The sequence below is a fragment of the Onychomys torridus genome, chromosome 17 (genome assembly GCF_903995425.1).
Source record: "Onychomys torridus chromosome 17, mOncTor1.1, whole genome shotgun sequence".
NCBI classification, from domain to species: Eukaryota; Metazoa; Chordata; class Mammalia; order Rodentia; family Cricetidae; genus Onychomys; species Onychomys torridus.
This window is the reverse complement of record NC_050459.1, coordinates 10,951,542-11,022,419: the sequence shown is the minus strand read 5'-3', so window position 1 is coordinate 11,022,419 and position 70,878 is coordinate 10,951,542. Positions and strand designations below refer to the sequence as shown.

Below are 70,878 nucleotides of genomic sequence, written 5' to 3'. Positions count from 1 at the left end.
GCCAGGTGTTTCTATTCCGGGGTGGGAGAAACAGAAGTCCTGAATCATGGTTCCCCGGGACGGCGGTTCGCTCACACTGAAAAGCTTTTGGTGACCATAGCACACGCAAAGTGTGCTAGATATTTATTTGCATAATACGTATTTCCTTTTTTTTTTTTTTTTTTTTTATGCCTTTGATTCTCTTCTATCCCCGCCCACCCCCCACGCTCCCCTCCGGAAGAAAAGATCAGAGTCCTTTATACAGAAAAGGCTTTGGCCCGACAAGTGTAGAGATATGCTTGGAATGTCTAGAATTTTTTAATTAACGTGATTCCAGGTGGATCTGTAGGAACCTTCCCCACATACTTTTTCATTCCCTTTCATGTACTATGAAATTTAGGTCACAAAAGAAGCCAATTTTAAAGCATAGAACTATTTTGTTATGTTTTTTGAAATACATTGTGAAAACTGTGGATGATATAAATCTTTCGAGAACTTGGAAATAGTCCCGAAACTGCTTCTTCCCTAGTTGGAGCAAAAGAACATTTGTTAGGAATGAAGTTTCATTTAAAACATTTCTTGGGAATTTGATAACATTGCCAACTCGCAGACATCCGAGTTGACGACTGTAAGCCTTTAAGTATGGTTTCTATCGGAATTTACATTTGAGAAGTTACCTTTTGGTATTCCTAGTGCTTACTCACTTTGTATTTCTTAGCCTTCAAAATTTTATAGCTAAACGGCAACTCTTAAATGCAATAATGAACATTTGTTTGTGGTCTTTGGATTTTTTTTATTTTCTTCTAGCCAGTAATATGTGTTTAAGATTGCTTGGTGTGTCTTTGGTTCAATATTACATGTATTTTTGGTGCTGGATTATATCCCATTGTCTCTGTAGACCAATTCCCCATTTACCTGCAGAAGGACATCTTTGTTGCTTCCAATCTTAGACAGTTGGTACTGGAGCAGGGTGGGCTTTCTGTAGACGTACCATTTGAGCTTAGTTAACAAGAATGAGATTTGTGTTGTGTGGTCAGAGTGCATTTTGTTCTAGTCTGTGTATGTGTGTGTGTGTACATGTGTGTCTGATACATGTGTGAGTATGGACAAGTGTGCGTGCAGAGGTCGGAGGTCAGTTCTTGCTTTCCACCTGCTGGAGCTGGGTCTCTCTTCACGTTTTTACCACGTCACAGCTTACTCCAGTCTAGCCGGCCTGATCTCCCATCCCCCATCTCCTATCTGAGTGATGGAGGTGCAGATGCACAGCTCTGCGTGTGAAATTGACCTCTGGTCATCACACTTGCTCAGCAGACACTTTGACCTGCTACGCCTCTCCCCCCCCCCCCCACCCCAGATCCCCCACCACCACCATCAGCAAATGAGGAGCCACTGTTGCTCTGTCTTTACCTGCATTTGGTATGTCGGTGATCCTGGATTTCAGACAATTAGTAGGTATATAGTGGTATCTCACTGTGATTTTTTTTTTTTTTTTTTTTTGGTTTTTCGAGACAGAGTTTCTCTGTGTAGCTTTGAGCCTTTCCTGGAACTCACTCTGTAGCCCAGGCTGGCCTTGAATTCACAGAGATCCGCCTGGCTCTGCCTCCCGAGAGCGCCACCACCGCCCAGCCTCACTGTGGTTTTTAATCTTAACCCCCACCAAGATGTGGTGCGTCTCATGTTTATTTGTCAGCTCTGTGTCCTATTTTCAAATCTGGTGATTAGTTGTCTTAAGACATTTTCTGGATAATGATCCCTTATCATATGTGTTTTGTCAAGAATTTTTCCCTCCTCCACAGCTTATATTCTAATTCTTTCCACAGTGTCTTTTGCAAAGTAGAAGTTTTTCAGTGAAATCCAACTTACTGATTATTTCCTTCATGGGTATCATGCCATTGTTATATCCAGCTTATCAATTACTTCCTTTGTGCCGCAAGCCATCGCTACGCCCAGCATTGATCTAGGTTAGTTCCTGTTATCGTCCAGTTCTGAGCTGTGATTTGTTTGTTACGTTATTAAGGATGCATATAGTATAATGTGTTGAAAAGATGATGCTGTGGAAAAATAGGTAGCTGAGATGGGTGGTGCTGGCCTGTAATCCTGGCACTCCAGGGACGGAGGCAGGAGGGTCACAAGTTCAAGACCATCCGAGGTTATACAACAAGCTGGAGACAACCGATGTTCTGAGACAGATTTGGAACTTAGGAGCACTGATGTGAGCCAAAGCTAACTTCTTTTAGAATGAAATATTAAAATCCATGACAAATCCATCATAAAAGTGCTTCCTACAGAATGTTTAAAGTGGAGAAAAATAGGAATTAATATGTGGATAGGACTGGCGTTTCCTCTCATGTTTAAAATCTGTTTTCTGATGTTTCTCTTTTAGTCCTTTGACCCTTCTTCCCCCTCTAGAGAAAGTTAGTTCATTGTTGGAGCATGCAGATGAAGAGCAACATTCTGATCTAGAAAGTGCTCAGTTTACATCCGCATTTGTCCTGTGCACTTCTTGAAAAGCATGCCAAACAACTATGGTCTGCTTCTGATGTGTGTGTGTGTGTGTGTGTGTGTGTCTGTCTGTCTGTCTGTCTGTGTCTGTGTGTGTTGAGGAAAAAGGAGAACAATGCTCTGTTCTGAGTAAGTGTGAAGTGTGGGACACTCAGTGTAGTATAACGCTGTGTTCTAAATAAGTGTGAAGCCGGGCAGTGGTGGCGCACGCCTTTATTCCCAGCACTCGGGAGGCAGAGCCAGGTGGATCTCTGTGAGTTCGAGGCCAGCCTGGGCTATCAAGTGAGTTCCAGGAAAGGCGCAAAGCTACACAGAGAAACCCTGTCTCGAAAAACCAAAAAAAAAAAAAAAAAAAAGTTAGCAAGGGGTTGGGGATTTAGCTCAGTGGTAGAGTGCTTGCCTAGCAAGCGCAAGGCCCTGGGTTCGATCCCCAGCTCAAAAAAAAAAAGAATTTGCGGGGCGGTGGTAGCACACGCCTGTAATCCCAGCACTTGGGAGGCAGAGGCAGGTGGATCTCTGTGAGTTCCAGGACAGGCTCCAAAGCTACAGAGAAACCCTGTCTCGAAAAACAAACAAACAAAGTTAGCAAGGCATAATTATCTTAGTCCTCCTATACCCCGCTTTTCTCATTTAACTTAATATTGTTAAATAATTGTGCCGATATCTATTTATTAGGTCTCTTCTCAGGATTGTTGAGCATACTGAGTTGGTTTTTAAAATCGCTCCCTTTACAGTTTTGTGGCAGTGAAGACAAGGAGCCATCGAGGTGGCCAGACTGGCCTAAGCCGTACATGTAATGCAGGGCGGACTGGAACTCCTGCCCTCTGCATCCCCTTCGCTTCCTCATTGCTGGGATGACCGCTTGCACTGCCGCACCGAGAGTCTGTGTGGCAGTCTCCTTTCTAGAGTTCCTGTGACTTCTGGATCAATAAGAGCACGGTCCTTTGGGGGCCTGGGCCCCTCAGCATTCCGTTTGCCTGCCTGCATTTTCTGTGAAAGCACTGCTGAGATATCGTTCTTAGAGCATCCTGCCTTACCATGTGGCAGTGCGGTGGCTTGGGATGTATTCACTGGTGCAGTCAGTTTAGAACCTGGAGGAATGCTGTACTCCATAGCTGTCACCCTGAGGCTCGCCTGTCCATCTCTCCCCACAGTTCTGCCGCTGTAACTTTTCGGGAATTTCGTCAACCTGGAATCATGCGGTTCTGTGGGGTCTGTGACTGGCCTCCTGTACTTAGTGTGTTCTATCACGTAGTCAGCACTCCATTCTGCTTGTAACTGAATACTCCATTGTGCTGATGTACTATGAGCTTTGTCTATCCTTTATGTCCTGGTGGGTGTTTGCATTGTTTCTTCCTAGTTGTCGATTACAAATACTGTTGGTATAACCACTGTGGACAAGATTTGGTCTTGACCTGTTCTCATTTTTGTAGCCATGCTCCTAAGCATGAAAACGGCCCTGTCTGAGTCAGGGCTTCCGCTGCTTCAATGAAGTACCATGACCAAAAAGCAAGTTAGGGAGGAATGGGTTAAGGAAGTCAGGACAGCAACTCAAACAGGAACCTGGAGGCAGGAGCCGACACAGAGGCCGTGGAGGGGTGCTGCTTACTCCCTCTGGCCTGTTCAGTGTGTTTTCTTATAGAACCCAGGACCACCCGTCCAGGGATGGCACCACCCACAATGGGCTGGGCCGTCCCCCATCAATCACTCATTAAGAGAATGCCTCACAGCTGGGTCCTGTGGAAGCATTTTCTCAGCTGAGGTTCCCTCCTGTCAGCTCACTCTAGTTTGTGTGTTGAGCTGACAGAAGACCAGCCAGCACAGGCCCTGTGGTGATTGCGTATGTGATCGTTGAGGAACTGCCATCCTCTTTCCCAAAGGCTGAAACCAGTTTCCATCCCCGCCCACAGGGTGTGAGGATTCCGAGCGCCTTGTGTTCTTACCAACCCCGGTTCTTCACTGACCTTTCATTCTAACTATCCAATGTGTGTAAAGTCGTTTTCTGTCTCACTTTCTGTTTCCTGGAGATTTTCTCTTTGGTCTTTACTCACTGAAAAGATTAAGTGGCTCATGTTGTTGTTGTTGAATGATAACATCCCTGTACGGTACAGATGAAAGTCTCTTGCCCCGCCTCTATCAGGTTTGCAGTTACTTCTTTCACGGTAGGTTGTCTCTTGATTCCCTTAATATCATTTGAAGCATGAAGTCTTTTTGTTGTTATTGTCACTGGTTTGAATATCTCTTCTGAGAATCACTTTCCAAATGCAGGGTGGTAGTTACCCTAATTGCTTTCCAGGTTTCAAACCTTGAGCCCCTTCACCAAGGCCTTTGTGATACCGGAAGCCAAAGGATCACCTTACCGTTTATTAACAAGCAAACTCCATGCATACTTATCACAAGACGGAATGGAGAATCTGACTGCCTGTTCCTCATTCCAAAAGGTCCCATGCATCCCTGGGCCCCCGCCTTAGCATTGGGCCGCATCCCTTCCCAATGAAAACTCCGCCTCTTGGACCAGATGCTCTCTTCAGTTGATTAGCCGCCTGGTGACAGGATTCCCATAACACCTTTGTTCTTTTGTTTTTGTTAGTGGAATGAAGTAAGGGTCTAACCGAAGTCATTGGCAGGTAGGTTACTTGTCACATTTGTTGAAAAGATGTCTCCTTTTTTAATGAATTGTCATGGTGCCTTTCTGAAAAGTCAGTTGACCATGTGCGTGCCATCTCTTCTGGACCTTGAAGGCACACTTGCTGGTTCCTCAGTCTTGATCACTGCTCATGGTATAGCAGATCTTGAACTGAAAACCTTAGCTCTTACGTCGTCTTGTTGTTGTTGTTGTTGTTGTTGTCCTTTTTCTTCTTCTTCTTCTTCTTCTTCTTCTTCTTCTTCTTCTTCTTCTTCTTCTTCTTCTTCTTCTTCTTCTTCTTCTTCTTCTTCTTTTCTTTTTTGAGCTGACGGATCCCAGGGCCTTGTGCTTGCTAGGCAAGCTCTCTACCAGTGAGCTAAATCCCCAGCCCGTGTTCTTCTTTTTCTAGGCTGTTTTTGCTGTTTGGGATTCTTTGTTATTCTGTGTGCATTTTAGAGGCAGTGTGTCACTGTTGCAGAGAAAGCAGCCGATGTCCCATAGGGACCGTGTTGAGTCTGTAGACCAGTTTCAGGAACATTGCTAGGTAAGCAGGGTTTTCAGTCCTCTGATTCAGAAAATAATTTTGAGATGATTTTTCATTTGTTTAGCCCTCACAAAACTTTAAAATATTATTTTCATAAACTAAATATGAAATCATGCCATCTTTATTTCTAGATATATTATTTTAATGCAATCATAAATAGAATTGCTTTAATTTGATTTTTACATTGTTCATTGCTGGTGTATAAGAGCAATATATTTTTATATCTTGCTTGTCTACCTGATGGTCTTATCTCTTTTATTAGTTATAAAAGATAACGCTTCTACACGAGGGGACAGTTCTACTTCTTTTGCAGGCTACATGCCTAGTTTCTATTCTTGACTGATTGCCCTCTGGGGCCCGTCAGCATTCTGCTAAACAGGAGTGTCAAGAGCTAGCCTTCTTTGCTCATTCCCGATCCTACAGCATTTCACCCCTGAGCGGGAAGCTGTGGGCTTTCTTAAAAGTCCATTGCAAGCTTAGAGCTGAATGTTTCTGTCATGAAAAGATGGTAGATTTTGTTATGGTTTTTCTGTGTCTGATCATGTGTATTCTGTTTCTTCTTTTCTTGCTCCCGTATATAATTGAGTTCCAGATGTTTGTTCAACTTTACAATCCTGATTAGCCACTTGACCAAATGCATGGTGCTTTTAAGAATCGTTAGGTTCAGTTTACTAGTTTTTTGTTTGGTTTTGTTTTTGAGACAGGTTCTCACTGTGTACTCCTAGCTGGCCCTGAACTCTGTATATAGACCAGGCTGGCCTCAAACGCACAGAGGTCCACCTGCCTCTCCCTCCCGAGTGCTGGGATTAAGTGCGTGTGCAACCCCACTTGGTACTTCACTAGCATTTTGTTAAGGATTTGTGTGGTGTGGGTGGTGTGTGTGTGTGTGTGTGTGTCTACATTTATGGCATATGATCTATAGTTGTCTTTTCCTGTAGTGTCTTTGCTTTGGGTATCAAGGTAATACTAGCTTCACAAAGTGAGTTAGGAAATGTTCCTTTTCTGTTTTCAGAGACCTTTTGAAGAATTGCTGTTAATTCTTTAGATAGTTGGTAGACCAATATTGAACAAGTCTGGCCTAGTGTTTTCTTTGGGGGCAGTTTTTGTTGTTGTTTTGTTTTTGTAGCTCTCCTTGCTTGTTTTAGATCTGTTCAGCTTTTCTGTTTCTTCTTGAGTCATGTTTAGTCCTTTGTGTGTTTGCAGACACTTACCCACGTTGTCTGAGTTCTCTGCTAGTGCTCAGTTACTTACTGTGTTTTGGAGTAATGTTTGATTTCTCATTCTTCGTCTGAGCAATGTGAACCTTTGTTTTCCTAGTTTAATTAAAGCTGTCCGTTTTGTTGGTACATTTTTGAGTCAGATTATCCATTTTTAGCCAGGTTGATCTTGAATTTATGGGCTCAAATGATCTTCCTTCCTTAGCCTCCCAAGTAGCTGGGAGCACAGGAGCATGCCACCAGATTCACACACAGTTTTTTTTTTTATTTAAAAAATGTTGGTTTTGCTGATTTCTCCTGTATTATCCTCTATCCATCCATGTCTGTCCTCATCTCTGTCTCTTCCATTCTGCCTGCTTTTGGTTTCATTTTCTCTTCCAGATCTTAAAGTAGAACTGAAGTTACTGGTCTGAGTTCTTCCATTTCCATCAGTGTTTGCGTCTGTCTGTTTATGGAGAGATGTCTCTGGCACAGCTCTGATCCAGGACTGATGGGCCTCAGTCACCAACCGTTCTTCAGTAGTCTGCTGAAGAACTGGAGATGGGGTTGCCATGGTTGCTGTGCCTGTATTCTGTGGTTTTCGAAGGGCATGGAGGATTGTCTGAAGATGTGTGATTATCCTTATTCCTCTTTTGTCTCAGAAGTGTGCGCATCTTACCTTTTCAAGTTCATTTTGTAATAATAGATAATTGCTGTGATTTGTAAACATAAGCTACCTTTGGTCTGTGTTTTAGATGTGACTTATTTTGGCATTTTTTTTTCCTACTGAATTCTTTGACTTAACAGTACAATTAGGTTTATGTTCTAACTCTTTATAATACTTGTGGCTGCAAATACTTAAAATGTGAGTGTAAATGAAAACTAGTTTCAACTCTCACAGTGGGAACTGAGAACAGAACTTCGTTTTTGTTTTGTTTTGTTTTGTTTTGGTGAGAGTACAGTTGATTTGTGGTCTGAACTGGCTTGCTTCAGAGAAGAACAGCGTGTGTTTTGTCTCTGCCGTTTGCTGTGGATGGCGAGTCTGGTGAGCTCCTTTCTCCTCCTGTCTGTCACTCTAAACTCTGTCCCTTTCCGGTTCCTGCCTAGGTACCCTGAGAGTGGGATGGAACTTGGCTTTGCCTAGGGCAGGAAGACCGTGTGGATGGCTCAGGACACTGGGGTCTGGGCCAAGAATGCGGTGGTGGTTTACAGTAGGAGGAAGGCTCCTGCCAAGGCAAAGTAAGTGGCCTGTCGCCCCTGCGCAGACATGTCAAGTAAAGAAAGCAAGTTAATTTAGAAAGCTCAAACTAAGTTATACCATCCATGCAACTTCAGGCAAGGGTGCAAGACAGCCGGGAACATAGGACATAGGAAGAAGAGCTGCAAATGAGGCCAGCCCCGTTGGCAGGTCAGCCCTGCCATGTGTAGCTCACTGTATGTCTCCCCATCAAAGTGGCAGGAGGTCGGCCCAGAGGACCTGGAGCTTCAGTCTGTAGGGAGCTCTGGTCATCATCAAGGCTGAAGGTGTGGGCTCATCCTTACCAAAGGGTTTTGTGAGGTTGGAGCCATTGATGCAAGTTTATGGTCCTTCCTTCCTTCCTTCCTCCCTTCCTCCCTCCCTTCCTTCCCATTGTTGATATTGTTACCTGATAATCTCTACTTGCCAGGCCCTTCTGGGCCCCAGAGCTGCTCTCCCATTGGGTTTCCATGCTCCTGTTTTGTTTTGTTTTGTTTTGTTTCTGCTTCTACCTTACCTGGCATGCAGAACCCTTTCCATTCATCTGGCCCCCTCCTCCAGCAGTTTCAATTTGCTGTTTCCAGCCCAGGAAATCTGGATCCTTTTCCTCTCTCATTTTATCTTCTAGTGAAATCAGCCAGACCTATTTACATAATGCTTTGTTTAGAGAGTGATATTTATGGCCACTGGAAGCTCCTGAGCCTTCAGTGCTGGCCTTGCCTTGGCCCCAGGCAATGAGGGGCTGTGATGGGCATCTGGTGGTTTCCCTTCCATACTCAGGGTTGCTCCTTCCCCAGTCCACCACTGTTTACCCTCTTCCTCCAGATGCCTGACTCCACTTCCAAGACTGGCAGGTCTTCCTTTGATTGCGGAGCCTTGCAACCTTCAGATCTTTGCCTGTTTTACACTTGCTGCACACTACCAAATGTGGCTGCCTTTCCTTGTGTGTGTCTCACATGATAGTTAATGTAGCGAAAAGCAGACGATCCACAGTTGAAAGATCAAACACAATGAAGGTTTAGTTCTTGCCTGGGGCACAGCCCCAGTGGGCCTTCTAGGTCTGTGGTGGTCCTGGCTCATTCCGACTGGCTTGCCAGGCTGGTCTAGCCTCAGGGGAGCCAGGGCTGGGTTTGGAATTGCACACTGGCTTGCTCGAGAGGGCGTGCAAACTCCTGAAGCCTTGGCAGCTGTGAGGCTGGATGAGAACTGTGGGCTTAGTTTCCTCCTAGTTATTTCCATGTTCTGAGTAAGGAGAAAGATGCCCGGAAAAGGGAGAGAGATGCTGTCCTCTTCTACCCGAATCTGTCGGTCTGTCTGTCCTTGGCACTCATGTGCATCCCTCTTTCATCTTACTTGGTCACTGTGTTACTGAGCAATTTCCATTTCCTCTCACAAAAGAAAGAAAATTCTAGAACATCCATTTCTTGAAAAAGTAGCAAGTTTGAATCTTCTCTATCTGCCTCATAGAACAGAAAGGACTTGTGAGTGTTCCTACTGGAAGTTGGGGGATGGGCAGGAGGAAGCCCGGAGTTCCCTGAACACCCAGGAGCTGTCTGCTAGGAGCCGAAGGCCTGTGGCTTAGGGACATGAGGTCCTAAGGACATCCCTCTGACTCTGAGTGTGATGGTGGGTTTCTGCCTGTGGGTGCTGCTCCTGCTCCAGGCAACCGTGGGGATACCCTGGAGCAGCCTGGGTTATTGATCTGAGGGTGTTTACTCCCAGTATAGGATTTCTCTAAGCAACATGGAAGCCTGGGCTTTGAGAAGAGCCCTTTGGTTGTATCCAGCCTAAGTGTCTGCGAAATGCTGATTCTCTGTTCACATCCTGTTTCTGTTTAGTCTCTTAGCTCAGGACAGGGCTGCGGCAAATCCCAGTCCCCCTGTTAACTTTCTTTAATAACTCAGTAGAAAGCAGTATCTTTAGTGGACTGCTTTCTCTGCTCTGGAGGATTGAGTAAACGCTTTCTGTGGGTTATGGCGCTTATCTACTTTCTAACTACTCCCACCCCACCCCCCCCCCAGACAGGGTTTCTCTGCGTAGCCCCGGCTGAACTGGAACTAGCTCTGCAGACCAGGCTGGCCTTGAACTCACAGAGATCCACCTGCCTCTGCCTCCCGAGTGCTGGGATTAAAGGCGTGTGCCGCCACCCTCCACAGCCTGGCGCTTGTCTACTTCCTTAGCTACTTGTACTCTGTGGGTTACGAACATGGCTGCCATTTCTTGTTGTTTCTCTCTTTCCCTTGTTACCTGTGGTATAGAATTTTATTCCATAGACCGACTCTGGCCTCTCACCAAGGGAGTATTATCTGACGCCTCATAGCTCTCCCGATACACGTGCCTTCACTCTCACCATTACGGTCTCACCGGCACCCTGTACTGTGGAATCTGGAGACGCTTGTTGTGACTTGGGGGCTACCCACATCCACCCTCAACCATGCGTCGTCCCAATACTTCTTACGGAACAGGACTTAGCTGAGGTCTGCCCCAGTCTTTGTGGGTTATTATCAGTGCATCTGTGTGTCTGGTCCTTTCCTGACCTGTTTATCTGGGTGCTGAGCGCTAACTTCATTTCACTGTGGCCTTTGCTCCTGGGAGCTGCTGCTTCTCTCTACTGCTGCAGCTGCTCCTGTGTGTCCAAGGTTGACAGGGTACCATGAAGGCTGAAGTCTAGGAGTCTGTGAGTAAACACCCCCGTGCCTGCAGCTCAAGTGTAGACATGGACGTTATTTCAGCAGGTGCCCGGGGACTGGCTGGTTTTGTGTGTCAACTTGACACAAGCTAACATCATCGGAGGAAGGAGCCTCAGCTGAGGAAATAGCTCCTTGAGGTCCAGCTGTAAGGCATTTTCTCATTTAGTGATCAGTGGGGGCGGGCCCAGCCCCTGGTAGGTGCTTCCATCCCTGGGCTGCTGGTCCTGGGATCTGTAAGAAAGCAGGCTGAGCAAGTCATGGGAAGTAAACCAGTAAGCAGCCCCCCTCCATGGCCTCTGCATCAGCTCCTGCCTCCAGGTTCCTGCCTTGTTTGAGTTCCTGCCCTGACTTCCTTCAGTGATGGACAGCAATGTGGAAGTGTGAGCCAAATAAACCCTTTCCTCCCCAACTTGCCTTGTGGTCATGGTGTTTTGTCGCAGCAACAGAAACCATGACTTAGCCTGTCAGAGAGTGTTCCCCTAGAGAACGAGTGCACTCACATCTTTTTGTTGTTGGCCGGGAGGGCTTTGCTAAGAAGTGCTGTAATTACTTTGTTTCCACGCAGTGGACAGAGAGCTGATACATTCCTGCAAGGGTATCAGATTGTGTCTCTCCTCTATTTTCCAGGCCTCCAATTGTCTGTGGCTAGCCATCCTTCTGTTCATCTCCCAGAGACGCTGTGCACCCGAGCTTTGGCTGGCTGTAGAATTCCCTCCCCCCCCCCCCCCCTCTCTCTCTCTCTCTCTCTCTCTCTCTCTCTCTCTCTCTCTGTCCCTCCCTCCCTCCCTCTCTCCCTTCCTCCCTCTCTCTCTCCCTCTCTCCCTCTCTCTCTCTCTCTCCCTCTCTCCCTCTCTCTCCCTCTCCCCATTCCCATCCCTCTCTCCCTCCCTCTCCCCATTCCCATCCCTCTGTCTCTCTCCCCCTCCTCTCTCCCTCTTCCCCTTTCCTCCTCTCTCTCCATCTCTTTCTCTCTCCCTATCTTTCTCTCTCTTGTGTGTGTGTGTGTATCTGTCTCTCTGTCTATCTCTTTCTCGTCAATGTGTGTTAAACACACACACAGCCATAACCATGAGAGCAGGAGACAGCAGACTCTTGGGTGCCCACTCTGTTGAGCATCTTAACTATAAGCCTCAGATCAGGAGGCTCAGCTCTTTCCCTGTTTGAGCTGATCTTATTGGCTGTGTGTGCGTGAACCCGGATACAGGTGTCTCTCATGGTTTATCTCAGTACACAGGAGCCTGGAAACAGCCTTCTCTGTCTGGGGTCGGTCCAGCACCACCTCTTGTTTTGACCGTAACTTCATGAGGTTAGCTGTGGGACCACCCCATTCGGCAGCCCTTTCTTCTGAGATGTTCCGAGCTGGCCAAAGTCTCGTGAAAACTCGCCTGTAGCCTGATACTCTGGTTCTGATAAAAGAGCCTTGGGTTTGATTTCACTGTTGACCTAGAATCCTAAATTTCTCCAGAATACCCGTTTCTCACTGACTTGTGTGTTTTATCGTAAGATAATCTGAGCTCCACATTCAGAACTCGGGCTGTCTCTCTACATCTCTCTTACATCATGATCAAACACAGCCTGCCTGTGTAGGTGGTACAGCCTGCCTGTGGTCTAAACATTGCTCCCACATAACAGTCATGTCCACATTGATCCTAGAGAAGATTGGGGATGGAGGTAGCTCTTGAGGACACCCAGGGAAGTCTCCAGGAAGGCATGCTTCTGCTCCCACAAGGTCACTCCCTGGCAGGGGGACCCTTTCCCTGGGGATATATAAACATCTACCTCCTTCTGATAGTGAACCACCAACAAACCAAGGTCCAGTTCCATTGAAGTCTGTCTTGGGGAGCCAGTAAGTTTATTGGGCTCACTTACAGGCAGGGGTGACTCCAGAGAAGCAGCCAAAAAGTCCCACCCCAGCATGAATGACGACTCAGCGGAAGTAGCTGCCTCGATGGAGCCCTCCCCAGTCAACTTTAAACACTGTGTGTATTTCAGCACTTTCTGAGACCATGAGGCCGGGTCCACTTTGGGCAAAATCACATACAGCTAGCTGACTGGGAGATGCAGGCGGGTGAGGCCCAACTCTCAAGTGAGAGTCTGTCCCATGACTCTGCCACCCCCTCCTTCTGTGAGAAAGTGTCAACCCTCAGCAGGCTGGGTCTTGAGGGTGTCTTGGATAAAAACCATGGCTGTTATGCTTGGGGGATAATGTTCCACAACATCCCCAGACAACTGGTCTTGGCGCCCAGAACAAGCTGCGAGATACATTTCTGTCCTCTCCTTGCAGACAGAGGAGAGGGCCTTGTATAGAAAAGTTCTGGAGTTGAGAGGAGCCCTAGCACCGTGGAGTCTCGGGCAACTTTAGCTCCGTGTGTCTGTACTTACCTCTTGGCCATCTGCGCAAGGAAGTGTAGTAACATCTCGTGACTGTGGGGCCAGGGCGTTCTCTACAGGTATACGAACAGTGATCCCTTCACACACCTGTCCTTGGAGATTCCCAAGACCTCCAGCAGATGCCTGTGGTAAGGTTTAGCCTTCCTTATCGGGATATTTGTTTACCCTGTGTGAAGACATGTCACTGTGACTGTTTAAGAAACAGGAGAGGTTAGGTGGGACTTCTAGGCAAAGAGAGGAACTTGGGATGAATCTAGGCATGCAGGAGATGCACTAGTGAGACACTGAGGAAGTCAGACTACAGTGCTAAGGATAGGTAACAAGCCACGTGGCAGAACGTGCATTAATAGAAACAGATTAAGTTATGAGAGCTAGTTGGGAACAAGCCTAAGCTAAGGCCAAGCTTTCATAATGAATAAGAAGTCTCCGTGTCATTATTTGGGGGCTGGTGGTCCCAAAGAAAGTCCAACAACAACCTACACATTGGGCACAGTAAGAGATTAGTATCAATTTATGTAATAAGTTGGAAGCTCAACTATTGATATCCTTTGGGGTTAGTAAAGTAGAACAAAGATTGCTTGAATAAATAACATCATGCACTGAGTCAGCCTGATAACTGAGAGCCTAATTTGTGGATAATCTATACAGCATAGACATGCTGGAGGAGGAGTTGGTCTCAGGGCTGGTGGGTAATCCATACAGCAGGGACATGCTGGAGGAGGGGCTGGTCTTATCCCGGGGTTGGTGGGTAATCCTTACAGCATAGACGTATATAATACTGGACAAAGGGCTGGTCCTGGGGATGGTGGGTGGTCCGTACATACGGCATGAACATGCTGGAGGAAGGGCTGTTCCTGTCCCCTGTGAGATGGATTGGAGCTTGAGACTCAGCCGAGCATAATTTAGAACGATGACTGTTTATTTCTGGATTTCTCCATTTGCTGTCTGTAGACCACAAGGAACCTGTGGAAATCAGAACTTCTGATGAGAGAAGATTGCTGTGAGCCATCTGTGTCTGATGTCCTGGCTGTGATATGAGGACCATGTTCATAGTAACAGTTGAGACCATGTGTCTTGAGGACTTCCCAGCTGACCTCTGAACTTAAAATATCTTAAAAAGCATACTTAAGTTGGGACCATTGGTGTGTACCTGTATTCTGAGTCTCTCAGAGGCTGAGGCAGGAGAATTACAAGTTTTAGGTCAGCCTGACCGACTTAGCAGGAGCCTTTCATAAAATAAAAAAGTAAAAAATGGCTAGGGCTATAACTCATCAAAGAGCGTTTACCTACCATCAAAGGCCCAGATTCAAAGTGCATACACACCAAAATATAAACATGAAGTTACTTTTGTTGATGACATTGCTAGGCATTAATGAGTTGCTTGGTACTCACAGGATGACTAGAGCATCATGTTTGTGTCCCACCTGGACTTCTGCTCAGAGAGAACACTTTATCCACTGTGTTGAAGCGCTGTATTGCAGTCTTGATGTAGTTTGCTGTGTTAGCATATACCTGGTACTCTGTGATAAGCACCACATGGACCTGCTATGCTCTGTGGTACGGACTACTAGCCACCGTAAAGTCTCAGGAAAGGGCATCACTGAGATCCACCTTCATGTACACTTCACTGAAATAGTTAACTCCTAAAGTTAGAGTTTCATATTTAAGGGAGAATAGAAAGACATGCTGTTCTGTTTTGAGCTTTGAGTAACCTTATTGGTGAAGTTATTAAGGCAACTCCACGTAGCTAAAAGGGAGGTTTATTTTGTGGGGTAACTTACAAGTGAAGGGATAGGTAACAGGGTCTGGGAAAAGTGTGGCACAGTCCAGCGGTGTTCTCTGGAGAACTCTGCTCCGTCTACCTCCAGCGTCCAGGGTCCTGGAACCAAGAGAGCTCCCCCATCTGGATCTCAGGTCATCAGGGGTCCTCTCTCAGCTCTGCCTTGTAGGCATGACAGTTTCTGAAGCCTCAAAGGGGGCTGACTCAGAACACACAGTTGCTGCAGCGGGGCAGTGGGTACAGGGCCACTGATGGTCACGTAAGCTGGGAGAGGGGATTCATAGATCCACAGAACACAGCGTCCAAGGGATGGAGTTGCCTGGAGCCCCTGAACATGAGGGCTATCCTGCTCCCATAGCAGGTGAGAATGATGTTATAAATGGAAGTCTTCTGTGCCAGGTGGAGAATGGAGTGTGGTATTTTAGAGCTCATGACCTATGAGGGATCCCAAAACTTGTGCACCACAGTAGTGGGGGCGCCCAGAAAGAAGAAAGAACTGATCTTCTCTATATCTCCACCCTCTGGAGAGGCTGTTCTGGAGCTCAGGGCCAGGGAGTCAGAAGCACCTCCCTGCCCAGCAAAGTGCGGCAAAGTGCTGGGCACTGATGTGTGGTTAGAGCCACACAGCAAGTGTGTGGGCGAGTACTGTGGTTCAAAAGCCTCGATGGTGTTTTATTGCTGTCCCACGGTATAACGTACTTAGCCATTGGACTGATGGCGGAATCCAGACTTTGCTCCTTGAGGGATGTGCCCTGCATGGGGACCAGGGAGCACTGGAGCCTTGTTAGCTTTGCGTAAGTTCTTATCTGGTATGTTTGGTCAGATTCTACGAATTAACACATTCATATGTTAATAACATGTTAACAGATCTTCTCATGGAGCAGGGTAGGTATGATACAGTTGCAGGCTTCTTGTTGGGATGTACTCTGTTCCTGACTCCTGGGAGACTCTTGCCCAGTATCCTCAGGTGTCCAGGGCATTTATGTGGCTTTAGCCTCAGGGTCAACTCCTTCCCCAAAATGCTTTAAATGCCTAGTATTTAACACTTGGTGTTTAGGTAAGGGCTTGCTCATGATGTAGATGTGGCAAAGCTGCTGTGGGGTCTCCAAAAATTAGAACTAACCCAAGGGGAAAACACCAGCATTGAGCCCTAATCCAGGAAGGGGTATAAACTTAACAAACATGAATAACCCCTTCAGCCTGGGCAGACTTGAAACCACACAGGATGTAGCAGCTAGCAATCCTGAAAAGAGTGTTACGCTGCCAGGTGAAGGCGCCCCTTGCTGAGAAAGGACCCAGAGAATGTCCAAGTCCAAACCCCTAAGCCTGGGCATTTTGTATGAGAGATGGGAAAACTGAGATATTTCTAATGTTTGTGGAATTGATAATGATGAATGCTAACAGGCCAGAAGAAGGGAGGAGACATCTAGCCTTGAAACCTACCCGGTGTGGCCTCAGCCACCCTGTTCTGCATGTCAACTCTGCTACCCTTGGCATGGTGCGTACTTGAAGTCACCCCAGAGGGCTCTGGGAAGGCCCACCTTTAGAGAACTTTAGCTGTTGAATAGGCAGGTGGACAGGAAGCGCTGCAGGCTCCAGCTGTCCACAGCTGGCCACTGGCCCTCTTAACCTGTCTGAATTAACTACAGCTGTGACGTCCTATCACAGCTCCAGGGCTCTGACTCTGGGTCGGGCTCTGAGGGAGGAACCTCCACTCATCCTTCCCGAGAAGCGCTTTACCATTCACTTTGTTTCTAGGAAGCTTTCCTCTCTGGGTGTCTTTTCCCTGCATTTGCTCCGTTTCCCTCATCAAGGCTACTTGCTTCAAACCCATTGGCTGCAGGCTCCATCCTAATAACACCAATGGAAACAAGCATTGGGCAGCAAGCAAAGCTCCCCGAGTTCCCTCTCTTGCTGGCTTGTCTTACAATGCAGAGCGGCTGGCTCCCTGGCAACCACGGTCAGGGATCCGTGGAATGTGCAGCCCCAGCTAGGGAAGGGCAAGCCAGTGAGTCAGCTGGCCTGGCTTGGTGGAGGTCTGTGCTTTGTGGTGTCTGCCCTGGAGGGTCTGGGCTTGCTGGACATAATACCCCCCAAACACTTGGTTGGGGCTTCCTGTGTTTTGTAGATACTGCTTCAGTCAAGTGACTTGAGGCCTCACAGTTTGCGTCCTCGTGGGGAGGGGAGTCACGGTGTTTGTTTTGGGGGTCTCTGACTGGATTCCAGAGAGATGCTTTGGAGACAGTTGGTGCTAGGCACAGGTGGATCAGACCCGGGCTCTGTGCCTGATTCGTGTAGACTGATGTGGCCCTCTCCCCCTGAGCTGAGGACCACAGGACAGACACAAGCCTTCCTCAGCAGTGCTGTGGCTTCTGTGGCTCCGGAGGTGCCTGCATCAGGCGCCTGGGACGGTAAACCAGCGTCTCATGCCTGAGTTTTTGTTTTTGTTTCTGCTGTAGTGACCCCTTTGGCATGGCTACACCACTTAGGATTCTAACACAATGGGTTTGGTGGAGGGCATGACAGTTGGAGACAGACCTCTGCCTAGAGGGGATTCCTAAAGTCTAGACCGACCAGGGCAGAATGAAGTCGTGGCTCCTGGGTATGTCTTGATGGCTTTCTACTTGTGCTGTCTTGATGGGTTCACTGAAAATGTATATTCTCTTGTCTCACATCAGAGGTCTCCACAGCCTCTCGGTTCCGTTTTTATGACTCTCTTTTTGTATTCTTTTAAAGATTTATTTATTTATTATGTATACAGTATTCTGTTTGCATGTGTCCCTGCTGACCAGAAGAGGGCACCAGATCTCATTTCATGTGGTTGTGAGCCACCACGTGGTTGCTGGGAATTGAACTCGGGACCTTTGGAAGAGTAGACGGTGCTCTTAACCGCTGAGCCATCTCTCCAGCCCTCTCTTGTATTTTAACACTTCAAAGTCCCCTTGCCCTATGACAGTTCCCTTTACTCAAGCCAGCAAGGAGGAGGATGTGGGGGTCTCATAAAGTTAGACTTCTGGGGAACCTAGGTCTCTGCATATTCCTTTCTGCCAAGGGAGTTACTTAATAGACCTACAGCGATAATGGTTGTACAATCCTGATTTCATAAATGAAATCGTATAAAATGATTTTTCCAGAATCAATGAAACACATCGTTTCTTCTCCAAAGCTTGTCTTTGTGGAGGTTGAAGTAAGCATCGCCATCGCTGGAGCCTAGAGCTAGCCAGAGCTGCTGGGGCCGGAGACCCCTGAAAATAGCATTAGATCCCTTCAGTGCCAGGCTACCTGGCACCAGAGACGTGATTCCTTCCTGTGTTGGAATCTTCCTCAGGCCATAACTAAGCTTCTTTAACACAACCTTCCACAAGTGGAACATAATTAGTGACTAGCCCGTTACAGGATGTGGTTTCCTGGAACATGGGTGAGCAGGTATTGTGTGTAGATGTGGAAGGGTCAGGGTGTGCTTGGCCTTGGACATTCCTGTCAACACGTCCATGAGATTATAATGGAGCTGGAAATGCCCTTAGCCGTGGTCACCAGCAGAACACATTCCTTCCATGCTGGTGGTGATGGTGTGGGCAACCACATGGTCCAGCCCACTGTTGCAGAGTACAGAACGCAGGTAGTCATGTTTGAAACCTGACACATGAGTGTCGCCTGTTATCTGTTTACTGTGCTCAGCCCTTGTATTTTAGTGGGTTCATTCACAAACTTAGGCGATAGATAGATAGATAGATAGATAGATAGATAGATATAGAGATATAGAGATATATCCATCCACCATGTGGCCTAAGTGTGTCATAGGCTATACCATTTAGGTGTGACAGGGCCACTCTATGACACTAACATGGTGATAAAGCCACCTGGTGCTGGATCTTTCAAGCTGTATTGCCATCAGTAAGCAGCACATTGACTTGTTGGGGTAGGAAACTGAGATCTGTGGATTCTCGGCATCAGGTCTGACATGTCTCCTTACCTTTCACCTCTTCAGGGAGCAAGTCTCAGAGGTTGGAAAGAAGTAACTTCTCTGTTTAATAAAGATGACGAACAGCATCTGATCCAGGTGTCCAAATCTCCCAAGTCCAAAGGGTGAGTCATAAGCAGCCATCCTGAGAGGGTGACATTGCCAGCAAGGCAAAGAGATTGCTGTGGTAACGAGAGGGGCCCACCATCACCTCAGAGAGGCCTCTGCTGTCCTAGGCTGCAGGTCCAGGCCAGCTGTGAGATGTGAATGCTAGAGTTCTCTACTCTGTGAACACAAAGAAATGGAGTGCACTTGGTGAATGCCCCGGGGACAAGTGAAATGTACTTTGGGTTGGGGTTATGTAACCAATGAAACATTTTGAAATGCTAAAGCAAAGGAAAAAACTAAAACTTGTAAGTTGAACTCACTAGCCATAGCTAGCCTGCAGCCATGCTTAGGATTTTTCAGAAAGTAAAGGGAAGCTCTGTTGATATATACAGGGTTGGGTCTGAGGTGTACTGTGGTGGTAGAGCACTCACTGGGCATGCACACAGGCCTGGTTCCATCCCAGCACCATCAAAACTAAGCAAAACCACAAGCGTTGATTGGAAACCTTAAAAGATTCCAGAAAGTTAAGCAAGCAAAAACTGATATGTTGTTACTGCCATATTATAAATTCATCAGAATGTTAAAAGTGCATTTAGAGGTAAAAATGTAACTTAAAAAAGTGTAGCAAGACTTCCTGTTGATAGTAAGATGGTGACCTTGGAAACATGTACCTGTGTTTCCTTCTGGTTGAGGACCACCTATGGCCGAGGATGTCAGCTCTTCCTCACTGAGGCAGATGAAGGGCTCCTATGTGTGTGTGTGTGTTGGGGGTGGGGGCAGTGGCGTCACAAAATGACCCCTTGATCATTAGGTTAGGTGCTGGTGGATCTAGGACAGCTGTGTCCCAGTGTCTGCAACAGTGTCCTGAGTGGCGCTGACATGTAGTCGGTCAGAACACTAATGACATCTTTGTATGGTGGAGATTAGCTTTCTCTATGAGCATCCCTACCGAAAACCCACTTCCTGGGTAGAATTTCCCCTTTATTTGTAACCTAAACTAGTCCTTGGTTTTTCGTGTCTGGATTGTCTGGGTACTCCCTCCTGTGGCCTTTGAGAGCTGGCTCCTTGTGATAGTGGCTTCAGTCTCCTGTCTCGGAACTGGCCCTTTGTTCATGCTTCATAGAAAGCCAAAGTGTGGCTTCTATAAGCTTAACACACTGCTAACTTCCCCCTGTTTTGTTTTGTTTTGTTTTGATTTGTTTTGTGTGTTGTGCTTTTGTTTTTTGTTTTTGTTTTTCCTTCGAGACAGGGTTTCTCTGTGTAGCTTTGCGCCTTTCCTGGATCTCACTCTGTAGACCAGGCTGGCTTCAAACTCACAGAGATCTGTCTGGCTCTGCCTCCCAAGTGCTGGGATTAAAGGCGTGCGCTACCGCCGCCCCCCCTCCTGTTATTTTTAATGTTTATCTCAAATTCATGCACAGGTTTCTATTAGCCGTCTAAGCACTTTAAGGTTTTTAGAAAAGGGCTTTATTTATCAAAGTGACAGATTTATGAGATCCATGTGACCCAAACTAAACTTTTTACCTACAGGAGTAATCTACGACTAAAAGAAGAATTGAAGGCGGAGAAGAAATCAGGATTCTGGGACACTTTGGTTTTGAAACAGAATATCCAACCTAAAAAACCAGACCAGATTGAAGGTTGGGAGCCTCCCAAACTTACTGCTGAAGATGTGGCAGCCGATGTCGAGGATGGTATAAGTGGCTGCCCGCCCTGGTCTGGCTGGGAAGATGATACCAAGGGTTCCACCAAGTACACCAGCCTGGCCAACTCAGCGAGCAGCTCCCGCTGGAGCCTCCGGTCAGCAGGGAAGCTCGTCAGCATCAGGCGACAGAGCAAGGGCCACCTAACAGATACCTGTGAGGAGGTGGAATGAACTGGAGGAGCTTCACTGTGATGTCACATTGCTTTTAGGGTTGGCCAAGCCTGGTGGCCTTCTACTAGTATACCATTAATCTGTTGAGCCCTCTCATAGTCAAGGAATGGGATCCACTGAGTTGCCTGTGTTTCGTGCTCAGTGGCCCACATGCGCCATGGCTTCCCAGTGACGTCTGGTTGCCTTATTGCAGAAACACCCACCCACTGGGTGCACGTACGCCAAAAGGACATGTGCATTGCAGACAATGTCCCGTGAGGTCGGATAATGACTTACAAGCTCCTCTAAATTTCATGGCAGCCTCAGTCACTTCTCTTTTAAGAACCTCCACATCTTGTCCGTGCATGTGACCTGAGCGTGAACATGGCCTCCGTGGTACCTTCTCCCTTTGTCAGAATATGAGAAGCACCTTCCAAAGTCACAGTAATTCAGTTGAACAACACGTTCATTTCCCCCTTATTAAGAGCAAAACAAAACAAAAAAATCTAGATGCTGGAAGCGATTGAGGTGGTTTGAAGCAGAATGTCAGGGCATTTTGAGTGGCCCATCTGCTGCTGAGGAGGAGTGAGTGGCCTCCAGTGTGAACTTGGGTGGCAACTGGTTCTCTTACGTATTTTATTTTTACTTTTGGACTTTTAAATATGGATCTTTCTTTTTGTCAAAAAAAAAAATGTTGGTTTTCAACTTAAAGATTAAAGAAATACTATGAGTGAATGTTAGTCACCCAATAATCTTAGCCTTGCTCAGAAAACATCAACCTGCTCACTGTAGAGTTGAAACTGTATATAAAATACTGAAGTGCCTCTTTTCTAGTATTCTCAGATGTTTAGTTTTACAAAATGAGATCCTTTATGGTTGACATTAGATGTATAAGAAATGTTGTCTCCTCGCTAGCTCTGCCTGTCTCAGACCATTGACTGTCCTCGTGGTCCTGTGTATTGGCAGGATTGGAATCTCTGTAGGGGACAGTCCAAAACAGGTGGTGCACGTGTTTTTGCTCTTCAGTTACAGTGCTTTGACAGAGGAGGTGTATTTCTCTTTGTTTGGGTTAAAAATTGATAGCCTCCTGTCGCGCTGTCCCTGAGTTGGTTTCTCAGTGTGGTCGGTTGTTTGCCGATTCACGTAACTGGATGTCCCCCTTAATGTCCTATGGCACAGTGGAATGGCCTGATGCATATGTAGTGTCAGAGTGTCGATGTCTTCAATGGAACAAGTTTACGAGATCTGTCTAGAGCTACATGTCTGTCCACCACCTAGCCAGCCAGCCAGCCAGGTGTCTTCATCCACCTGTCCACCCATCAGTCTAGCCACCCATCAGCCGAGCTGTTTATCTTTTCAAAATAGAGTAAGTTTACTTACTGGGTTTTGAGAGGGCTTTACACGGTGTTCAAATAAAAAATTCTTAACACGTGGAAATTGTGAAATTATGGAGATTTTTGATTCATAATGCAAAGTGTACAATTTTTACTGTAACATGTGAGTTAGGAAATCTTTAAGTATTCTCAGGTAAACAGTTGAGTGCATGAGCTCTGACTCTCTTGTCTTCAAAAGAGGTGGGTAACCGCAGGGTAGGACAAAAGAGCAGGCTCATGCTGAGGTCCACAGCGGGAACCACTGGTTTGTCTGGCTCACTGCCTGTGGCACAGAAATACAAAGCCTTGAGAATGCAGGGAATGAGCTCTTGGACGCACAGCCTCTGCCTTGACCGGGCCTGTGTTGAGTGCTAAGTGCCTGTGGCTCCCTGTGCCTGAACACAGTGATGCATGGTGGCACAGGACCTTAGCACTGTCGCCTCTCAGAAGGTGAGGATGCACTGTACACCAGACTGTGTTTTTTTTAATATAGAAAGATTAACTGAAAGTGAATTTTTCTTCTGTTGTATCGAATTAAAATATCTTGTGTTTGAGATTCTTTCATGTAAGTATTTATTGGTATGCTTTCCGGAGGAAATCTCTTAAAAGACTTCAAGGAAATGTGTTCTTTTCAGATGCAGTTTGTGGTGTAACTGTGATTCTGGGGCCGGGAGAGGGAATACATGGTTTCCAAAGTCTCTACCTAGTATTTTGTTCTGGTCTTTTTAACAGGGATGTGTTTGGCTTCAGGGAGGGGCAGAGTCTTCCTTAAAGCTATGGATTAAAGGAAAAACAAAAAGATGTGTCCGTCTCCTTGATCATCAGAGCTGACAGATGCTCCCCGGACTTTGTAATCTTCAAAGATTTGGCAAGTCACCATTTCATAAGTAAACCAACAGTTTTGCTGAAATTATGCACGTGGATCTTTTCATGTTTGAGCTAACACTATTAGGCTGTTTCCTGGAGGGTGATGGGCACTGGGTGCCCTGGGCTGCTTCTGGGCTGCTGCTCTTGGTTAATGAGTTAAGTAAACCCCTAAGCAATTTGAAACCTTGGCCTTCATCTGAGAAACATGAACATACCAGAGATAGTTTACCCCTTTTTTTTTTTTCACTTACCTACTCTCTGTTTAATACATGAACAAGAACCAGGTGGTGGTAGCACATGCCTTTAATCTCAGCACTCAGGAGGCAGAGGCTGGCAGATCTCTGAGTTCCAGGCCAGCCTGGGCTACACACTAAGTTTCAAGACAGCCATGGCTACATAGAGAAACCTGTCTAAAGAAAAAAAAAATTAATGCCCCTAAGGACAGGACCCCATGGGAGCTCCTGCAAACCTATGCCCCTTTCTTGGGGACGCTTTGGGGAAGAAGTGAGGTATTGAACTCCCCTGTTTCTCTCAGGCCAACACCTCTGCCGTTCACCATTTACCTGGTCCTAGAGAGACTCATTGCAGCCCCTCTGCGAGGCTTGCACCCAGAGAGTGGCCTCAGCGGTCCCAGGAGACTCCCGGCTGGCTGGCTGTCTTGGCCATTCAACAACTGGGATTCCATTGCCCAAATCACCAGGAGACAATGTTGACAGGAAAGATGGCTTCCCCTTTCCTGGCCCCAACCCACCAGTCCACCTACTTGAACTCATTCCTACCCAGGCTATTTCAGACTCAGCTCAAGGGTCAGTTCCAGGGTTCCCATGTACAACCCCAGAAGTGCTGGTCAGGGGAAGCATGCTTCATTCATTTCAGGTAAATGGCTCCTGTAGGGTGGTCCAGCGAGTGTCCTCCTTATTTCAATGATGAAGCTGCTGCCTCTTGTGTCTGGGATTTCTTGGAGTGCCCAGGAGGAGGATGAGCCCCTTCCTCCCTCTGGCATGGGTCTTAAGATACAGTAACTGTTAGGGAGGCTCACTCAGAGCCAGGAAAATGCATCATTCAAATGGAGCATTCTACTCTGTTATTGAGCACGCTGAGAAGGGAGAAGATGCTGACATTGTTATCTAATAGGGAAACACAATATAATCTACCAGCCGGTAGCTGTGTTAGAAAGTGCAGTGGAAGGAACGAGCATCCAGTGGGGCTCAGAGACCCTTCCTCCAGCCCTGGCCTGAGGTCCCAGAGCTGGGGAGAGGAAGTATATACAGGCCTGCCTGGAGGAAGCTGGACCTAAGGCTGTCAAAGCTGTGAATGTTCCCTGGCTTTCATCATAAATTAGTGTTGATGATAACCACTGGCTTTGTCCACTAACTATTAACTGGGACCTTGTGGTCTGGGAGGATACAGCCCATATCTGCCAGCCTCTGTGTAATAACTAAGAACTCACTGGTTTAGTTTTGTTTGGCTTTTTGCCTTGGATGTTTTCTCTGACACTGTGCTATGGTAAGGGTGTGGAGGATCCCTGGTAGATGTCACAGCAGAGCATTTGTTCAGTCCATGGGCAGCCCGTCTTCATGACCTTCCCATCCTTCCTGCCTCCCACTGGGGACAGAAGGGACAAACCTATAGGTACTCTCTCCTCCGGCTTCTAAAGAGATGCCCAGAAATGTGGATGCTGGGAAAACGCTTGCCAGGGAAGATCGGCCATTGCAAGGTCATGGTTTGGTACCCACGTGTGCAAGGAAGGTTTCTTCCTAACTGAAGGTGTCTGGTGCTGAGCCTTCCCCTGGCATCACAGGGATCCCTTTCAGTTTAATCACAGGGAGGAGCTTTGTCTACTACCCTGGCTTATGATCTTTCCAGTTCTATTGGGAAAGGAGACGTAAACGGTGTGAATTACCACCAGGCATCACATTTACGGGAAGCCTGCATCAGTCAGTGTAACCCTGAGAGCACATCCCCCTCGTCTGTGTAGACTACATCTTGAGCATCCCAAGGCTTATCAGAAGTTCCTCCCCATAGCCGACATCCACCAAGGGCTGGTCCTGCCTTGAGGGATAAGGCTGACACTATGGCCTCAGCAGGTGGGTCATCCACAAAAGAAGGAATAGAGCCGCAGGGGCCTAAGGATGACAGGGTCCATCTGCTGGTGTACCAACCTATCCTTTTACTTCTCTGCGACACAGAGTCCTGAGACCAGAAGAAAAAATGCTTGTGAGGAGTTACTTTACTGATATGACTGCAGCTTGTCTTTAAAACACAAGCTGCTGGGGCCGGAGAAGATGGCTCAGTGGTTAAGAGCACCAGCTGCTCTTCCAGAGGACCTGGTTTCGATTCTCAGCACCCACATGACGGCTCACAACTGTCTGTAACTCCAGTTTCAGAGGACCAGACACCCATGGCAAAACACCAATGCACATAAAATAAAGTTAAATAAATTTAAAAAAAGCAAAAAACCAAAAAACAAGCTGCTCCCATTGCAGCTAGCATATCTGTTGCTTCTGCGTTCTTACATTGTGCTCCGATGTGGACACATCACAGTTGGAACTGAGAGCCCCCTACTTGTATCAGACCCACAGCGAATGGAAAACAACACTGGACACATGGCAAGTGACACACGGAGGTGTAGGGATAATGGGGTGACTTTTTCCTGCTTTCCCCCACCCAATATACTAAATGTATCCTAGAAAAGAATACAGAAAATACTAAGTGCAATGTTTATAACTTGGGGTGTTTATTTAAGTGTGACATTAGTCACTTAAACAATTAAGCGAATGAATGAAGAGGTTACAGGTTCCCAGCACTTCTTGAGACATGGCTCCACAGTCTCCTCATCACCATAACCCAGAAGGCTTTGCACAGAGCTGGGTGAGGCTGGGCTGCCTCTGTAGTGCATGCACCTCTTCTGTGTGTTCCCTGTGGCTGTGTGCTGAAGGTGTGGTGTTATAGACTCTCCAGCAGTCCCATTTGCCTCTACTGAGTCCTACATCGTATGTATGAGAGTCCCTCCAGACCAGGCATTACCCTGCACCAGGCAGGGTTCTGACCGTACCCTCTGGGCTGACCCAGTGCAGTGAGACCGTTTATTTCTCCTTAGACATCCTGGTTTTTATGGTGAGTACACGTAAAAATGATTCTGGAAGTTGGAAAATCTCACCACATCCAGGGAAGGAGACCTTGAAGGGTGAAGCACCTGGTCCCCATGTTCAAGGCTCCACTAGCTACCATGTCTGACATCACCTTCCTCCAACTACTCCTGGGTTCAAAAGAGAAGTGCATTCACACATGGCATTGTGGCAAGCCACCAAGCCCAGTGTGTCTTCACAGTGAGAGGCAGCATGAGGCCATTGGTGAAAGACATAACTGTTATGACCTCGCTTGGGTTCAAGTCAAATCAGCAGGTTAACCTCTGAGGTCTGCGTTCTCCTTGTGGCCATGTGTGGTGATGCCAGCCGTGAACAGAAACAGTGACTGTGACATAAACCAGTTGTCCAGCAGGAAATCAGCAGCAAACAGACATCATAGCCAGCCCTAACTTTTTGTGGGTGCAGCAACACCAAGGAGCTTCCTATCTGAGCAAATCTAAGTGACTGGCTGGACTTGAGAGGCTGAGACAGGATTATGAATTCAAGGCCAGCCTGTGCTGCAGGAAACCTAACTGGAATACACAAACAAAAACAAAAACCAAATAAAAAAAGCCAGCATTTCATAAAATGACTTTTTTTTTTTTTTAAAGGAAGTATCTAGTATGGGAACAAGAATATGGCGCCCACTGCCAGCTTCCCAGAGGTTGGTCCTCTGTAGTCTGTATGGCATCATTGGATGGGCAGAGTGTAGCAAATGTGGCCTACCAACAGGGCACTGGTGAATGTTAAATGTTTACAGTGGGGTCTATGAGCTTGCGGCCCCAGGCTTCTCATACCATCAGGTAGGTGATGGTATGTTTCACTACGGAGTCTGGGGCTACTGTCTTCCTTTGAGTCAGAGAGCTCCGAAACTCACTGGCCACTCCCTGGGTTCTGCTTGCTGGAGAGACCTCTATGTTGGTTTCCCTTTGGGTATCTAGAGTCTCTGCAGATCTGGCTTGGTTTTGCCTTGCCCATTTCATGGTTGTGAGCCTTCAATCTGGAGGGGTGGGCTTATGTATTTAGAAATTAATGTCTTAGCATGATTTCAGTTGCAAATGAGGTATTCTTAGTCATAAAAACTGGGTAGAATTTTAGCTTTCGAAACAACTGGTTGCATTTGTCCTTTTGAATTTCTATTTAACAGATAATTTTCTTACAAAGTCAAAATTAGTATTGAAGTTTTAGAGAAATGCTTTTGTTATTTTAAAAATTAAAGAATTTAGATAACTCAACTATTTTCAAGGGAACTAAAATTGTATTAGTCAGGGTTCTCTATAGGAACAGGACCAATGTGATGGGGGAAAAACATAAAATAATTTGTTAAATCAGCTTATGTTAAAATAGTAACAGCTGAATCACACCTGGAGGCTGTTGCTCAGTCCTCACAGCATGGTGCCTCAGCAGTAGGAATAAATTCCCACAGTAGCTGTCTCTCAGTGGGGCGACCCCATAGTTGCTCAGTCCACAAAGCTAGGTGCCTTGGCAGTCCCAATTTGGCACCGAAAATCTGGGAGGTTCTTGGAGAGCCACCGGTTCTTAGCTCAGGACGGAAGCACTCCTCTGTGATTCAAGACAGTCTCTTAACTGTGAGTCCCTGCAGAGTCCAAACCGAACCAAACACAAGTTACACACTTACAGTATGTCGTGGCACAGACCAAACATTCCTGTTCTAAAAGGGAGGCACATAGCGGGGGAGGTTTAGACCAAAACAAAACTGAAACCCAGTTGGGTAAACGGTGACCCCTAAGGCTTCACGTCTGGCATCTGGAACTCATGATGGTATCATCTGGGTTCCGAAGGGCTAGGGGTCAATGTGCCTGCAGCGACTGTGACCTCTCTCTTGGGCGTCATCTGGTCACTACGGCCTTCTCCAACTACCATCCCCTCCACACTAGCACCCTACTACTTCTCAGGTTTCACACAACAGTGCAGGGAATCTGGCCCTGCTGCGCCTTCCTTGGCCTCAGCAGCTTTCTGAAACCGTGGTGAAAGCCTCCATGATGCCATAACCCTTGCATTTTGTTGTCTGGAGGATTGGCACTGCTCGAAGATGCCGCCTCAGCGGCAGTGACTGTTATGTGTCTTCCCAGGCCAGTCCTGGGAAAGTACCTCTCCAGTGGCCCCGCTAAAGCAGGTGCCCTTGGAAGCCCTCTCTGTCCAGTCACTCTTCCCTTTTCGCCCCACTTTTACAATTATTTTATTTTTATGTGTACGGGTATTTTGCCAGCATGTATGTCTGTGCACTGTTATGTGCTTGGTAGAGACCAGAAGAGACCTGTAGGGACCAGAAGAGGGCGCCAGATCCCTTGGAGCCACAGGCAATTGTGAGCATCCACGTGAGTGCCGGGAAGTGAACCCAGGTCCTCTGCAAATGAGTTTGTGTTCTAATATCCTGGAGCTCAATGGGCAGGGCTTTGCCTTCACGGCACCTTTCCTACTGTCCTGTGCACTGGTGGGTTTCTCTTCGACTGTATCTATCAGTCTCTACCATCAGCGGTTTGTCAGTCTGGCGCTGCTCACAACCTTCATTCCATCATGACTTCCGTCACTGCACATTTTCCAGCTTTCTCCTGTCTCTCACTGTGAATCTACCTAGCAGCAGTGACACCCTTAGATGTTGTGCTATGCTAAAAATTTCCTAGGAAATTTTTGAATTTGGTCTCATTTTAAAATTTCAGGATCTGAACAGAACGGGGATTCTTGTGTCAGGCCACAACGGGAATGGCCCATGTCTAACTTCTGGCAGAGTGCTCCTTTTCCTCCGACTTCACATGAGCTGGCCTTTACTCTCTGTCTCTGTCAGCGTGCATATCTTCTGTACAGCTACCAGAACGACTCAGTATGATCTGTTTATAGCTCTCTGGGATCCTGGAGCCTAAAGCACCACTCTGCCACAATCTTGCAAACGAGTCCCAAAGACCCACAAACCACAAGGTCAAGTTTATCTCAGTAAATAGTCCCACTTCTTGACATCAACATACGTATCAGGCAGAGTTCTGTAGAGGAACAGAACCAATGAATTGTGTGTGTGTGTGTGTGTGTGTGTGTGTGTGTGTGTGTGTGTTACAAGTGACTGTATTGATGGCTTATATAATAGGAGCTGAGTTGTCCAAGGATGGCCGTCTACACACTGGAGAGGCAGAGAATGCCCATAGCTGCCCACTACAAGAGGCTGGATGCTTCAGCAGTCCCAGTATGACCCTGAAAGTTTGGATTTGCTGCTGTTGAATCAACATTTGAAAGGCCAAAGAAGCTGGAGGCAGCAGAGGTTCCCAGCAGCAGTGACAGGCACACCCACTCAGAAAAGTCACAAGAGGGCGGCAGTGGCACCCGCCTTTAATCCTAGCACTGGGGAAGGAAGAGAGGTAGACAACCAGGGCTGTACAGAGAGAAACCTTGTCTCACAAACAAAACGAGAGAGAGAAAGAGACAGACAGACAGACAGACAGAGAGAGAGGAGGAGGAGGAGGAGGAGGAGGAGGAGGAGGAGGAGGAGGAGAAAGGGAAGAAAAGGAAGAGGAGGAAGAAAGGAAGAAACGGCACAGGCATACTACACTGACCTTTATTCACATCCTCTTCCGGGCCACTCAGTGGAATTCACAGCTCACACTGAGGATGGGTCTTTCTCTTCTAATCTCTCAGGGGACACTCCCCAGAAACAGGTGCACTTAATATCAGTCCAGTAACAGTGGACTGACCCTCACACTATATTTGCAAAGAACGTGATTTAATAGTTAAGGACCCTGATTTCACACACAAAGCCAACAATTAAATGAGTGGATACATGCTGTTATTGGTATTTTACTCTTTTGCGGGGGGGGGGGGGGGGCTGCCACCCAGCTCCCAAAAAAATCACACTCGGAGGCTTATACTTAATTATAAATGCCTGGCCTTTAGCTTGATTTGTTTCTTGCTAGCTTTCCTTAACCGGCTGTCTTTTGCCTCTGGGCTTTTTCCGTTCTCTTACTTCTGTAAATCTTACTCTGTGGCTTGCTGGGTGGCTGGGTGGCTGGGTGGCTGGGTGGCTGGCCCCTGGAGTCCTCCTCCTTCTCTGGCTCCTCTCTTCTTTCCTCCCAGATTTCTCCTTCTATCTCTCCTCCCTGCCTGCCAGCCCCGCCTATCCTTTTCTCCTGCCTCGCTATTGACCGTTCAGCTCTTTATTAGACCATCAGGTGTTTTAGACAGGCACAGTAACACAGCTTCACAGAGTTAAACAAATGCAACATAAACAAAAGTAACACACCCTAAAATAATGTTTTACAACAAGTAAAGTTGCAGGATACAAAAATCCTGAAAACTTAATTTCACTTAAAAGTAAAATTCATTTACAAAATTAAAAATCAAATACTTGGGAAATAAATTAGAAGTCTTTGCCAAGATGTCCATTCTACCCAAAGCCATCTACAAATTTAATACAATCTGAATCGAAAGTTCAGGGGCATGTTTTGCTGAAATGGAAAAATCTGTTCTGAAAACTTATGAAGTCTCAGAGCCCCAAATAACCAAAACAAAACAATATTGAACATAAAGTATAGGTCTCTTACTTCACTTCAGAACAAACTAAAATGCTAAAGTCATCAAACTGTGGTACTGGCAGGAAGACGACCGACTAGCCGGCTGAATAAAGACCCTGCAAATCAATCGAACATGGATGGCCAAGAGATGATCAAGCAAGGTGTCCAAACTGTGAGGCAGGACAGTTGTGCTTGGAAAACTGGCAACCCACGTGCAACAGATGAAGCTGGACCATTTCTTTATATCATATGCAAAAGAGTTCAAAACCCATCAAAAGCTTTTTTAAAAAAATTATGGTATGTGTGTGTGTGCACATACACACACGCATATGTAGGTATGTACACTCGAGGCCAGAGCAGGTTGTTTGGTTCCCAGTTGTGATCCAGCCACCCCATAATGGATGAACCCATGTCCTCTGGAAGAGCAATATGCACTCCTAACCACGGAGCCAACTCTCTACCCCTAGATCAAAGACTTAAGAATAAGGCCACAGAGGTGAGATGGCTGAGTCGGGAGAAGCACGGATTGTACAAGCCTCATTACCTGAATCCAGTTCCTGAGGTCAATGGTGGAAGAAGAGGAGTCAGCTCCAAATGTTGTTCTCGAACTTCCTCCTGCGATGGCATGAACACACACACACACACACACACATACACACACACACACACACACACACACACACACACACACACACACACGTGAATGCAAGTGTTTGGTGGGTTACCATGTGGAAGGGCAGGTAAGTGACTCCACAGTGACTTACCCCTGAGTCACCCCACTAGGTGACTTCATTCTAGTCCAGTCCAGTTTAATCAAAACTGCACTCATGTTTGGCACGTGTTACTGTGGGGTGCTGATTTTCATAGCTGGCTTCCTATTTCCTTAGTACAAAAATAGCACATGGGTCACAGAGTGGGTTTGTTGAGTAAAGACATAGGCAGACATAGGTAAAGTAGAAGCCATATGGATCCCAGTACTCTGCGGCCTTTGGATGTCCTTCATCCTGGCTGGTAAGTATCAAGTGTAGCAGGAATCTTAAAAGTTCCTATTAATAAAATCAAACCTGAGGCCAGGTATTGGGGTGAATGCTAGAAGATCAGAGAAGCAGAACAAGCCACACCACCTCACCTGGCCAATTCCTCAGCTGATCTTGTTTCCTCAGACTGGAAGCCTCTGAGTCCTTATCCAAATGGATCTCAGCTGAACTGCTTCTTGAAAGCCTGAATGCTTAACCAGGCCAAAAGCTTCTAGTTTCCGGTCTTCGCGATTTATATACCTTTTTGCTTTCTGCCATCATTCCCTGGGATTAAAGGCTCACTTCTTGGGATTAAAGGCATGTGTCACCACGTCTGGCTGTTTCCATTGTGGCCTTGAACTCACAGAGATCCAGAGGAATTTCTGCCTCTGGAATGCTAGGATTAAAGGCGTGTGTGCCACCATTTTCTAGCCTCTGTATCTAGTGGCTGTTCTGTTCTCTGACCCCAGATAAGTTTAATAGAGTGCACAATATTTTGGGGAACACAGTACCACCACAATCGGGCTGTGCGTCCATCTTTTGCTGTCTTCCCACGCAAGTCCTAGACACTGGATCTGGTGTAGACTTGGTGAGATAAGTGTGGTTAGGCATGAATGTGCCAGTGGGACTCGTAGTGGTACAGAGGAGGCAGGAACAGGTCGACCTTTGAAATCCCAGAAAGCAACAGCCCTGACTTTGATAATTAGGTTTCACAGGTAGGCCTTCATCCCGAAAGGAAAGCTTGAAATACCCCTGGAGTAGCATGTTTGCCCTCATAAAGGGGAGCAGGGCAAAAGTAAGTGCCAAATAAAATAAAATAAAAAAGTAAGTGCCAAAGAGGAAGATAGGACTAAACAGATGAGTGAAACATCAGCTCTTTGGCTAATTTCAACAAGCCCATTTAAAGATAAATTAACAAGAATTATCACAAACTCCCAAACACAGACCAAGCCAACACACACACACACACACACACACACACACACACACACACACACCACACGAGGGGGTGCGGGGCGGTGATAATTTCTAAGTTCATTCTTTTCAGGCTGTTTTTAACCTGATAACAAAACCAGACAAAGACATCACAAATAGAAAAGTACTACAAGCCAGGTGGTGGCGCACGCCTTTAATCCCAGCACTCAGCGGGCAGAGGCAGGTGGACTTCTGTGAGTTGAGGCCAGCCTGGGCTAGAGCTAGTTCTGTGTGGCTTACACAGAGAAACCCTGCCTCAAAAAAACCAAACCGAACCGAACCAAAACCTATAAAACACTAGGGATTTTTGTAAACTGTCCATATAAAACCTCTTATGAACATATATGTAACAATAAAATACCAGTGAAGTAATCTAAGCACTAGCACAGTTTTAGAACATGGAATGCAGGGCAGATGAAAATCAGGGTGATAGTCCTTTAGCCTACGTTTATCAGGGGAAGTGTTTGTTCCTCCTTTAATTATGACAAATAGCTTTGCTGGCTGTAGCGGTCTGGGTTAGCAGTTACCTTTCAGAACCGGGAATGCTTCTTCCCAGGCCCTCCTGGGAAGACTCAGGCGCGAGTATCTTGATTTTCTTCTGACAGACGTGTCTTTATAGTGACTTGATTCTTGTGTCATCCCCAACACACTTTCTTTTCTTTGTATATTTAGTGTTTTAAGTTTAATACGGAGAGAGGTTCTCTTGGTGATCTCTTCTGTTTGGTGATCTAAAATGCCTCTTGTCTCTGGATTGATATATTTCTCCCTAACTCTGGGAAACTTGGCTATAGTTCTTTTGAAAATGCTTTCTACACCAAGTGAGCTCATTTCGATGCGTTCAGAAGCCACAGGTGTGACTTTTTACAGCACTGTGTATGTTTTGACATCCCACTTGTACCTCCCCTTTGTTCCTGGTGCATTATTTCAGTTCCTCTACTGTCTTCAAGATCAATTATTCTGTCCCATCTTTGATCAACTCTCTTGTTAAGACTTTCCATGGGGTTGATTCATTCTCTCCCCGGCATTTCAGAGGGTTTTCCTTCAGCAATCCTTTCTATTGAATTCTGTTTTCCTATCTTGTACCATCCTCCTTACTTCATTCGGCCGTCTGTGTTCTCAACTAGCTTATCTTTGCCAGGTATGGCGATGTTTGTTTTGTTTTTTTGAGACAGGGTTTCTCTGTGTAGTTTTGGTGCCTGTCCTGGATCTTGCTCTCTAGATCTAGGCTGGCCTTGAACTCACAGAGATTCACCTGGCTCTGCCTCCCGAGTGCTGGGATCAAAGGCGTGTGCCACTGTCGCCCAGCACCATGTGTACATCTTTAATACCAACATTTGGGAGGCAGACAGGCAGATCTCTGTAAATTTGAGGTCAGCCTGGTCCACATTGTGACTTCCAGGTCAACTAGAGCTACAAGTGAGACCCTGTCTCAAAAGAAAAAAAAAAAAAGCTCCTCTTCTTTAAACATGATTACAGCCATTTTCCCAAGTTCTATCTGGATGATCATCTAACCCACTTTTACTGGATGCCATCATTATAGGATTAGTAATTTCTGGAGGAGTTACACTGGCTTGGTTTTCATGCTTCTTACATTACCACACTGGATTTAGATTTACATATCAGGGATTTCACGTTTATCTTATTGTTTAATCAGCTACATTCTTTCAGTTGAACTACTCACAAAATTCAAGTGGCACTTGGATGAGATACAGTTGAAGTGCACAGTTCAAAAATGGCTCCTCCGTGTAGGAACTCAGGGTGCCTGGTGAAACCTCTGTATTCCCTGCGTATCGACTATTAACCACAGCTGCTGGCTAGTCCTACTGTGCGAATGTTGTCCTAGCTGATTAACAAAGTGTCACCTTGGACTTCAATAGCTAAACAGGGACAGGGAGGGTGGGTGAGAAGAGCTGGGGAGTGAATATGATCAAAACATATATGAAACTCAAAACTCTCATTAAAGAATATAAAAGATGTTTATATTTATTTTGCCCCAAACATGATGTATTATGATAAACCTTGTCTTACTCTATTGCTGTGAGGAGATACCATGAACAAGACAACTTATAAAAGGAAGCATTTAACTGGGGGCTTGCTCATCGTTTCAGAGGGTTGGCCCATCATTACCCTGGTAGGAGCATGGTAGCAGGCAGGCAGGCATGGCACTGGAGCAGTAGCTGAGAGCTCTCATCTGATCCACAAGTTACAGGCAGAGAGAGAACGAGACTGGGCCTGGGATGGGCTTTTGAAACCCCAAAGCCTACCAGCTGTGGATATCACTCTGTATAAATAAAATGCTGATTGGCCAGTAGCCAGGCAGGAAGTATAGGTGGGACAAGCAGAGAAGAGAATTCTGGGAACAGGAAGGCTGAGGCAGAGAGACGCTGTGAGATGTAAGGTACTGGTAAGCCACAAGCCACATGGAACTTATAGACTAATAGATATGGGTGAATTTAAGATATAAAAACTAGGTAAGAAGCCTGCTGCGGCCATACAGTTTGTAAGCTATATAAGTCTCTGTGTGTTTACTTGGTTGGGTCTAAGAGGCTGCAGGACTGGCGGGTGAGAGATTTGTCCTGATCGTGGGCCAGGCAGGACTGGAGAACACTCCAGCTACACCTATCCCCAGTGACACATCTCCTCCAACAAGGCCACAACCTCCCAGTCCTTCCCAAACAGTTCTACAAACTGGGGACAAACATTCTTTGAGCCTATGAGGGGCATCCTCATTCAAACCTACAGAGACCTGTATTTTCTCACTAGAAGTTGTGTATCACAATGATTGAAAAATATGGGTTTTTTTTCAATCTTTTGCATAAATTATACTGAAGGTTCCCAAAGGGGAGAGATTATAAAATGTTTAAATACAGGGCAGATGCATGTTACCTCCATATCTGAGAATCTATGTGGTTATCTGCAAAGGCAATTTAATCTAAAACCAGTTTTGTAGATATTTATGATGATACTGAATAAAAGTTTTGTTACAATCCAAATCCTTGTGTGTGGCCTGTGTGTTCAACAGCTAAAATTTAGTACTAATGAGCAAGGAAACTATGCTAATGGAATACATGCTTCTTTGGTTTTAAATAGGTAAACCCAGTATCAATGTACTTTCTTAATGCTGGCATAATATTTAATAAAAGAGGTGGAAGACAGAAACGCACAACTGGTCTAATTGTAGGGCAGGTGTCAGTGCAGAGCTCAACCGCCAATGGAAGAGCCATGTCACGACGGGTCCCAGGGCCCAGCCCAGAAGAGGCGGGAAGACTGCCAGGGCCAGAGGCTGGGGAGGACAGATGCAAACAGGCTTCTGAACAGGACAGAAGAGAAACGCTGTCCTCGTAAACTCAGCAGCTGTGGTTTCAAGGACTTCGACATCCCAGCATGCCGTGGGAAGGGTCATGAGCCTCTACCCCTAACTGAGGAACTACGGACAGGACTTGACCAAGCTCCAGTGGACAGCCCACACCTGGGAGTACGCGCAGCACAGATGAAGAGTAGATGGGCTATTTAAAAAAGAAAAAGAGGACACAAAGTTGGGGTGCTGTGGGGAGCTGGGGTAGATCTGGAGGAGTAGGGTGAACAGGATTAAACCACATGAGTGAAAAGTTTGAAGAGCTTACTTTTTTTTTAAGGAGAAAGCAAGCAGAACATGAACATTTCTGTTTCCTGATGTGTCGGCAGTCCCCTGGGCCTCAGCGGAACAAAATAAACCTACCTTCCCTTATTTGCTTGACAAGTTCTTAGTCACAGTAGTAAGAAAAGTAACTAATAAACCTCTTCAAGAAATTAATATAAAGCCAGGCAGTGGTGGTGCACGCCTTTAATCCCAGCATCTTGGAAGGCCGAGGCGGGTAGATTTCTGTGAGTTCAAGGCCAGCCTGGTCTACACAGTGAGTTCTAGGACAAGCAGAGCTGTTACACAGACAGAAATAACTCTTTCTCCAAAGACCAAAAGAAAAAAAAAATAACATTAAAAAAAAAGAACAAGTCTCTAAAGGGCCACAGGAACACAGCCAAGAAATACACAGACAGTGCATTCAGTTGGTGTCACTTAAGTGGGAATGGAGGGGAGGTGCTGGGGGGAAGGTGGGGGTGGGAGGGGGAAGGGCAGGGGAACCCATGGCTGATGTGTAAAATTAAAACACAAATATAATAAATTTTTTAAAAAAGAAAAAAAAAAAAAGAGAACATCGGACGCACCCCACCTGCTGTGCAAACGCTGCTCCATCATGTGGTCCTGTGAGGTCAATGGGAACAGGTTCTCGGAGTTCCCAGACATGTGGTGATATTGTGTTCCCCAAAATATTGTGCAGCCTAATAAACTTATCCAGGGCCAGAGAACAGAACAGCCACTAGATACAGAAGCCAGAAAATGGTGGCACACATGCCTTTAGTCTTAGCATTCCGAAGGCAGAGATCCATCCAGATCTCTGTGAATTCAAAGTCATACTGGAAACAGACAGGCATGGTGACTCACGCCTTTAATCCCAGTAAGTGATGTCAGAAAGTAGAAAGGTATATAAGGCATAGAAACCAGGAACTAGAGCCTTTTCAAGCTTTTGGCTTTTAGCAGCAGTTCGGCTGAGAGCCATTCAGATGAGGACTCAGAGGCTTCCAGTCTGAGGAAACAGGATCAGCTGAGGAATTGGTAAGGTGAGGTGGCTGTGGCTTGTTCTGTTTCTCTGATTTTCCAGTGTTCACCCCAATACCTGGCTCCACGTTTGTTCTTATTAATAAGACCTTATAAGATTCCTACTACACAGACAGTACTGAATTCTCTGGTTATGAATGGCAAGCAAGATGTCTATGGTTTTTTAAAATGCTGACAGTAGTGTGCATGAGGAGGCCAGGCGTCTGCACTGTGTCAAAGACACTAAGTTGGCAATTACAGATGTTCTTCTTGGCTGCTGTCAGTTGAGGACAGAGTATGAGGCTGGAAAGCGACATTTTTGATCTGTGTCTGCAAATATGCAGCTATAAATTATAATGTCCTGAGAAAGTGCTTGGGGCTCCTGACTCAACTGAAGATGAAGGTCACAGCAGTCCACGGGGGCCACCACTGCTGAGGGCAAGACTCACGGCCTTTTAGCAAGCACAGTTATCTTTGGGGGAAGAACTATATAACTTTCTTTCATATACCTTTATTTTCAAAAGTTTCTAAAGTGCACATGCATTATTTTTAAAATAAAACAGCAATATTTTAAAGACAACACCATTCAGTTAGATGTAAATTTGATGAAGCTGAATCAGTAGGTAAACACTGTTTATTACTTTACTTGTGAAAGTAATTTCTACATGTCAAGTTCAGGCCTCCCTAGGCTGTTTCCAGCTCCTCGGCAGAGGCTCTGTTCTGGTTTGGAGCCCATACTCCATGTACGGATATATGATGGCCTCATGGCAGGGGTGCTGCTAGCCACGGGCAGTACACACTGTTCACAGCCCTACCCACTGTAGTGAGATAGAGCCCGCCAAGCATGTGCCTCAGGTTATCTTGTATTCAATGAGGACTCATTTGGGCACAGCCACAGAGGTTGTGAAAATACATTTTAAGAAAAATAAATATTCTGCATAATGTATTTACAAGGGTCAACTGTTTGGTTCTTCATTCCAATTACTCTAAGATGGAAAACTACCACTGACAACTAAGAACCATAGTCTTGTTGTTCATGGTGGTTCAGCACAGGATGTGGGGCTGAATATCCAAAACTTTTTCTGAACCATATTTAAAAATATACAAAACTGCAAATTGTATATGCTTAGAAGAGTTTCCAGAAAGAAGTACAAATGGCTTCATGGTCTCCACTCTTTCATGACGCTGCACAGCTGCCGGAGCGCCTCCCATGTGCTCTCAGGTTCTCCCAGAAGCAAGGGCTGCACAGGTACAGCCAGACGTCCCTGACCCTGTCATCACTTTGTGTCAAAGAATACTTACACCAACTACAGGACACACAGAACGCACAAGGGACAGGTGTGGACAAGGGCACAGAGCTGAGGGCACCATCAGAACTTGAAGAGGTCGATAAAGTGCTGAGGAGACACAGGGGTAAAGCAGCTGTCAGGGTCAGCCGCGGTGCAGGGGTGTCCCGAGTCCTGAGGAGAGGAAGGAGGAGGTGGATCAGGACACACCATGACACTTTTACAGAAACAGCATCTGCACTTTAAGTGGATCCCAGTCCCTTTCATGCCAGACAGATGACTTAGCTGGGATGGGTACTTGGGTGGCCCCAGGGATCTAACAGTGACAATTCTTCAGCTCTAGTCACCCCAGAAGACATGGACACCGCCAATCTCTACCTCCTCCTGCCCACCCCTCCTCATCCTGCCCCCTTCTTCCTTTGTAGACTTCTGGGATGGGTAAGTAGTCTCCTCCCACACAGAGAGGATGGGACGCCACAAGCATGTCCCAAGGCTAGGTGTGTAGAGTTGGTAGTGCCACTACCAAGGAGCTGCACTTAGTTTAGCAGAAGTAACAAGAGAAATTTAAGATGTGCAGAAGACTGGCCCCATCTGGAGAGGCTCAGTGTGGCTGGAGCTGCTTTGCTGGCCTCCAGCAGACCACCCTGAGGTGCATGGACGGTCTGTCAGTCAGCTCAACAGGGATAAGTCTACTGTTGCCGGCCAGAGCTGAACCTTATCAAAGATGCCCCCGACAGAACAAGGACAGTCCATGAGATGGACCAGCACATCGCACAGGAAGTACCTTCAACAACCAAGCAAGATGGTAGTCCTGGACACCGTGAAGAGGCAGCGAGGGAGCAGCACAGGGAGGAAAGAGAGTCAGGGTTAGACGGAGAAGGAGGAACCAGGCCTTCAGGCCTGCAGCACACATTGTGAAATTAACTGAGCCATCGAGCAATATAAAATGCCATGAAAAGACAGCGTCGCTGGATACCTGACGTTCGTATAGTTAAAGACAGCCTAGGACAAGGCCAGGCTTGGTAGGCAGGGCCTTTCACCCCAGTACTTGGGAGGAAAAGACAGGTCGATCTCTTATGGATTAGAGGTCTACATAAAGAGTCTCAGGCCAGCCAGGGTCACAGAGGGCAAGATATTTCAAAAATAAAGAAAAGGAAAGAAAGGAGGAAGCCCAGGCAAGAGAAACAGTCCCATTTCCACTTCAGTTTCCCAAACTGACAATCTGGAAGGCCGCAACACTCAAGTCTTAGTTAAAAGTGCACAAAGCAGTCCTCATATTTCCACGAAAACAAATTCTAGGGGTGGGGGAAGCCCCTCGTCTTTTTCGCTGTCCTAGGGTCTGCTCTGTGACTAACTATGTAGCCAACTGCAAACTACATACTCCTTGAGGCCCTCCACCTATCTCACACCTCATTTCCTGCAGCCCACTACCACCTGCTGTTGCTTCCGTGTGGTCCGCAGCCCTGAGCTCTCTAACTGGAGGGCTGTCTCTGCCCTGCTCGGGAGTGGGATGGCATTTCAGCTCTGCTCACTGGGGCAGTTCACAAAGACGGTCAGCAGAGAGAGTCCGCGAGCTCTGCCCTCCTCACCACTGGTTTGGGCCTGTCTTGCTTCGCTTCTACTGCCTCCAGAGACCTCAGGGTCACTGCCCTCTCCTGGCTGCTGAACTACTGAGACAAGAACGGACCGCAGAAAGGCCAAGTCCCCATTCTGGCTTCCCTAGCTCTCTCTCTGAGTCCACACTTCTGACAGGGTCTACATCGTCAGGAGACTTGAGTAGGGATGGAGAGATACATGCGCACACTGACTGGCCTTCTCGGTGTGCTGGTCACCTGGGTGGGAACAATGACAGGGTCTTGAGCAGCAGTTGTAAAAATGAACAAGAATCACTCCAGTACCGTGGAACTAGAACAGATGAAAAACCAGCTTGGGAGGAGGCACAGGGTCCCCACAAGCACAGGAGGTCCCTGTGGAACATGCCAGGCATAAGACAAGAAGGAGCTCAGCCATCGTGTGGCTCTTGACCATATCCGGTGAGGACTAGCCATCCCTCTTCTGCATCCCTGGTAGGCTTGAGGCTCCCTCAGTGTCTCAGTCCAGAGTACTACTCCGGAAGCTGAGGCAAACATAACAGCAGGCACCATGTTCAAAGCCACAACAAGTTTCCATCGGTCAGGAGGCATGTTGCCACACCTGCAGCACACTGGTCACCTGGGCCTCCCTGACTGCACACACGTTCTCCCAAGGAGAACGCTGCTTCTGGACAGTGGTATACCATGGCAGAGGACTACCTGCCAGCTGCAGGGATTAAGAAAGGTGGCTTCCGTACATCTGCACACTTCTGTTTGGAAATGGATCCTCAAAGGAGCAGGGTCTCTGGAAGGATGACAGGTGGAGAAACTGCTAATACGGCTCCCCAAGCCTCAGACATCCTCCTGGGTGATGCCACTCTCCATCCCTTTGTCTCGCAGAATGGCAAAGACCAGCAGCGGTCTGCCCTGTAATGACCTGTTCTGACTTTTCATAATGTGATCACTATGGCAGGAGAGGCCAGTTCTTTGGAAAAATAAGTCATCTTTCTGCTAAAAATAACCAGAACTTATATATTTCAGGAAAGCTGAGGAGCACATTCTTACACTGCCCAACAACAGAGTTGGTACAGAGATGAGAAACATGTTTCCTTATGCTGTTTTCTTTAGCAGATAAGAAAATGCCACATATTCTTAGATACTTGTCCAAGAAAAACACTATCACATACAAAACTAAGAGCCTTCAATCCCATGATTAGTATCCTCCCTCATACAAGCATCCCTATCTTTAATGTCTCTATAGTATAAAATAATCTTGGGAGACAACAAAAAGATAGTGTATTAGGAGATGTATTAACTCCCACTGAACATTACAGTCTCACCTGCTCTGACTGGGTCACAGACAGGTCCTCATCTTCTCGGGGCACCAGTGAAGTGTCCCCTGCTCTGACTGGGACACAGAAAAGGGAACACCAGAGGGCTGTCTTTTGTGTATGCATAAACTCATCAAGGAACTGAGGACAAACTGAACATCAGCTAACCCTGTTCTAGAGAAGTGCCCTGGAGAACAGACTGCTGCTGCAGAGACATGTCACACATTGGCATTTTTAATTCTGAGAAAGAAGAGACCAGGTCAGAGAGGACAAGCCTCCTCAGGTATTCTTGCTGAAAACATCAGCAAGAACTGCTCAACACCTGTCGAAATACCCCAGCAACTTCAGCATCTACTCCTCTGCTCAGCTCTGGACCATCATAACAAAAGGATATGAACTAGAAATGGAGTTTGAAATGAAAAATTTTAAAGTGGTCCTTTGCCAACGATTCAGAGCTTGCCTTGTATTCCATTTGCTAACAAATTTAGATGGGTGTAAAGCAAAAGTAAACATTAGAGCAGCAGCAGGGGAAGGAAGTGACACACGGGCTCTCCGCTGGCTATGGGAAATAAGTTACTGTCACCAGAGATAATATGGGGATGAGATTTCAAAACAGGCAACGCAACAGGAATGGAGGACTCCTGATTCACTATTTGGATATGAAAATTCGCTGATAGGGACATTAAGTTTTTCACTAAAAGATCAGTTTGTGCATAAAAAATTATAGTCTTGTTCCGTTTGCGCATTTGCTTTGAGGTCTGTGCTTGCTGTGGCCACACTACCTAACCTAAGAACTTGGTTTGAGGGAAGAGGCTGAAGGCCGGCCCTGACCCCCTGCAAAGAGCGGGCCTGCCTTCCAGGTGTCTCAGAGGGCACAGGCAGACAGGGCAGGTTCTTCAGGCTGAGTGTGAGGCGCCCAGAGCCCCAGTCAGGAGCAGATGCTCAGGAGCCTTCTCTGTCCCACCAACCTTCTAGACCTCCATCAGCAGCAAGGACAAGCATGCCCCCACTCTGAAGGGCAGCACTCCAGTTTCCAACAGTGATTACCACAACACAAGTGTAGGCTTCTACAGATGCCCCCACCTCCCCTCCCCAGGATCTAGTGGAGTGTATTTCAGTAATCTTCCCATCACAAATGTTATTTCCAATTCTTTTCTTACCTTTCTATTTAAGGTATAAATGAATAGTTTCACTGCATTCCAATCCTCACATTCCAAGAGTACATTTTAAATCATTACCTTCCAGAAGAGGATGCTGCAGTGCCGACAGAAATGTAAAGTGTCTCCATACTGTTCTTTAGTCGGGTAATATTTCTGAAGTGTAAAATACATCAACTTCCATTCGATATGACCTTTTTCTGAAAGGATCAAGTGTCTACAAAACTAAAAAAAAAAAAAAAAAAAAAAAATTCTGTTCAGAATTATTAGATGATTTTTAAAACAGGCACTAGAGCCGGGTGGTGGTGGCGCACGCCTGTAATCCCAGCACTCGGGAGGCAGAGGCAGGTGGATCTCTGTGAGTTCGAGGCCAGCCTGGTCTACAAAGTGAGTTCCAGGACAACCTCCAAAGCTACAGAGAAACCCTGTCTCGAAAAAATAAAATAAAATAAAATAAAATAAAGTAAAAAATAAAAATAAAAATAAAACAGGCACTAGGTACATATTTTTTTAAGACAAAGCAGAACATGAAACGTTTTGTGATCTGAAATTAAACTCACTTGGATTAAATCAATGAGGAACAAGTCGAGCAAATCATGGTGTTCCCACACAGCCGCACAAGCAGCTGTGAGACAGTCAACAGCTATGGAATGAGGTCTGTGATAGTCGGAGATGGCATGTATTTGCTAAGAGCCTTGTATGCAGGATAAATAAAGAACACCTCCTACTTGAGAACAATAAAAGCATTTACACTGCCAAGACACACAAATGGTTAATGTCCTTATGACAAGATGCCAAGCACCTGAGGTGGAAAGCTACGCCACCCCGTACCAGCTGGGACAGTGACAATCAGAGAGTCGGGAGACAGCAAGTTCTGGGGAGGGCACAGGCAAACACTGCTGGTGGGAATGCAAAATGGTGTGGCCACTGTGGGAGCAGTGCAACTTCTCCAAGGATTCAACACAGCAACTGAACTGTAATTCCACTACTCGGAAATTACTTTAGAGAAATGAAAAAACATGTCCACACACAAACTCAGCAATGGATGTCCACAGCAACCATCCTAAGAGCCACAAGGTGGAAGGAACCCAGGGTCCACAGCCAGATGAATGGGTACACAAAACATGGTGTGTCCAAAACATGGAATCTTTAGTCCCCAAAGGAACGAGGTTTTGATTCCCAATACCGATGCAACCTGAAGGGTGCTGTGCTGAGAGGAAGGAGGTCATTACAAAGCCTTACGGGGCATAGTCTGCTCACATCACACATCCACAGGAAGTCCAGTCAGAGAGCAGTTGCTCACAGCAGGAGTGGGACTGACAGCCGAAGGGCACCAGGCTCCTTCTGAGGCAACAACGTGTCAGAAAACGGACCACAATGATGGCAGCATAAGATGGGTAGCGTCTTGATGAAGGCGTTACCAAAAAATGTTTGAGCAATATAATGGTCACGAGAAAATAAAGCAGATGGACAGAACAGTTCTGTGTGTGTGGTATGCACATAGAGAACTGTGGTTCTGTGTGTGTGGTATGCACATAGAGAACTGTGGTTCTGTGTGTGTGGTATGCACATAGAGAACTGTGACTTGATAGGCCTGTCCTTGTTTATGAACAGATGCCCTGATCTGTTTGCTTCTGCTCTTTCTTAGGAGTGTCTGACTTTGTATACCTGAAAACAACCACTTACACAACATGTCATCAGCCACACCTTCTAGGGGCTCTGTTTGGAAATGATAATGGAAGCCATGAGGAGGTCTTACTTCTACTACAATTTGAAAAGACAGTTTGAAAAGCAAAGGGGACCAATTAGAAGCCTGGCTGTAGCCACTTCCGTATCCTTGAGGCACCATGGAGACATCAGTTTCTAGAGATAAGACGGCCTCTGCCTTGTCTTCTCCTCCTTCCTCACTGTTGCTGGCCTCACCAACGTTCACAGGAGGAACACCTACATTCCTGGAGGCTTCTCTTCTACGTAAGGTCCTATGGCTTTTTTGTTCCTCAAGACCCCTGTCCACAAAAGTGCTCACGGCAAACACATCTTGCCAATGGTTCCTTCTGATGTCACTATGAACTGTTAGTCCAAGGCCTACACAGCCTTCAGCTCCCACTGAGGTGCTTCCTAACCTATACTGTTGGTCTGACTGAACCCTAATCTACCGCTAATCCTGAGAAATCAGGGTCCTACTGTTAGTCACTCACGAAGAACTAATAATAACACCTTACAGATTCAGTTTTGTAATTCAACCAAGAAAAGATGCACCAAAAGATGTACACGTAGGTGCTAACCACAGATTCTAACCTAACTTCTTATGGGACATGATACTGGTGCAAACAGACCTTTAACAGACCTTTAACCTCTTTAAAGTGTTTCATCAAGGAACTTGGGGCTCACAAATTGTCAGCAGATATCCTAAAGGTGTGTTTGAAATCTGGCTCTCTAAACACCTGCCAGGCACTCTGGTAGCCCAGCCTGAACAGAAGATGCAGGCTGTTGGAAGTCCTGGCCCCTCTCACTATGGGTATCCTTGGAGGTAGGTGCCAGAGCAACTGTGTGATGCATAAGCCCCATCCCAGACATACTTTCATCCATCATTTTGTCCCTGCTTCTAAATCTTCCCTCCAAAGGATTATTCAACCTCTCCTGCATTTCTGATGCCAACCCAAATCCAATCACCAAAAGGAGAGAGCAGAATCATGGATGCCAGCTGAGGAAAGGGGTAAGACAGGATGGCTAGCGACCCAGGGGTGCAGTGGGCATTCCCTCCTGCTCAGATGAACAGCCCACCAGCAGTTCTTAGGCCCAGCCTCTCAAACCCCATTGCAATGTACTATTTGTCATCCTCACCCATCTACGTCTAGGATCCAGATCTTCCTGAACTCTCACAGACCTGCTCTAGGTCCCTATAGGCATTTCCTCAGGCCTCTGCTTGGCCTGTCCTGCTCAGACCTTCCCTGGGGAGAACCAGCGGCCTCACCTAGGGTCCTGGCTGGACCGAGACATACCTCTGACCACTGCCTTAGCCTCTCTGGGACAGTCTTTTAATGGGCCTCCTCGTGCCCACACAGTGTTTCTCTCAAGCAAGATCCAGAGGGTCATTTAAAAAGTGCCACGTGTTCCACACAATTCACTGGATTCTCTAAGCCAGCTGGATGGACTCTTGAGTGTATCTAAGACTCTTGATTCTTCCTTCAAATGGGACCTGCTTTTGCTACACTGTCTATGCTTGCCATGAAACGGGCAGTTTTACCCCCAACTTCACAATTCTCCTGTATCTCAGTCAGGTCTGTATCTACAAGACATACATACCTGCCCCTTCTAATCTGTGTATGGAATGGGAGCTGTTCTGTGCAATAGCTCAGGGACACTTAGACTCTGCAGGAACAGAGCAGGGATGTCATTATGTAGAAGAGAGTCAACTAGCAAGACACTGAGGACCTGGAGACAGTGCCACCAAGTGGGAAGCACAGGAGCTACAAGGATCCACTGATCTTCCGGGACAACAGACTGACAGGAGACAGAGCTAGAACCTGACTTTCTAGGTAAAAGACACAGTTGTTGGTGGTTTTTTTGGCTTGTTACTCTTTTGGGGGGCCAGCCACCCAACTACACAGCAAGTCAAGGAGTAAGAGTAAGATTTACAGAAGTAAGAGAATGGGAAAAGCCCAGAGGCAAAAGGTAGATGGGTAAGTTAAGGAAAGCGGGCAAGAAACAAGCCAAGCTAAGACTGAGCATTGTAAGTGAGAATAGGCCTCTGTGTGTGATTTATTTGGAAAATGAGTGGCGCCCCCCCTAAAAAAGTGAAAAACAAACAACAGAACACCATGACCTTTGACCAGTAAGGATGACACAGCTCAGCTAGTTAAGCTATTTGGTACTAGGCCAGTTTTAGAACCATGACTCCTTCTCAATATGAAAAATGAACCTTGTAATTGACAGAAGAGAATTCAGAAGCAACTTCAGTATACTCTCGTACTATCAAGTCTCTGGATATGGAGTCCATATCCTCCCCAAGTTCATTTAAGCACAAGGGACCCTGGATAGGGCCCAGCTGACCTGACTCACGGGTTCTGCACCACACACTTACCTGCTTCTCCGCAAAGTGGTACTGACAGAGTTTCTTCCACAGCCGCCTGTCTTCACTGAGCATATACAGGGTTGGTGTCACCTGGCCCAGTGTGACAATGTCCCAGCCATCTGAGAAACGGTACAGGATGTTGTTCAGCATGTGCAGGGGCAGGTCACTGAGTGTGAGGCCAGAGTTGACCTGCTGAAAGGAGACACGGCAGTGTCAGATGGAGAAAACACAGTGGCTTACTCCCACAAAGAATAACAGCCACGCTAGACAGACAACTTCTGTGTGACCACAGGAGAGAAGTCTGTCTTTTAATAGCCACTTCAATCTTTCCTCACTACTGTGCTTGGTGGTCTCAGCAGGACTGGCACGTGGCAATTTCCTGTGCTCAGGAAGCTGAACCGTTTGACATGCCCCAGCTCTATCCTAACTAGAAAACTACCCAGAAAATGGTGGATCTGAAATGTGGAACTGTTGAAGACAGCAATGGATGTAAGGGTCACGAGGTGGTCCAGACCATGACTCTTCCAGCGACAGCCGGGTGTCTATAAGGTCTCCCCAGCTTTATCTGCATCTGTCTTTAAATCTGAATTTTCTCTTCATTGACAGTTTAACACATATTTATGATACATAATGAATGTAGTGTCTGATTAACATAAAATAAGCTTCTATATAAAAAAGAAAGTGGAGATTGAAAGGATACCCAACATGGAAGAGAATGCCTACAAGCTATTCCTCTGACAGGGGTTAATTTACAAATGCTAGGGAATCATAGAACTCGATGATGAAGGACCCCCAAAAATCCTATTTAAAAGTGGGTGAATTAATTGGACATTTCAAGGATATGCAAATAGTCAACAAGTATATACAAACATTCAATATCACTAATCACCAGAGAAATGCAAATCTAAATCACAGTGAGGCACCCTCCCACACCAGCTAGAATGGCAGTTATTAAAGTAGCAAAACAGTAAATGCTAGTGATGGAGACAGGGGACTCTCTAGTGATGGAGACAGGGGACTCTCTAGTGATGGAGAGACAGGGAACTCTCTAGTGATGGAGAGACAGGGAACTCTCTAGTGATGGAGACAGGGGACTCTCTAGTGATGGAGACACAGGGGACTCTCTAGTGATGGAGAGACAGGGAACTCTCTAGTGATGGAGAGACAGGGAACTCTCTAGTGATGGAGAGACAGGGGACTCTCTAGTGATGGAGAGACAGGGGACTCTCTAGTGATAGAGACAGGGAACTCTCTAGTGATGGAGACAGGGAACTCTCTAGTGATGGAGACAGGGGACTCTCTAGTGATGGAGAGACAGGGGACTCTCTAGTGATGGAGAGACAGGGGACTCTCTAGTGATGGAGACAGGGAACTCTCTAGTGATGGAGAGACAGGGGACTCTCTAGTGATAGAGACAGGGGACTCTCTAGTGATGGAGACAGGGGACTCTCTAGTGATGGAGACACAGGGGACTCTCTAGTGATGGAGACACAGGGGACTCTCTAGTGATGGAGAGACAGGGAACTCTCTAGTGATGGAGAGACAGGGGACTCTCTAGTGATGGAGACAGGGGACTCTCTAGTGATGGAGACAGGGGACTCTCTAGTGATAGAGACAGGGAACTCTCTAGTGATGGAGAGACAGGGGACTCTCTAGTGATGGAGAGACAGGGAACTCTCTAGTAATGGAGAGACAGGGAACTCTCACAGACTATTGATATAAATGCAAATTAGCAAAGAGAAGAGCAGCCTGGGGTTCCTGAAAAAAACAGAACCAGAATTACCACAGCACCCAATGCTGCTAATGTGTATGCATCCAAAAAAACTGAAATCCCCCATTTATGTATCGGGAGTCACAGTATCAAGATATGGCATCACCCTAGTGTCCACTGACACAGGACTTAATAAAGAAATGTGTTATATATGATTCAGCAACAAAAATAATGAAATGCTGTCATCTTCAGAAATATGGATGGAACCATAGGTAATCCTGTTAAGCGAAAGAAGTCAAGAATAGTGAGACAAAACATGTTCTAAGTTACATGTGGAAATGAAAAGGCAGGCCTCAAAGCAAAGAAGTAGACAGTGGTTACCATAGTCCGGGGAAAGATAAAGTAAAGAGGGTAGAGAGTAGATGGCGAATGGGTCCAGGAACACAGCTAGATAGTAGGAAGAACTTCTATTGCTCATCAGCACAGTGGTATATAACTATGGTTGGCAACAATTCATTGAAAATCTCAGAACTGGTAAATGTATGAGGTAACAGTCACCGACTACCCTGACACAGTCATTACACACCACAGATATGTAAAGTATCACACAGCTCCTCTTAAGTACATACAATTACTGTGTCAATTAAAAATAAACAAGCCAGATGTGGTGGCACTCACCTTTAATCCCAACACTGCACAGGTAGAGGCAGACTGATCTCTGTGAGTTCAAGGCCAGCCTGGTCTACAAAGCCAGATAGAGCTACACAGTAAGATCTTGTCTTTTCAAACCAGGGAAACAAAGAGACAGATACCTTAGTCATCTGAAGATTCTGCAGCTGCTGTTGCCAGTTGAGAACAGTTTCTAAGCGGCAAATCCAAATGTTGATGTTTCCCACCAATACTGACTTCCCCACCCCTCTCACAAGGATACAAAGGGTAGAGCTTAAGTCTTGGAGAAGGTCTTTGATAAGGCGAGGATTCTGATGGTCGTCAAGAACTGAAAGAAATACAACAAGCCACAGACTGACACAGCAAATACCACTTCTAACAGTCTTCTAGTTTTATAACCCAAGTGTCCATCAACTGAAGGAGGAGAGCAAAATGTGATCCCATCATAAGCTGGGATACCACAACCTAAAGTGAAGGAGATTCTGACCTGCTCCATGGGGAGGAAGCTTGAAGATGGAGGACATGGGAGGGAGCCAGTCACAGAAGGACAAACAGAGCATGACCCAGAGCCACATACAGAGATGCAGTGACGGAGCAGGGGCACGGCACTGGCTGTGGGAAGCTGGGTGTCATGTGCAGAATGTTAGGACAGAGCAGCTCTGAAGACAGCAGCAAAGATTGCACAGTGTACCAGCATGCAATGCTTTGAACGTGAAAGAATTGACAAAAATGATACATTTTATGTCATATGTATTTTTGTCACATTAAAAACCAAGGATCTAATTTCATGACAATTTAAAAGTGGCATAATTTTAGATATCAGAACTATTAATAGGAGTTTTTAAAGTTTTAAAATGCTTTCTGGCTAAACTTTTGGTTGGGTCTACAATTTTAAAGCAGTCAGTATACATTTCCTTTTGTGCTTATGATAAGGAGAATATTTAAAATGGCTCATATACATGGTCACAAATTACTAGATGTGTATAAGCTGATGGTATAAAATAAAAAGTTCCTTTTACTAACAGCCACTAATTGGTAAAGGTAAGCTTATTAAATTAAAAGGAAAATTATGACTCGTATGGTATCTAAGTCAAAAAGCCGTAATCTTACTGATTCTAGAACCCAACAGTTGAATGAACTGGCTACCCATGAGAGAACAAAGTCTTTGTAGGACTGGGTTGCTCTTTCCTTGCACACATCTGCACTTTTAGCAGCTGGTGGGATCCATCTTCTGGCCTGGTGTCACAGTACTCACATTATTATTTTTGAATGCATACATACTGTGGAAAGATAACAGAAAAAAGCCCCTCTCCTTGTACGAAATTTCCAATTAACATCTAGACTTAGAATTTCTGGTGATGCTGGTGTAATAGTGGCATGTCTATCTTTTGGGGGACAACCAACTCCTTTCTAACTGGCAAGGTGGACATGCCTGGTACTGCGGCTAGGGAGGTCCTAAGCCCTAGGTGGGGACCTGCTACTGCTGCTCTGCTCAATGGACACTGTTTCTGAATATTTATGATTATGCCCACCACTGCCGAGTGCTGCTCTCAGCCTTGGTCAGAGGAGGTTGATTTCACAGTGGGTAGTAGTTACTGCAGAGACTCTTCACTGGTCAAGGTAAAAAGACTATGGACTATGAAGTGCTCGCACCTGAAAGAGAAGCCTGTGAGAGCCCAGGGGATGGGAAAGAGCGCCCTCAAGTGCTGCCTTCTGGATAAGCCACAGCCACTGCTGTAAACACACATCACAAACCCACAGCAGATACCATCACTGCCTAGCAGGAGGGGGACTAGTTGGGAAGAAGGCGTCAGTCCGTGTCTTAGGGTTATTATTGCTCTAATGAAACACCGTGACCCAAAGCAACTTGGGAGGAAAGGGTTTATTTCCTATTACAACTCTAAGGTTACAGCCATCACTGAAGGAAGTCAGGGCAGAACCTGAGGGCAGGAACCTGGAGGCAGGAACTGATGCAGAGGCCATGGAGGGGTGCTGCTTACTGGCTTGTTCCTCACAGCTTGTTCAACCTGCTTGCTTATAGAACTCAGGACCACCAGCCCAAGGATGGCACCACCCACAATGAACTGGTCCTTCCCCCATCAATCGCCAATTTAAAAATTGCCCTGCACTTCCTATGGAGGCGTTTTCTCAACTGAGATTCCCTCCTCTCGGGTGACTTTGGCTTATTTAAAACTGGCATAAAGCTCCAGCACGGCAGGGATGAGAGAGGGCAACAGGAGCAAATACAACCCAATACAGCATCGAACTGTCAAAAACGTTATAAATCCCAGCACTCAGGAGGCACACCCAGGCGGATCTCTGTGAGTTCGAGGCCAGCCCGGGCTACAGAGTGAGTTCCAGAAAAGGCACAAAGCTACATGGAGAAACCCTGTCTCGAAAAACCAAAAAAAAAAAAAAAAAAAGTTATGAAATTAAAAGCAGCATGGCTGCCCAATCCTATGAATACACTGCACTGAGAACTACTGAACGGTGCCAATAGTCAAGTGGCATACTATGCCTTATTTATCAATAAATATCTTATTAAAAAATATAACCTTACCCTTCTGAACGATTTTATCCAGAATGTTGAAGTAGTTCTTCTGCGCCACTCCGCTCAGGGAGGTTAACTGGGACTTTGCGATTAGCTGCAGTAGCTAAAGGTGAGAAAGGAAAGGCTGAGCTGTGGGTCCGTGAACAATGGACGTAGCATGAGCACACACTGGAGCACAGTGGGAAAGGACTGGCGTGCTGCAGCAAGGGGGCTGCGGAAGAACTGAGGGCCTTACCCCAGCTGCTGAAGCAACAGCAAGTCTGTTTTCCTGTCCTGCAGGAGCCAGTCAGGGACACTCACTCAACAGGCCCGCAGCAGGCCAGGGAGATAAATAAATGCTCAGCCTTCTAGCCTTATACCTCACTCCGCAGGGAGCTGCAGAGTGTCCTGGTCACTAGCAGACTTTCATCGTGCTCCTTCATGCTCTGATCCACTTTCTAAAACAATCAAGAGATCAACAGGCCCTTCCTTCCACGCTGAAATTTAAAACACCACTTCAAACACATCACAGAAGACCTAGGAACCAAGAAAGGTCACTGTAATGGAAACTAAGTGGTGCCAATCTTGCTGATAAAGAGATGGAGGCTCATCCCAATGCCTGTGCCTCCCTTGGCCCTACGACCCTCTACTACAAACTGACCCCTGTTGGCGCTGCACCAGGCTGTCTCCTTCCATGCTTCTTGTTCCGCTCCAGTTTGTTCATATTTCCCCTGTATCTTTCCCATCCTTCTATTCCCATTTCAGATCTCTACATTCTGGGGACTGAGCGTATAACCTGGAGTTGGACTGTGCTTTTTGACCCAACATAGAAACACTTACTGACTGATACAATAAAGGTTTGGTCTTAATTCTGACATGGTCTTATAACTAAAAAAACAACAACAACACTCGTATTCTTTTCCTGTAGTTCTTTCAAAACTTAGGGGGGCTTACATTCTTCTGTCCTGATGATACTTTTGTAATGTAGTTACATGACACTCACCCTCAGGCCTCAGGGTCGTCCAGCTGTCAACTGCCTGTTCTCAGTCATAATAAACCTACCACCTTCTCCTCCCTCCTCCTTCCCACAGCTCCAGCGTAGGGAATCACACTTGTAATCACAGGTAAAGCAGTCAGCTTTTGTCTCTCCTCTCCCTCCCTGCTACAGCTGGCTACACCACTCCTTTATCCCAGGGTCGAGGACATGCAGCACATTCTGCTTGGCTACCCTGGTCCAGTTTGCTATCATCTTAGACCAGGGCTGCATCATGAAGAACAGAACCTCAATAGACTTGTAATGGGTAACAAGCAGTGACGAAGGCCCTCATCACTGAAGAGCCCAGGACCAAATGGCTTTGCTCTGATGTCCACCAAACACTTACAGAACCAATTTCTTCTCAAATTGTTCCAAGAAGGGGAATTCTTCTACATGTGTACCATGAGGCTAGCAGTATTGATACCGAAAGCAAATCAGGATACAGCAACACAACACTACAGGACAAAATCCCTGATTTCAAAATCAAAAACAAACAAAATCGATGCTAAAATCACCTGCCCAATTCAGGAAACAGAAACCAACAGAACATCAAGATCATTCACCACCACATGAGGTTCATTTCAAGAACAGTTTTACACAGGCAAACCAATAAGCCTATACACATCAACAGTGAAGGGGGAAAAAAAAACCCAGCATAATTGTGGGAGTCCACAGAAGTTCCCTGAGTGAGATCTGAGCTTGTTTACTTAGCAGGGCTGCATAAGGGGATGGACTGACCACGACTGTGGTTACCAGGTGACTGGATGGTCTGCACTTGGTTGTGCTAGGGGAGGTCTTTTGCTCCAGCCCTTGGCATTCCTATAAAAAGCCCTTTAGTAGAGACAGAAGGGGCCGGTGGATAAAGATCCAGGCCCTCCTGAGCTATCCTGTGTTTCTCTTTCTCTCTCTCTCTCTCTCTCTCTCTCTCTCTCTCTCTCTCTCTCTCTCTCTCTCTCTCTTCCTTCTATCTTTCTATCTAAATCTCTTACCCCTCACTCCTCGAGTACCCTGGGGTAAAAGTGGGAGCAGGTCCTCCCACACACATAATAATCTCAGTGAGCATGTAAAAAGCATTCGCTCAAAACCAACACTTTTATGATAACAAATGAAGAAGGAAAGGGGTAAACTTGAGGACACACGTAAGCGCCGGCTTTCCAAGATGTCCCAATGAAAGACCCATCTGCTCTTCTGCCCTGTGCATTCATCTTTTCAGTACAACTAGGGCAACTGTTAATGAACTACTTTTCCTAGAAACTTACCTTTTCTGCTTCCTCAAGAAACAGGTGCCTCAGCTCTCCAGGATGACAGTTAACTGGATGCTCTTCCCCTCACACCTCCTGCTGAATGTGAGCCCACCAACTCCCAATCACACTAGCTGAGCTTGAGCAATCCACCCCTGTCCTTGCACTGACACTTGGAAATGCCTAGAAGGCAGCAGGAGTCTGAGCGCCACTGGAAGCAAGGCTGGCAGTGTGAAACCCTGCTTGGACTTCACGTATGATGCGGCGGAGTGAACATGCCACCAAAGCAAACCCCACGGCAAAGATCTGTCCCCTTTGAACGCGGCCCCAAAGAGAACCTTCTAAAAAGCTACCGACAATGCAGCGAGACTTTTCTGGAGTTCTAGCCTGCATAAAATTCCTCTTGACAACTAGCCAGTTGGTCCTTTGGTTATAACAAGGCTCATTCTAAGTGAATACATGAAGTAAAAAAATGCAGATGGAGTCATCAGAGACCCTCCTGAGCTCAACTGTCTGAAGTGTTTCCAAGAAAGAGGCCTTGGCACACCTTAGTTCCCACGGCCTCTGATTGGAAGGTCTCATCAAGCTTGAGACTAGCACCTGTGCCCTCTATGTGGCAAGCTCCTCTTCTCCCGAGCATGTTCCTTCCCTTTTCTGTCAACAGCTGAACCTTATGCAGCTCTCAAAGGCACCTTGAATATCTCACATTTGTAACCTTGAAAAGTGTGGGTTGGGGATTTAGCTCAGTGGTAGAGTGCTTGCCTAGCAAGCACAAGGCCCTGGGTTCGATCCTCAGCTCAAAAGAAAAGAAAAGTAACTCAAGCTGGGCAGCGGTGGCGCACACCTTTAATCCCAGCACTCGGGAGGCAGAGGCAGGTGGATCTCTGTGAGTTTGAGGCCAGCCTGGTCTACAGAGCAAGATCCAGGAAAGGCGCAAAGCTACATAGAGAAACCCTGTCTGGAAAAACAGAAACAAAGAAAGAAAAGTAACTCGAGTCATCAAAGCTGTTTCTGAAATGACACTTACTTTGACCACGTACGTGAACCTTCTAATATCCTGAATTGCACTTAAGAAGTCTAGTCGGTTGAAGGCTTCTCCCAGGGTACAGTAGCCATGCCTCTAGAAAATATTAGACCAACAGTGAGCTCAACCAGCCAAGTAAAATGAGCTAACAGGTAATGTCGGTTAGGGAACATAAAAAGCAATGTATTCATTCTAAAACTTTATGTCACATATAAATGAGAATAGAGTACAATATAGCAACGCTAAATTTAAACCAACTGTGTGTAACTGAGACATGAGGTACTGACAATTTGTTCACACTGCTGGTATAATGATAAAGAGAAGCAAGGATTCATGAAACACCATTCTGCTTTCTGTTGCTGGGGACAAGGTGAGGTGACCATGAGGCCTCAGGATGCTGATGTTGTACACACACAGCTGTGTGTCTCTGCAGGGAGCTCTGACTGCCATAGTGGACATGTGCTGGACCACCAAGGAGTAAGCCTGCGAGGGCAGCTCTGAAAAACCAGCTCTGAGTGCAGCTGAGGGTCTATGGCCCAAGCCTGACAAGGGCCGGTTTCCAGGCTGGGATCACGGGTGCTGAGCAGCCGGAAAGTCAACTGCTATAATGAGATGCACAGGTCTGGGAATTGAAATGAAATGTAATTTCTCCCCAGTGTCATAAAGTTGGCTGTTCTGTCTGAGAGGTCTTTGGTCTTCTGCATCAGTCTGTCAGATTTCACCTCAGGTCAGGAAGGCTCTTAAAATCCTACCTTCTGCATCTAAAATACCTACATCTACAAAGAGATTCTCAGTTCAGAGTCACGGGGCAGACAAACTAGAGGACAGTAAGGAGCCACAAGGTTCCTTTGTGACAAATGAGTTTGGGTTTGAAACAGGTTAGTGGCTGTGAAGAGCAGCAGAGACAACATGGTGTCTGCTGGCCTTCAACAGTCCTAATGTGTACAACCCAGTTACACACTCACACGAAACATACACTGCTGTGGAGCTGTGGGGAAGCAGAGCACAGAGTACCAAGTACAACCTGAAATGCGCCTCACTTTAAGGGGCGAAATTCTGACGGTGGTGATGACGCCTCTTTGGGGTAACTACTGTCGCACGTGGAACAGGCTGGGGTGCACACTCAAGGGTAACTGTCCTCAAAGGTTGCCTTGGGTCAGAACCAGAGGTAAAGAGGATGGCACAGGACCAGATACAGATCCGACAGCTAGCCCTGGGTTCTTTGTGAGCCTGCCAGACCCCATCCCAAGAAGCCACAGGATATCCTGGCATTCTCCTAACATAGTCCTCTTCCCACTTTGCCTAGCTAGAATCCACATGACTAACAAGGTAGGTGAGACATTTAATCAGCGTGGCTTTGTACAAATTATGTTAGCTCCGTCAGTCTTTCAATGGCGTGTTTATCAAGGACTAGACTCATGCTATGCCCACTTAATGACACTAACCATCACCAAGTCAGCTTTCTTTCTCACAATCAAGTATCTTCAAGGAAGCTGAGATAGTTTAAAGATGTAATTGGGTAAGATGCCTGCCACCAAGTCTGAAAACGAGTTCAATCCCCAGCACCCACATGGCAGGAGAGAGGTGTCTCCTACAGGCTGTCCTTTGACCTCCCTTCCCCTGGCCTAGTATGCGCACGCATGCACGCACTCTGAATAAATGTGATTAATTAAAAACTATAAGACTACTATTAACATTTCTGGAACACTTAACTAATCCTAACCACATGATCATGTAATATGAAATTGCACCCTTGGTTTCTTTCTCCCCACAGATGTAAAATAATGCAGATGTTCAAGGTCTATAAAAGGATCTAGATTTACTTAAAACTAAGTAGAGAAACAAGAAACACAGTGAAGCCAATTGGTTTGTGTGATGACTCCTAAGAGAGCTTTAGTCAGCTCGGCAATCAAAAGCAGAGAAAACGTCCACAGTGTCCTGCAGAGCCAACCAATGTCGTTCCTATGAGCTACTTTGCATTAGGGAAGCAGGGATCATGGGCATCTCAGTTCCCAAGTACACGAGGTAAAGGAAAAACAGCAGCAGCAGCTGCAGCTCACACTGCCAGACCACGGATCAAACACACAGGAACGTATGCTTGGTTAAAAGAAACACACACATCCAAATTCATGGACCACACACACTACAAATACCACAATCACACATGTGTATATGGCACACATAGTCCATAAACAAACATATCACAAATATGTAGTGCATACTATATGCATGTGTGCCATACATGTTACATAAACATGCCATATACCACACACATGCATGTATCACATATACATTATATACCAAACACATTCCATATATACTATATATACAAATATACAACATAGTACTCACAAGTACACAGCATATGGTATATATATGCCACACACCATACATATGCACCTATCATACACATCCATCATACTGCACAAACACATACCACATAGTTCATAACACAAACATACTACCTGCATTACACCACAAATACATCTGACACCACATACGCCTATACCACACATGCCCAGTGCACAGCCATACATGTATCAATGTATACATGTACATAATGATAGTCATTGCAGCAAAAAGCTGCCATTCATACACACACACATAATCACCGGTTAGAATGTGATAGACCTTGTATTACTAAAGAAATAAGTTAGCTTACAAATACAGCAGAAACATACAGTATACACCCTTCTAATGACATACTTACTTCTTTTGTGCTTTCTTTATGGACATAGATCCATTTTTCACGATAAAAACCTAGAACAAAAATGAAAGGTCTTTAAAATCTGGCAAACCATTTCGATCTCCAGGTTTTAAGGAAGCTGTGAGGTAGGACAGACTAACAAGATGATCTTCCTGATGCAGTCAGAGAAGCGTCTGCTTGGGTAAGTGTAAACAGTACACTTTGTTCCCTAAGATCACCTACATTCTCACACACCTCTACAGGAAAAACATTTTTTCACAGTACCATATCTTATTAACTAAGAAAAACTGTTAGTTACATCAAATGTAAATGCTTATCAAAAGTCTGTAATATTATCTCTATACCATTATACACATAGCAGAAGGCTCTGGTCTTTTTTGACCTGCTATGGCCACACCTGGTACATGTAACTAAGATCCTGTGCTCTCTACCTTCTTCACACTTAACAGGTATGCACAGCATGTGCCAAGGTGGGCAGGCTGTGACAGAACCCACAATCCCCTCGAGTCCTTCTACAGGACATCGCTGCCCTTGTCCTAGCTCAGCTCGCTTCTGGCTCCTGTCCTTGCTCCCCAGGGGCCCCACATCCAGATCATCCCTCCGAGGGGCCTTTCTGTTTAGGAAGGAGCTCAGTTCAGGACTGCATCTGGCTACTCAGAGACGTGCTTCAGGCTTGCCGTCTTTGACTGTACAGACCTCACCTACCAAGAGCTGACTGACAAGCTGTCAGTACTGGACAGACGGGTGGCACTGAGCTTGCTTGCACACCTCCATCACCCTGTACCTTCATGAGAGAGCACTGCCAGGCACTTCATCGTGGCAACATATGTATTCCACAAATAAGAAACTGTCAGGTTATCAGCGTGTGAAGCACTCTTACTGTGAGTGGCTGTGTCCATTCCAGAGTGCTCCTTCTTCCTCTTTTTGGCTGCATATTCACACTCATTACTGAATATTTCTTCTTCGCCATTATTCAAGATACTGAAATAAAGATACTTCATTAAAGTAAGTTTTTCACAGAGAACTTCACTTAGCTTTTCTTTTGTAAGAAAATGAGTATTTGCTTAGTAATCTGGGGGATCAAAATGAAGACTCTGTTAAATCCTGGCAAGTACTAGCTAAATTTCAGAAAGTCATGAGCTTGAGACTCAAAGAGTAATAGCTACATTCTCTTTTCATTTGGAAGGAACTAAGATTTATTCTTATTTAAAAAAAAAAAAAAAAGTTACTCCAGAAAGCGCCAGACATGCTTAGATTCTCCCAAACACCAAATTCTTTAAAACCTGAGCATTCTAAACAAAACCATAAATGCTCTGAGAAGAACCCAAGTAGCATCATGACTATGGGACTAAACTTGCTATGTCCCTAATCAAAGTTGAGTAAACATCAACGTTCCCGTTTACCAACTACATGTTTCAAATATCTGGCTGAGCCATCTCTCCAGCCCCACTGTGCATTTTCTTAAGAAGCTTCTATCAAACATGCCAAGGGACCAGCAGATGAAAGTTATATTTATAATATTTAAACACATTTAAAATATTTCAGTTTTTTTTTTCAATTTTAGGAAACAGAAATTCAAATCAAGCAGTAACAACTCAAACAGCTTTTCTTTACATTTTTTCCCTCTTTATAAAAAAACTATACCAGCCTGGTCTACAGAGGGAGTTCCAGGATAGCCAGGACTATACAGAGAAACTTTGTCTCAAAAAAACAAACAAACAAAAACAGAAAGATCGGGACAGTGGTGGCACAAGCCTTTAATCCCAGCACTCGGGAGGCAGAGCCAGGCGGATCTTTGTGAGTTCAAGTTCGAGGCCAGCCTGGGCTACAGAGTGAGATCCAGGACAGGCACCAAAGCTACACAGAGAAACCCTGGCCCCAAAAACCAAAAAAAAAAAAAAAGAAAAAAAAAAGAAGAAGAAAGAAAGGAAAGACAAAGTATAAAAAGCAATCCACATTATAAACACTAAAAATGCATTTTTTGGTTGTGAGCCTAGCCTTTAATGGCCTAAAAACGCATTTTTTTTTTAAACACACTTTAAAGCTAGTTTTCAGCCTGAAAGCAAAGAAGAATAAGTACTGTGGAGACAAGCTGGATGGACGGAGCCATGTGGTGACAATCCTTAAAACTGGGGATCTAAAATTGCTTATTTCCCCCTCACTGGTATTTTCCTTTGTTTAAGGGGTTTTAAATTTTTTGAATTTATTTTTATTTTGTGTGCATTGGCGTTTTGTCTGCATGTATGTCTGTGTGAGGCTGTCAGGTTCCCTGGAACTGGAGTTACAGTTGTGAGTTGCCATATGGGTACTGGAAATTGAACCTGGGTTCTCTGCAAGAGCAGTCAGTACTCTTAGCTGCTGAGCCATCTCTCCAGCCCCCCATCACTGTTCTCTGATGAGAATTGTACAAAAGCCGCCTTTCATCCACCAGCAGTATGCACTTCTAATAAAACAACTGAGTTTACCACATCGTCTGCTCATGACAGTCACAACTAAACAGCACAGACAATGGCAGCAAATTGTCCAGGCAGCCAGAGAGCATCTAAATCTCACAACTGCATTGTCACAGACATGGAATGACCCTCTGGAAACACAGGGGTCCTTGACTCTGACAATCTCACATTCTCTTATCTTGGTCTGTTATCATTGACTCAGACGCTAAACAGAGATACTTTTGAATCTGAAAAAGCTTTCACTAAAATCACACAACAAATACCCAGTCTTACAAAACAAAGGAACTTTACCAGTACATGCTAAACACACCTGGATCTGAGGACATTGTCATAAACACAACCTAGTCACAAAAGGACAAACAGAGAAAACATTAAGAGTGGTATCAGAGCCTGAGGGAAAGGACAGAGTTAACATTTACTAGGGACAAGGCACTTAGGTATGTTTCCAAGGCAAACTTGATGCTGGAGTGACGGCTCAGTGGCTAAGAACTTGTGCTGTGCAAGTGTGAAGATCTGAGTTCAAATCCTCAGCACCCATGTGGAAGCCGGGTATGACTGAATGCCCCTGTAATCATGACTGTTGGGTGGAGACAGGCACATCACAGGAGCTGTCTGGACAGCAGACCTAGCCAAAATCACGAGCAAAACTGCAAATGACGGAGCTCAAGAGTGACCCAAGACTCACATGCTGTGGTTGATGGTGCACTGGCTATTCTCACTCCTGAGCTCCTGGCTACAGGAGTCACACCTTTTCCATCCATCCTCAGTTTTAATCCAGCTCCACCCAGGGGATCTCCAGTCCTGACCCAGAAATGGCATAGTTCTCCTGTAAAAAAAAAAAAAAAAAAAAAAAAAAAAAATTAGTTTATATTAAAAGTATATAGACACCAATTTCTTCTCACTAGTGATAATCTCAGTGGTGATGCATGCCTTTAATCCCAGCTCTAGGCAGATCTCTGTGAGTTCAAGGTCAGCCTGGTCTACAGAGTGAGTTCTAGGACAGCCAGGGCTACACAGAGAAACTCTGTCTCAAAAAACAAAACAAAAAAATTAAATAAAAACCAATTTTCTTCTCATATGGAACCAAAGTCTTACTTAACATATAAGCGTGTATCACTTAACACTGGCTAGCTGTGGTAACCAAACAGTACTCAGATAACTAGGTCAAACATAGGCAGGCCTTACTATGCAATAATGTGTGGCGAAAGGCTTACCCCAGGACACCGGAGTCTGAATCTGAAGAAGTAAGTGAGCTGAGGAATACCACTCTAATAGCTCCCCCACCTTCCACCCTGTGCAGGAGGATGAGACAACGTAACTGAACCACAGTCACACCTCACTCCAGAGAGATCACTGTGGGTGAAGGGAAGGAAATACAAATGGGATCCGGTCAGGAAAGACGGGGAAAGGAAGGAGCTGGGCTTCATCCTGAGAATGACCAGGGGCCAAAAAAAACAGGAGGCAAATGATTTGCTCAGACTTCTGCTTTACAGGGCATAAAGGCAATGGACCTTCAGAGGACTGGAGGTGCAGCCACAGACACACCGAGGCAGTAAGGCCAAGTGCTGCCGTGTAGACGGTGCCAGGAACCAAATGCGGGTCTTCTGGAGAGCAGCAAGTACTCTTCCCACTGAACGCTAGAGGCGCACAGCACAAGAGCAGGCTTGGGAGAGGCAGAGGAAGGAATGCTGGAAAGTCCAAAGGTGATTCTCAGACACAGCAAATGTTAAGAACTGCTCCAGATAGTCATGTTTACATATTCAAGATGTCACCTCCCTACAACGGCTTCCTGCAAACAGCTCCCTTCTGACATCTCTACCCCATTCATCAGTGTACCATCAACCACCTCTGCCACTGTCCATTATCTGAAATTATTTATGGACTCACCATTTGTTCTCCTCCAAGATGACACAATGACTTGCTCAATGTCACATCCTCATTACCCAGAGCCATGTCAGGCATACAGCCAGAGCTCAACAGACATCTATTGACCGAATGGATGACTATATAGACCCATATCTCAGAAAAGAGCTACACTGGAGAGAAAAAGTATGAGCATTCAGAGCAGGAAAAGATACGGACATAATATCATATCACGATGGCCAAAGGAAGAACTCTAAAGAACACTGACAGGAAATGGGCAAGTGGATGAAGACAGGACATGGAAAGAACCCAGAGAAAGAGTGAAAGCATGGAGTGACAGGCGGGAAGTGAATAAAAAAATGCATTTTAAGAAAGAAACATAGGGGAAATATTAAGAGCCATAAAACACAGGAGTTGAAAGGTAGGTATTGATTATATAAAGGAAGGAAGCTGACCTTTGCACAGAACTTCAGCAGAGCATTTACATCAGAAAGGAATGCTCTTTTCCCATTCAAAGCAGACTGGGAAGGTGTAGCTTGGGGCTGGGCCTTTACCTGGTATACAGGAGGCCCTGGGTTTAATAACATGTCCAGCACTGAAAAAACCAAGTGAAGCAAGGCAGGCTTGCTGTGTTTCATGACGTGCAAGTTCCATGGCTTTGAGTACTTGGGAGACCTCAAACTCTATTTAAAATAACCAACCAAGGCCAGGGTAGCAAACGGGCATTTATACCATCTTCTAAGAGACAAACAAAAAGGAAAACATGTAGACTCCTGGCCCAGTGTGTGAAATGCACGCTAAAATAACTTTTGTTTTTTATACCAAGAGGGTCGGAAAACCTTTCTAAACTAGTTTATACTCAGAACACATCTTTTTCTCTTACATATCGATTATAAAAAGAGCCATTGTGATATTTCCAATTATATTTTGTTGTCAACTCAATACATATTGTAATTTGACTGGACAATTTGGTGAGAAATAGTTTGGTATAACCCTTTCAACAGCTAAATGGATTTTTTTTTTTTTTTAAGGCCTGGTAGCTAGTAAACCACAGAAACCAAACCCTTATGTCCCAGATTTTTCAACCTAGAGGAAAATATTTGTTTGTTTAAAGATTTATTTCATAGACTTGTCATGACACAATCTTGGGACCGTGGTATTAGTTCACTATTTCATAGCATAAGCTATACAGTTCATAAACTAAGGCACAGATTCTAAAAGCAAATTTATTAATAAACAGTAACAAAGGCCACTAGGATATAGGGCTATCAGTAGTACAGCACTTGCCTAGTGTTCATAAGGCCCTGGGTTCAATCCTAAGCACCACATTAAAAAAAAAAAAAAAAAAAAAAACCCACTGGGGTTAGGTAGGGTGGCAAATACCTGTCTACCTGTAACCCTAGCACTGAAGTATCTGAGGCAGGAATTCAAGACCACCCTGTCCAGAGTGGGACCCTGTCTCATAGAGCAGAAGGCAAGCTGCGCTTTAAAGGGTGGCCAGTTTGTCTTTAATACAATGTGAAGCACCTGTTTGTGTATCAGAAAATAATGTTACTGAAAGATTTTAAATGACAACAACCCCCTTTTTAAGGGAATTTATCTGCTTGGCTAAAAGACATGAATTGCTAGACTTTCATTAATATATTTAAAATTAAAATTAGCTTTATTTTAGAATTTGCAAATGCTAAGACCGTCTACTTTCTTTTCTGTTGCTGTGGTAAAATAATCTGACTAAAAGGTTGACAAAGGAAAGGGCTTATTTCATTTCACAGGTTATAGGCTACCCTCCTGGGACATCAGGGTAGGAATTCAAGCAGAAACCACACAAGAACACCACTTACTGGCTTTGCAACGGGTGCCTCGCTAAGACAGCTTTTTCATACAGCCCAGTCCCACCTGCCTGAGGCTGTATAACCCACAGTACACTGGGCCATTCCACAATTAGCGATCCAGAACAGAGCCAACAGACATGCCCCAGAGACCAACCTCATGGAATTAATTCTCAACTGAGGCTCCCTCTTCTCAGGTGTGTCGGGCTGACAACCCAAACTAGCTATCATGTAAAGTAAAAACCATAAACTATTTCTGAAAAATTAATATGTGTATGCACAATCTCCAAGTCCGCTCAGCTGAGTCACAGCTTGTATAATCTGCATTTATTTTTTAATATATTTAATTTTATTTTATGTGGATATGAGTGTTTTGTTTGCAGGGTTGTAGGTGCACCATGTTCATGCAGTGCCCAAAGGCATCATAGCCTCTTGTACCTGGAGTTAGATACAGTTGGGTGCCAGCATGTGGGTGCTGGGAACGTAACCTAGTCCTCCACAGAGGCAGCAAGCGCTCTAGACTGCTCAGCCAGCCAGCCAGCCCCTATCTGCACGAAAATTTAAGCACAGTAATTGCTAACTAATGTTACCAGAACGCAATTGGGATTAACCACCTTTAAGTCTTTTCTGGGTTTCTATTTCACACAGCAAGACACGAAGGTGGGGTACGGCAGGAGAGCAAGATGAATTCGTCAAATTCATTTCCTAGTAGAAACTCCTAAAGCCAAAGCCTGAACTAAGGAAAAATAAGCTTTTCCCTTCTCCTTCAACAAGCACATTTTCTCCTACTGGATAAAAACAGTAACAACAATAGCAGCAGAACAGGCCAGGCACTGTGAACGATTCGCGTGAATTACACCCAGTTTAGTCCCTCACACTAACCTGTAAAATAGGAACTACCCTCATTTTACAAATTTAATTCTCTATTTCAAGGCTCAGTGCTGAAGCACTTACTTGCTTAGCATACCTGAGGTCCTGTGTTCATCCACCATATCCCAACAAAAACATTCCACTTTATACATGAGACTACAGAAGCAAAGAATTCAGTAGGAGGGGATTCAAAATTATGGGCCTTGATTCCACAATCCATGCTTTTAGCCACTATATTTAGAGTAATCCTAACAGCCTATGATAAGAAATTCCAGGAATTACAGGTTTGGGTGTTTGTTGTCTTTTTCTACATCTATGTGTGGTGCTCTGTTTGTAAATTACATGAAAAAAGAATTAGAACACACATCAGTTATGTTTATCTTCAAAACAATAAAAGCGGCCGGCCGGGAGGTGGTGGCGCACACCTGTAATCCCAGCACTTGGGAGGCAGAGGCAGGCGGATCTCTGTGAGTTCGAGGCCAGCCTGGTCTACAGAGCGAATTCCAGGAAAGGCTCAAAGCTACACAGAGAAACCCTGTCTCAAAAACAAAACAAAAACAAAAACAAACAAAGAAACAAAACAATAAAAGCTTCGAGTGTATGGCAAGCGCATTACAATAAAGGTAGCAACAAAACCAGAGAGGCAAGCTGAATTCTGGAGGAAAAAGCTTCACTCTTAGTTTTCATTTTACATTTTGAGAAAGATAACTTCCATTGTTCTGGGGTAAGAATGAATGGATGGTCTGGGAATAGAGAGACGGATCGCTGGCTAGGAGCACACCCTGACTGCCTTTGCAGAGGACCCCAAGTTTGGTTTCCAGCACTCAAATCGGGCAGCTCATAACTGTCTGTAACTCCAGTTCAACAGTATCTGCCGCCCTCTTTCTTCTTGGGCACTAGTGCGCATGCCTCACACAAAATTAACAGTAATAAAACCCTTTTTTAGAAAATGATGAATAGTCTTCACCTAATAAGCATTTGACTTTGCCGCTGATCAAGTTTTCTTACAAAATTTCTAAGTCAGTTAAATTCAAACAACTTGGATCAAATGTGAAGTCTGTGACTGTGGGTAAATGTGATTGTAAAAGACCCTGAAAACGCAAACTGCGTATTTCAGAATGAATGTCAGAAATGGGGTGGACTCCAAGGAGTCACAGATGCGTCGAAGTAAGAAAGACAGCATGCCCCCGAGCAAAGGAAAATGGAATAAGAATGGGGGACCTTTTCTGATAATAGTCGGAAATTAAGTCTTGGCGCCGAATGCAGGGGGAAAAAAAGGCCCTTCATAGGGACAGTGGTCCTGATGCTTGAGTTCAGGGAGTTTGAACAGGCCCAAGAATGGAGATGGAACTCCACTGGAACAGAGGCAGAAATCAGCTGTGAGGAGACAGATGCAAACCGTCCCGTGTCCAGCGGCGAACGCACACGCAGGCCTCAAGGATGGTGCCCTGACAGGTGTGCTCGGGAGGAGGCGTGGACCGGCAGAAGGCAGGCCGGCGGGGGTGGGGGCGGACGCCCGGACCCCCGGCAGGTGGGCGAGCCCACAGCCCGCTCGGGGCCGGCGGGCAGCACGGCGGCCAGCGAAGGGAGGCCCGGGGACGCCCTGCCTGACAGCCCCTCCCCATCCCGCGTCCCTCCTCACCTGCTGCTCCCTTTCCGACCGGACCGCTACGAACCGCACCGAGCTGCAGCGTCCAATTATTGCCGGAAGTCGTCCGCCTCCCGCCGAGGTGCACCGCTGGACGCCCCGCCCCGGGGTCCCGTTGATTGGCCGGTGCGGAGCCACGTGACGGTTGTGTTGCTACCCGAGTTTGGAGGCCTCGGTGCGCGCGTGCGCAGTGAGCGCAAGCCCCACCCACCCACCCAGCCACCCGAGGCGCCTGCGGGCCCATTGTGGTACTCTTTGACTCGCCTTGCTGGCGTTGTCCCGGTCGTCTGGCGGAAACCGTTTGGTTAGCCACAGTCTCAAGACGGCCGCTCCGGATCTACAGACCGCCCGGGCGCCGGGCTGCTGCTGGCAAGGACACCCGCTGGTATACACTCACACCCCTCGCCTCGCTGTCCCATTTTCCAGCCTTGCTGGCTGGGCAGCTGTGAATGCAAAGGCCTGGTTTGGGCTGCCCCAGTACACGCCAGTGTCTGCCCGCAGGTAGCCCTGGGGCTCAAAGAGGGTCTTGCTGACCGGCCGCCTAGAATAGCTTTCAATTCCTAGAAAGCTGAAGAAACCCCTAGAAAAGCAGTGCCAACCAACGGGCGGAATGTCTTCCAAGTAGGTAGTGTGGGGTCTGTAGGGTCTGTAGGAAGAAGAGGGCAGATTGGACCGCTGCACAGTGGAGGAGCTGCAAGCTAGCGCTCCTCAGCCAGGGCTTGCTTGCCCAGGAGTGTTGCTGGGAAGGTCTCAGCCACCCATGTGCCCCTTGAGTAGCAAAGCAAACTAGGAATGTTTCTTACTCGAGTCAACAAGGGCAAAATACTTCGATGTGTCTGGTTCAGTTTAGTCTTTTACACTTTCGAATGAGGTAGGTATTCATATTTGGAAAATATTTATGGAAATCACTTCTGATGTGCTTATTCTCATAGTGTTTTTACATTACACACTTTTAAAAATCGTAGACCAGGCCGAGCGGTGGTGGTGCACGCCTTTAATCCCAGCACTTGGGAGGCAGAGCCAGGCGGATCTCTGTGAGTTCGAGGACAGCCTGGTCTGCCAAGTGAGTTCCAGGAAAGGCACAAAGCTACACAGAGAAACCCTGTCTCGAAAAACCAAAAAAGAAAAAAAAAAAATCATAGACCAATTAACGGGTGTGGGAGCTCGTTTTCAGGTTCCTCTTGGCTTTACCCAGCAGGTCCGCATAGAGGATGATTAGGGCCCCTGGCCTGAGTGCAGGTGTCTGAGATGGTCTGCCCTTGGCTGTGCTGAGGGAGGAGGTCTTTTGCTCCACCTCCGTCTCTATAAATAATACCCTGGGGCAGAAACAGTCAGGGCCTGTTGGAATAGGTTCCAGGACCTCTTGAGGCTATCCTTTATTTTGTATCTGTTTATCTCCGCAATATAAATCCTTCTATCTAATATTTCCTGCTGCTCACAGTCAAGAAAACTCTGGGGAGCTGTGGGGTTGGTGGGTAAACACCCCACCAACCCCACAAACGGGTGGAAGTTGGCATTATTCCCTCTATACACCTAATTTAGGCACCTGGCTCTCACTTCTAAACTGTGCCCAATGGCTGTGTTTTTGTTTATTGAACTTGGCAAGGAAAGGATAACCATGATTCAGATTGTATGGAGTTTTTGTTGATGTCAAAAGCCAAGATACTACCAGAACAGAGACAATAAAATATAGCTGCTCAACTTCCAATGGGGTTTATCCTGATAAGCCATGCAAGGTGAAAATACTAAGTCAAAAATGCATTTGGACTGCTGGGCGGTGGTGGCACACGCCTTTAATCCCAGCACTCGGGAGCCAGAATCAGGCATATCTCTGTGAGTTCGAGGACAGCCTGGGCTACCAAGTGAGTTCCAGGAAAAAGGGGCAAAGCTACACAGAGAAACCCTGTCTCACAAAACAAAAACAAAAAATGCATTTGGAATACACCCAACAGCAGTATAGGTTACATCACACCTAGCCTATCATAAACAGTCTCAGATCATATATAAACCTATGACCAAGCAACATTATCTAATGAGATCTGTTTAAAACTTAGTTTAGAGTCAGTGAGATGGCTCAGCTGGTAACAGAGCTTGCTCTGCAAGCCTGATGACCTGCATTCAATTCTGGAATCCTGGGATTGATGCGGGGAGAGAGCATGGGCTCCCAAAAGTTGTTCTTTGTACACCTTGGCTTGCACATGCCCATATTCATTCTCTCTCTCTCTCTCTCTCTCTCTCTCTCTCTCTCACACACACACACACACACACACAGAGAGAGAGAGAGAGAGAGAGAGAGAGAGAGAGAGAGAGAAATTAAAAAGCTGTTTTTTAAAAGTATGTTGAATATATTCTGTAGCTAGCTATTTCCTCTCAATTGAAATCTTCCCTCCAGGAAAAGGGGCACCTAACACTCAGGTGTCGGGGTCATGGTGATAAGGTGGGTCTTGCTGGGCACAGGTACCTTGGTGTTCATGCCTCCTGGGGCATAGCGTGGTGGTAAGCTAAGGACCTGTGTGTCCTGAGGGTAACTTTGCATAGCCTTTCTTGGCCTTTTTTTTCTTGCACACAGGCAGGGGCACATCCTTGCCCGTGGGGTTGTACCCTCGGGACTCAGGGAATAATCCTTGTTTTGTGTTTCCTCTCTGGAACTCAGAGCATTGCATAGTCAGTGGAGTCTTTACTCAACATGCAAAGGTTACATCTTTCCATATTACATTAATGCTGTGGCAAGAAATAAGCCACCCACACGACCCTGACACCTTGACATGGGACAGGGACCCACATACCACGTGCCCCATACTGGGATTCTTGAGGGATGTTTGGCCAATGACACCAACTTGAAACCCCATCTAAGCAACATACCTGTTCCTGACATGCCAGGAACTCGTCTGGATTTCAAGGTCACATCACACCTGGTATCAGTGTTCACTTGTGTATTTACTATTGTTTCCATGGTGATGTACTTTGTTGCTGTGTTGCCTTGAGATACAAGCAATAAACTAAGGAGCAGGCTCCTTTGAACTGAAGGGGACCATTGGCACAGCCTGTGGCAAATAAAGCTCCTGGTTTAGTGGAGTACATGAGTTCAGGGACAGCAGGCTGCTCAGAGCTGGAGTCTGGACTTCAGATGTGACTTTCTTTCCTTCCCTGTGGCCACTGATCCTAGAATACGAGAGCCTGCTCCTGTTACATAGTTACTTGGCACCCTGGTTTGGGCTTTGTGGCTAAAGTTATTGCTGGTTTTGTTTTGTTTTGTTTGTTTTGATGAGGCCAGAACTTCCTTCAGTGCACAGTATGGCTAATGGCTCGGAGGGAGGCACTTCCAGCCTGGTAACCGACCCTCCAGCTCCAGTACACAGAGCCCACTGTCTAAGTATTTTGATCCACCTCTGGTGCACAAGTAAAACAAAGAACAGCAAGAAGTCAACCATTTTGTCTCTTTATTTATGCCCCAAATGTAAAACCCAGTGCATATAAGCGATACAGTCCAGCAGTGAAGACATTACTAACTGAAGGTCTAGTAAGTAGGGCTGGAGAAAGACAAATACCAAGTGTGGCTTTGTGAGTTCTCAGCTAGAAGATTCTAGAACTTTTCCACTCTCCTAAACTAAAGCAACACTAGGCCAGGGATCCAAATACATCTGCATGTTTCTTTTTCTTTCTTTTTCTTTTTTTTTTGTTTTTGTTTTTGTTTTTTGTTTTTGTTTTTTTTGTTTGTTTGGTTGGTTGGTTGGTTGGTTTTTTTTGTTTTTGTTTTTGAGACAGGGTTTCTCTCTGTAGCTTTGGAGTCTGTCCTGGATTAGCTCTGTAGCCCAGGCTGGCCTCAAACTCACAGAGATCCACTTGCCTCTGCCTCCCGAGTGCTGGGATTACAGGCATGCGCCACCACTGTCCGGCCCATCTGCATGTTTCATAGCTATCACAGAAAAACTTTAAGGCAAGCCAATTTGGAGAACCCAGGGAACTGAGCCTTGCCCCTAGGCCAGGAAGCTACTTGGACCAACTTCAGCTTTGATGCTGTTGAGAGCACAGGCTCTACCCTGCTCCAGCTTATTAAAAAACTCTTTTCAGACACGCCCTGCCCTGAGAGATGCAGTTTTAAGGATGGAGACTAAGTATGTACCTGAGCAAACAGGTAAACAACAGCATCTGTCTGGGACCACCGGGGCAGCAGAAACTGATACAATGACTTTTTTTTAAGAGTCGAGTAGGTTCTACTCTATGAATTTATCAGGGTGATTTGAGGCTGTAAGACTACATGGGCATATTAATGTTGTATCTGGGAAATTAGGCCCAGGAACTTGTGGGACACATCAGATGAAGAAATGGTGTGACTGCCTCACCTGGACCTCATAAAGAGGGGGATACCCAATACTATGATAGTGATGGCCCCCACCTGTCATCTGACCATCAAGGGCAACTCATGGCTATCTCTGGAAAGTCAGCTGTTCTTGGACCCTGATACTGATGTGGCCTATTCAACTACTATCTGCCTGTCT

At 46.0% G+C, this 70,878-nt stretch overlaps 2 protein-coding genes across 6 annotated transcripts in view; one reads left to right on the top strand and one right to left on the bottom strand.

Annotated features, from left to right (window-relative positions):
* The window catches only part of LOC118569101 (testis development related protein), a 24,018-nt gene extending 863 nt beyond the window's left edge, over nt 1–23,155 (top strand). For all 3 annotated transcript variants that reach the window (XM_036166827.1, XM_036166825.1, XM_036166826.1), the window contains exons 3-4: nt 18,934–19,031; nt 20,545–23,155. In XM_036166827.1, coding sequence (XP_036022720.1) covers nt 18,934–19,031; nt 20,545–20,890 — 444 coding nt within the window. In that variant the 3' untranslated portion in view covers nt 20,891–23,155. The remainder of the gene's footprint in view (nt 1–18,933; nt 19,032–20,544) is intronic.
* Nucleotides 23,156–37,869: 14,714 nt separating this feature from the next.
* Fbxo25 (F-box protein 25) lies at nt 37,870–66,475 on the bottom strand. 3 transcript variants are annotated; one of them, XM_036166788.1, is made up of 11 exons: nt 66,374–66,475; nt 60,855–60,995; nt 58,597–58,697; nt 57,720–57,769; nt 55,013–55,105; nt 51,739–51,832; nt 49,322–49,506; nt 46,808–46,990; nt 42,805–42,948; nt 39,449–39,475; nt 37,870–38,838 (listed from the first exon to the last, which is right to left on the bottom strand). In XM_036166788.1, exons 2-11 carry the CDS (start codon nt 60,986–60,988, stop codon nt 38,749–38,751), a joined length of 1,101 nt encoding a protein of 366 aa, XP_036022681.1. In that variant the 5' UTR covers nt 60,989–60,995; nt 66,374–66,475; the 3' UTR covers nt 37,870–38,748. The 3 variants fall into 3 exon arrangements, with proteins under 3 accessions (XP_036022681.1, XP_036022682.1, XP_036022683.1); XM_036166789.1 differs by having other exon boundaries at nt 46,808–46,987; XM_036166790.1 differs by lacking the exon at nt 39,449–39,475.
* Between the last annotated feature and the right edge of the window lie 4,403 nt (nt 66,476–70,878).

What these genes read in the sequence shown, in the direction of transcription:
- Fbxo25 (XM_036166788.1), bottom strand. Translation starts at nt 60,988, where the DNA reads ATGCCATTTCTGGGTCAGGACTGGAGATCCCCTGGGTGGAGCTGGATT. An exon ending in AGAATCTTCAGATGACTAAG is followed by an intron (nt 46,991 to 49,321) that starts GTATCTGTCTCT and finishes GTCTCCTTTCAG; the next exon opens with CAGGTCAACTCTGGCCTCAC. An exon ending in ACCACTTTGCGGAGAAGCAG is followed by an intron (nt 42,949 to 46,807) that starts GTAAGTGTGTGG and finishes TTTTTTTTTTAG; the next exon opens with TTTTGTAGACACTTGATCCT.